General features: G+C 40.9%; 6 protein-coding genes across 7 annotated transcripts; 5 read left to right on the top strand and 1 right to left on the bottom strand.

The window, feature by feature from the left end:
- Nucleotides 1–878: 878 nt before the first annotated feature.
- On the top strand, nt 879–2719 carry urahb (urate (5-hydroxyiso-) hydrolase b). The gene is made up of 4 exons (XM_030794230.1): nt 879–952; nt 1461–1606; nt 1710–1845; nt 2251–2719. The coding sequence occupies exons 2-4, from the start codon at nt 1470–1472 to the stop codon at nt 2338–2340; spliced, it is 363 nt and encodes a 120-aa protein (XP_030650090.1). The 5' UTR covers nt 879–952; nt 1461–1469; the 3' UTR covers nt 2341–2719.
- An 852-nt stretch (nt 2720–3571) lies between these two features.
- afg3l1 (AFG3-like AAA ATPase 1) lies at nt 3572–17035 on the top strand. The gene is made up of 16 exons (XM_030794229.1): nt 3572–3810; nt 4145–4232; nt 4862–4956; nt 5303–5452; nt 5578–5652; nt 6051–6175; nt 7862–8132; nt 8794–8931; nt 9502–9655; nt 11635–11742; nt 12101–12226; nt 14539–14649; nt 14966–15081; nt 15168–15368; nt 15721–15915; nt 16318–17035. Exons 1-16 carry the CDS (start codon nt 3679–3681, stop codon nt 16540–16542), a joined length of 2310 nt encoding a protein of 769 aa, XP_030650089.1. The 5' UTR covers nt 3572–3678; the 3' UTR covers nt 16543–17035.
- Nucleotides 17036–19384: 2349 nt separating this feature from the next.
- dbndd1 (dysbindin domain containing 1) lies at nt 19385–22886 on the bottom strand. Its single transcript, XM_030766854.1, has 4 exons — nt 22856–22886; nt 20921–21067; nt 20310–20447; nt 19385–19554 (listed from the first exon to the last, which is right to left on the bottom strand). The coding sequence occupies exons 1-4, from the start codon at nt 22884–22886 to the stop codon at nt 19385–19387; spliced, it is 486 nt and encodes a 161-aa protein (XP_030622714.1).
- A 1675-nt stretch (nt 22887–24561) lies between these two features.
- On the top strand, nt 24562–36548 carry nfat5a (nuclear factor of activated T cells 5a). Of its 2 annotated transcripts, XM_030766177.1 has the most exons (13): nt 24562–24737; nt 27009–27137; nt 29219–29819; nt 30179–30362; nt 30619–30809; nt 30972–31144; nt 31479–31613; nt 31840–31892; nt 32053–32185; nt 32688–32762; nt 32984–33108; nt 33372–35751; nt 35873–36548. In XM_030766177.1, the coding sequence occupies exons 1-13, from the start codon at nt 24665–24667 to the stop codon at nt 36100–36102; spliced, it is 4482 nt and encodes a 1493-aa protein (XP_030622037.1). In that variant the 5' UTR covers nt 24562–24664; the 3' UTR covers nt 36103–36548. The 2 variants fall into 2 exon arrangements, with proteins under 2 accessions (XP_030622037.1, XP_030622038.1); XM_030766178.1 differs by lacking the exons at nt 24562–24737; nt 27009–27137 and adding an exon at nt 28626–28677.
- Nucleotides 36549–40980: 4432 nt separating this feature from the next.
- hprt1l (hypoxanthine phosphoribosyltransferase 1, like) lies at nt 40981–45289 on the top strand. The gene is made up of 9 exons (XM_030765906.1): nt 40981–40998; nt 41481–41587; nt 42063–42246; nt 42825–42890; nt 43011–43028; nt 43193–43275; nt 44414–44460; nt 45011–45087; nt 45242–45289. The coding sequence occupies exons 1-9, from the start codon at nt 40981–40983 to the stop codon at nt 45287–45289; spliced, it is 648 nt and encodes a 215-aa protein (XP_030621766.1).
- A 1503-nt stretch (nt 45290–46792) lies between these two features.
- nudt7 (nudix (nucleoside diphosphate linked moiety X)-type motif 7) lies at nt 46793–48098 on the top strand. Its single transcript, XM_030766757.1, has 3 exons — nt 46793–46948; nt 47234–47392; nt 47748–48098. Exons 1-3 carry the CDS (start codon nt 46793–46795, stop codon nt 48096–48098), a joined length of 666 nt encoding a protein of 221 aa, XP_030622617.1.
- The last annotated feature ends 12850 nt before the right edge of the window (nt 48099–60948 follow it).

Below are 60948 nucleotides of genomic sequence, written 5' to 3'. Positions count from 1 at the left end.
AATATGTCTAAAGTTTAAAAAATAGCCTACTGAGAGATTTTACTGGCAAGGATTTTTTTTCCTTCTCACACATGGCAAAATACAGAGCCCTTTGTGGGTCACCATCATTTGTTTCAAACTGTACTTTCGACTGTCATCTGTAACTGATGAAGCTTTGCCTTCAAACAAACAAAACACTGTATAAGCATCATAATAGTAGTGGCTGTCGAGGCGCCAGGAGAAAGGCTGATAATTCGAACACGTTATTATCGTCGTCATAGCCCTTGAAGCTGAAATCGTCCCTATGAAATTCGGTCTTTCGCGGGCTTCTAACATTCTTCTCGCTGCCCAGATTTTTGCTATTTTGCGCGTTTTATGTGAGACTGAGCTTCGGTTACCGAGTGTCAACTTTAATGAAGGCACTGGCGAATCGGTCTCATTCCTAGAATGTATTCATCCCGTCACGTTCAATGGTTGTTACAGGGTAACGTACTGTTGTTAACAAGTAGCTGGCGACAGTCCTTTCTCAGACGACAAATTAAACCTTTGTTTCACTCGGCAAAACTTGACAAACATATCATATGAGGTTAAAGTCCACAGAAGAGTAACCTTTAACCTACTGTCATACCTTGAAACAGAACCCAGTTTACGCTGGTAATGGTTCTTATTTGTATTATAAAAACTTTTTAAAATGGCGAAGCATTTTCATTTTGCGCATAATAATTGATGGGAAACATTTGAACACCGACAGAATCCCCCATAGTGAAACATTTCACCGTTTTGGGTGGTTTTTTTTTTTTCATCATTTGGGGTAAGTACTTGTTGTTTAACTCGTGACGTCATAGTTTACACATTAAACAGTTGAATCTGGAGTCATAGGCCATTCACTGCGATTGGTGTGGACATTCATCGCCCAGGTGAACTCGCGAGCACAACGTGGGATTACACTGAGGATCTGTAAACGACATATAAGGTATTTTTACGCCTCCGGTATCGGAGTTTGATACCTACCTTTCCAGGCAGGAGTGAAAAATGTCTGTGAAGTCAGAGTCGAGTTTGAACACATTGTCGTTTACCTCCAGTACTCAAACCGCATCGTGAAGGATCTAAGAGATACATATGGTTGTCTATGAATAAGTAGTTTACCACCTGACTCGAAGAGGCCTGCACTCTAAATATCTACAGTCGTGAATTTTTCAGGGAGTCCATATCATTTTTATAACAAGACTTGTTGTCAGTACCATGGACAGCAAACACGACATTCTATATGTCCGTGTGCGTGTGTGTTTCTGTTTCTGAATTCACCACTTGTTCATGCAGATCACTGATAGTGCAATCATTTCTTTACATCTAAAGAACGATTTTAATCTGAAGATCTTTGCAGCTGTCCATACAAAAACAACAGGGGGAAATACAGAAAGTCTGTTTATTGTGGGAGAACTCCCTAACCTGTCCATGCCTTCATGTTACTTACTACACAGAGACCAGGCATGACATCCTTAAAAGACAGCAGTCCTCTGACCACTCATGTGCTGAACACAGGAGATGGACTCCCTGCTGCCCGTATGGCCCTCAGTCTGCACAGGCTGGACCCCCAGCTTGTCCTCTGGAGCCTCATAACTGTGGGGTGGGAAAAGAATTACTGTCCAGCAGAAGAGATGCAGCCACTACTATTTTCAGTCTGTTACCAAAAAGTCTGTCTCTAATCAGTTTACCACAAACTGTTCCAGAACCACAGATTCGGACGGGCGGTGCCCAGGTCTTATCTCCAGAGAGGCTTTCACTCCAGGGCTGTATAAGATGCGCTTTGAGACTGGGCAGTACTGGGAGAGTTTGGGCCAGACTTGCTTCCACCCATATGTTGAGGTGAGTTAGATCAGGATTCATGCTTCTCCCAGTTCTCAGTTTACTCTGTGCCCATTCAGCAAAATTACTCACAACTTTGGAACATAATAATTGATTTACTGTATTATTATTACATAATTAGTTTATTATCACATGTAGTAATAAACTCTACACTACTTACAAAATTTTTGTTAGAGCTAGCAACAAACCTGATGAGATATTTCAACATGGTGTGTGCATGTCAAAATAAAGGTCCTGTGAATTATTTAAAAGAACAACATTCATTCTATTGGACATATGTAATACATTAAGGCTGCCCCAGGCTCCTCTCTCTGATTTTCTTCTGTCGTTTATATGTCACTTCATCCTCATAAACTAAAAGGATTTATACATTGTGTGTCCTGCTGCTTGTCTTGGTTCTTTCAGGTTGTTTTCTCCATCACGGAATCGGACCAAAGGTATCACCTTCCCCTCCTCTTCAGCCGCTATTCATACAGCACATACAAGGGGAGCTAGTGAGCATCTCTCTCTACGCTTGACCATCAGAGAGCTTTCTATTACTCTAAAACAAGCTATTTTGAAAAGCTTCAGAGGAGTTTTCTTTAACCAAATGAAAACTTTTCCTGATCGTGCTTGTTATACCAGCAATCAGCTAAGATTTATTACTCCTTCCATCAGAGACAGACAGTCTGTATAACACAGGCAAACTGTCATCTAATGTGATAATTGTCATACAGGATTTGATTGTTACACTCTTGTAAGTATAACAGAAAACTTTGTTTGACTTACTCTTTAATCCCCAAATTTTCTAAGTATAAAACTATCTTTGTGTCCTCTGTGGTACAGGTTTCAGAGAATATTCTGAAAAGGTCAGTGTGTTCAATAACTGTTACTCATGTGTACAGAATAATAAAATATATAAATACTATTATATAACAATTTACTGCCCGTTTTATGTATTACCAGTCTCTAGTGTTTATGTTTGTTTATATTAGTTCAAACCTGGAGACACTCTTTTAACATACACACTACTGGCAATTCACGACATTAACGTCCCTATACCAAGATTCTTTATTGAATGTACGCCATCTAGCGGTTAGTACAATTTAGTGCCATTATCATACAAAGAACGAATTCTTTGTGCGGACAAAATCCACGTTCCATCTGCTTAACTGAATAAAAGCTGAACTGGATTCGAATGAGCTGTGTGACTCGGGATTGTTGCTCGGGATCAAGTGACGCTGGTGGATTCTCGTGCTGACTGAGGGATCACTGATTTTCGGACACTTCACTGAATCCTTGTTATATCAAAATCGGAACTTTGTGACTAATCCTGCTCTAGCAATCTGATTTGTTCGCTGTGTCCATTTCCTCTCCAGATGTTATTCACGTTTTAACGATTCAGTGCGGACTCTTCAGAATGTTATAACTGTATTTTCATAAAAAGTTTCATAAGCTTCATGTGCGAAAAACAGAATCGTCAGTGGGTTCTGAGCCAATCAGCGAAGTCAAAGTTGGCAGTGAGAAAGGACCCAAAGTTGACCTTATCATCGTGGGGTATAAAGAAATACATTTCCTCAAATGTATATACAAAACTCTAACAGAGATAATAACGGAAATAATATTAATAACCACGAATGCATTTATATCATTATGAACGTACACGGTGTTATCTAAAAATGAAGTATTACAAAACATTGCGTCAGGCAACATTTAGGAACGCCTTCGCTGGTCCTTTTGGCATTGGGGTGACATTCTCGCTGGCCGTTATTCAACTAGGTACAGAATCAGTTAAAGCTGGTGAGGGAAAGCAATAATTTTAAGTTTTAAAAGAAGGCAGGCAGCGGCACGAGAATGGCTCTGATGATAGGGCTACTCTCGGTGGCTGCTTCGCCTCTGCGGTTAGCCGCGAGAGCTTTGGGAAGATCCAGTTTGGTCACCGCTCGGAAGCTGTCGTCGCCAGTGTACACTGGCTGTATTCCTAGGGTAAGGACAGATGTTTTGTTGTTGTTGTTTTTTTAACATTAGCCAAGCGCATACCGCGGTCTTTGGTCTCAGGTATATTTATCGTTTTTTCCGTTTGTTCAAACTGTCTTTTTCAATATTGACAGAATTGTCAGCCAGATGCATTTTTGTTTATCCATATTCAGTGAAGGTGATCTCGTAACGTTTTATCAGCCTCAGTTAAGTTTGGTATGTCATGATGACTCGGCTCTTTGGTCAAATTACATCCATTTTGTTCTAGCATTGTCTAATGGAATGTAACTCTCTTTTACATGTCGGTAAGCAAAATATCTTGTCTGTCCTCATTTATTGTCAGGTCTTAGCTGTAAATCGCCTTAGTCCGCTCTCATCTCTCGGGAGTGCTTATTCCTCCACGTTGTTTTATTCCACGGAGCCACCAAAAGGTGAGTGTCAATTCCAAACTCTCAAAACATTCAGGCGAAGTCACCATATGCATATGAACGTGCCAATACGGTGGCTTTTCAAGATAACTGACGTGTAAGCTACAGTCAATTATTACAAACATCAGTTATGCCTTTTCTATTAAAGCTGCGTCGTATATTCATTACAATGGATATTTCCTCTTTGCTTGTTTCAGAGAACAAACACATTTGTGAGTTCAAACAGAGACTTAGATACTTTCAGGCACCTCTGGAGCGATTAGGGGGTAGTTTGGGCTTTACTAAAGGTCATATTAGCATTAAAACTATAACTAATTACTCTCAAGCACTTTTTCAATTTGCTAATCATGCATGGGAACCAAAACCATAATCCACGTTAGGCTGCTTAACCAGCCTCTAAACCTTAACTGAACTGGTGCCAGCCAGACATCTTGGCAGAAGAGGACCAGTGTTAAACCAGTTTGATAATCAGTTTAATTATGTGCAGCCAGTAGTCGCCAAATGTTGACAATGATGCTCTTCCCATGGTCATGTATATTAATGTATTTTTCTTTCCTCCTGTGGATGAGATACTGTCTCATAAGGTACGGCACAGTGTTGTTGTCATGCTCTTACAATCTCTTGTTTTAAAGATGGGAAAGCCAGTGGGCCGGACCGGAGCAGAGGAGGAGGAGGAGGAGGAGGAAGAAAAGGAGGGAAGAAAGACTGGAAGAGTCGAATCCAGCAGGTTTGTCAAGGCTAAATCAGTCACAGTTTTACTTCATTTAGTTTAGAATGTGCTTTTGATTCTTTCACATTAATGTACACAATGTGGATTGCAAAACCAAAACTTTCCAAATCTGTCCATCAGTGGTAAACAGAGCTGTTAGACACACAGGGATCAACTGTGGATTTTAATTTCAGTCCTAGTCTGATGAACCTTTTTCAGCTGACCAGGCTTTCTTAGGAGCATCTGAAAACTAGATGTGCTATAGGTGTGTGAAAAGATGGTCATCAGACTAATCAAACTGGTCACTCTATATGTGTTCCTCTGTCAGTCAGTGGCTTTCTCTTGTTCTCTCCTTCTCTCTCAGGGGGATATCCCATGGGACGATAAGGATTTTCGCTACGTCGCAGTAGCAGCAGGCGGAGTGGCCTCTGTGCTGCTGTATCTCTACCTGAGGGACCCAGGCAAAGAGATCACCTGGAAGGACTTTGTACATCGCTACCTGGGCATGGGACTGGTGAGTGTGTAGAGTGGACTGGTGATGTACAGGAACATGTCTCCAGTCAGACAGTGGCATTTCTCTGACTGAAGCCCACAGCAGTATTCATAATTCATATGTCCCCTGTTGTCCTGTGTTTGCAGGTTGACCGTTTGGAGGTTGTGAACAAGCAGTTTGTAAGGGTTATTTTAGTGCCAGGAGCAGACAGATCAGAAACGGTGAGTCACTGTGTGTGACAGTTCAGGTCAATATTTCAGCTCCTTTGTCTGTTCTGTGTCTATTTTTTTTCCAGTCACCAGGAGTGGTTGACTATGTCAGTATTACTGCCTGAATGATTTTAGTTTGTTGTCTGATATCCCTTCTTATGTGGTGTTTGGTTACAGCCCTAAATATGAAGTTATCTTTCTACCTGTATATACTTTTTTTACTGCTGCTGGTACCAATCTCTTGACATTTACATTTATTATGTGGTTGTAATATAAGGAATAAGATTAGTCAGGCAACTTTGTGGCATATGTTTATTAGCACGTGAGTATTCATTAGGAAACTGATTTGCAGAATACAGCTGGGGGCGGAGCATCTTATCTTGAGTGACACGTGGATGTGTTTGTTTCAGAGCTATGTGTGGTTTAACATTGGCAGTGTTGATACCTTTGAGAGGAACCTGGAGGCAGCCCACTATGAACTGGGACTGGAGCCCTCTCACAGGGCAGCAGTGGTATACACCTCTGAGAGTGACGGGTGAGTGTCCTACCATACAGCTGTCAGGCCAATGGTGCAGGGAAATTCTGGTTAATGATATACTGTGAATATTAGACTTAATACTAATATCACTTAGCTGTAACCATAACCTTATTTCAGATCCTGAACCCAGCGAAATTACGGTTATTCTGAAAAACTCTATGTACAACTCAGCGCTCTGAACACTGAACCTCGAAATTATGCAAAATAACTGTTCATCAGCCTTAACATATATTAAATAATAGCATTAAAGTAGCTAGTATAATAATACTCCTTGAATTCAATACTTCTATAGCTAACTAAGTTCCTGGATCACCACATTCAGTAACTTGGAAACAATTTATCACATACTCAAAGAGTGGGAATACGAACGTACATGTTTATTACAATGATCAAGTTCAATGGTACAGAATGAATCTAATGTTGAATAAATTGTGATTCAGGTGGAATTATGGCAAATCCGCTATACACACACACATACAACAGCATCTAAACTACTCACAAGAGGACAAACAACTAATGGTAGACAATGACAATATCCTTGTTACCTAAAGTATGTATGAATGAACAACTACGCGAGAATGAGGCATTACTCACAAAGAGGCACGCTTAACCAAAAGAACTATCTGAGTGATGTTCTAGTGGAGTTACTTACACACAAAAGGGTAGTGAGGGAAGGAGAGAAAAAGGGGGAAGAAGACCAGGCCCAGCCACTTTCAGGTATGAGAGACCAGAGTACCTGAGGTTAGCAATAGGAGACCGTGAGTAAGACTTTGTGTCGGTGCAGGGAGAGTCTTTCAGCATTGTGGATCTTCCAAAGTGGTGAGGCTGGGCTGATTGTTCGCAGAGATGAGCAAGTCAGACTACATTATGGTCGGGACAACAGGAGCTCAACTGGAGCTGAAGCTGAACCGATAGCTGAACTGCAGCTTAGCTGAAAGCTGAACTGAAGAATAGCAGGAAGTCTGGCATTTTATCTGATTTGCAAACGGGGGGAGGGGGTTGCTGCTATCCTTTTGGGGGTATCTCTGCCTGAAGAGAGGAGACACTTTTTGGAATTTGCAAAGGGATAGAAAGGGTCAAGGAAGGGTAAAAAGAGATAGGAAGGGTGACAAGTGATAAAAAGGTCAGGGACGGGTGAATAGCGATAGAAAGGGTCAGACAGAGAGAGAGAGAGAGAGAGAACAGGGGGACATGGGAAGAATCTGTGCAATGTTTAAACTCAGAATCATTCTGTGCAATGTTTAACCTCAGAATCATTGAAACATTTATTAGCCCACACATTGCAAAGTAAAAAGTCTCTCCTCCAGTTGCTGCCCGACACAGCTCAGTCAGTGTCCTTCCGCACAACTCACACAGAGGGGCCAAATCCCCTCCTTTGGTGAATAATACTGTCCTTTAATATCCACACATACAGTTCACTACAAGCTGCGAGCAGTTGCCTATGGCAGTATACTGCCTTTTGTAGCTTACATACAGGCAAATACTAACTCATACAGCTTACACACGGTAGTCAGAAAGTAGCACTTTGCTGTTCTAGTGCAAATGCTATTTAGCACTACTTCTACTGGTGCTCATACATAGAAATGTGACTGTTATAAATGTGAGAATTGGAAGTTGCTTTTACAAGTAGCATATTTAAGTCTTAAAACTGCTTGTGCACAAATGCTCTCATTTTTTTTACAGGTCCTTCTTAATGAGCATCATTCCCACCCTGCTGCTGATTGGCTTTCTGCTCTTCACCCTCCGACGGGGGCCAATGGGTGGAGGTGTAGGAGGCGGGAGGGGAGGGCCATTTAGCATGAGCGAATCAACGGCGAAGATGATGAAGGACAACATCGACGTTAAGTTTAAGGACGTGGCAGGCTGTGAGGAGGCCAAACTGGAAATCATGGAGTTTGTCAACTTCCTAAAGAACCCACAGCAATATCAGGATCTGGGGGCGAAAATCCCGAAGGTTGGGACTTCATAGAATAACAATGACTGTTGAGTAGTCTATATGTCTCAGTAGACCAGTCATTCATGTCATGAGTCCCAGAGAGTTTTTTTAGTGTCACACAGGTTCAGGGGCCTGGATGTGTATTGCCAGTGTTACCCCCTGAAATAACTGACTGTTTTTTTTTGTTTGTTTTTGGGGGTTTTTTTCTTTTTGCAGAGAAAATTTCTTTGTTGATATTGGAATTTTAAACCGCGGTGGGATTGTTGTGGTTCTCACGTATTAAAGTTTCAGCTTAGATTTTATAGTCAATCCCTGAGCTGTTTTCAAATGTCACGGTGCTTACTATGAATGATGGGTAGCTTAATTGCATGGCGAAAGCTGCAGTGGTGGCTTTGATTTTTTTTTTTTTTTTAAAAATGCTTCCACAATAGGACCTGTATTATTTCCCTTGCACTTGGGAAAATCTTTTTTTTTTTTTTCTGAACAGATTGAGCCATGGAGGAGTGCGTGGGACACTCCGCTGTAATGAAATATTGTCTCACTGTGTGTGAAACAGTCTGAATATTATGATCATGTTGGTATTGATGTGCAATAGATGACCTGTGTTGACTGGGAGCGGTACTGTGCAGTGAATCAGGGCATGTTTAATGTGCTCTGGGTCTGTCCTCTTTACTCCCAGGGCGCTGTGTTGTCAGGACCTCCAGGCACAGGGAAGACTCTGCTGGCCAAAGCCACGGCCGGAGAGGCCAACGTCCCTTTCATCACCGTGAATGGCTCCGAATTCCTCGAGATGTTTGTGGGAGTTGGGCCTGCCAGGGTGAGTCACTGATACAGTATGTGTGTGCGTGCCTGCGTGTGTATGTGTGTGTGTGTATATGGCTGCGAGTGTGTGTATGCGTGCGTGTGTGTGAGTGGTGTGTGTTTTGTGTTGAGCAGCCTCAGAATGTGATGTTCCAGGCAATAACTGTTACATTTATATTTTTCATCAATATTGCCACAAATATTTTCTGCATTGTACCAAGAAGCTCTGAAACAGTTTTGGTTTATTGGGTTTTTAATAATAGGTGTGTAAGAAGAGGGTCGGGGGTGATTATCCAAGTAAATTACTTGAGATGCTTACTGAATTTAAAAAAATGCAGATGAAAAAAAGAAACCATAGTAAATGTTGATACCTAAATAAACATGTCAGAAAAAAATCACAACAGAAATTTAATTACGGGGTAGGCATGTGTTAGTGAGGATGACCCTTCTCTTAATGTTCACATAAAAGAATCGGTCCAGCAGACGGAAAGACTTAAAATTCCCCCAATGTATGGAAACATTACACTAATCCATTTGAATGGTGTCTGTTTTTTTTGCTTGTTTGTTTGCTTTTGTTTGTTTTTAGGTGAGGGACATGTTCGCTATGGCGCGAAAAAACGCCCCCTGCATTCTGTTCATCGATGAGATTGATGCAGTGGGCAGGAAGAGGGGGGGTGGAAACTTTGGGGGCCAGAGCGAGCAGGAGAACACACTCAACCAGCTATTGGTGGAGATGGACGGTGAGTGGGGGGTCAGAGGTCGCAGAGTCACATGGTTATGGGTAACAGAAATGGTAGGAAAAGACCAGATAGCCAGCTGCCCTGTTTGAAAATTAAAACATTTATCAAACAAAGTGTGGATCTGAGGCACCACTGCGACCAGACCTTTTCTGTTTTGTATTTGCATGCGGGTTCAGCTGGACATGCTGGTGTGAATATGCATGAACTGCTCCTCAAGAAATACCCACTGGGTGAAGTAGTTGTTATTAGGGATGTCCCGATCAAATTTTTTTTGCCCCTGATCCTGATCCGAGTCATTTAATCTTGAGTATCTGCCGATACCAAGTCCTGACCCGATGCTTGTATTTTCCAAGGTAATGCAGATGCACAGTGCACATTTCAAGTACATTAAAGTTATTAAAACTAATTCAGTGTATATGCCTGACAACGGAATAGCACATGCATTAAGAAGAAAATTGCCTGCGGCCAAGCTGTTCCTTAATTTGTTTTTTATTGCTTTTTTATTTTACAAAATAACAAAGTAAAGTTCCGGTAGAGCAGTGTCTGAAATGTAGTGTTGAGAGGGTAAGGCGCACTGTTGGAGTTACACAAGAAAATATACGTAAGTGCTAAATTTTATTTAATCTTACAATAATTCAAGTGGTTAAATTGTCTAACTGTCAGGTACGTTGATACTTTTTCTGAAAGTCTCCTTTTTTGTATGCCATCATTATCAATCCTTAGCGTTAGTGACTGTATTGCTCTCTGTGGTCGTTAGTTCAGGCTAACTCGCATACATCACATACAGCTAAAGCGTTAGGTGTTTCAATTTTGAAATGATACCTTGGTTGTTATTAGTAGCCTTGAGGATCAATGTTGTCGGAGTATGCTGACCTAAAAAACGTTCAAATTTAAAAGTTAAAAGAAACCTCAGAAAGCCTCAATTTGCCGTATTTGAACGCACCTCCGTATTCGCTACCACATGGGTTGGTCTTTTTGGCCTTGTCGCTGTCTCGAGGAAATTTCTCTCTCCTTCTAAAAGTATATCCTCCAATGTGTGTTGCCTCGGAGCAGCCTTTGCCTGAGTTACCTGTGAGAAATCACTGTATTCCGCTGAGTGTTTATTTTTTAGGTGCCGTATCAAAGTGGTAGTAGCCTATTAAACGCAGCTCTGTGTTACTACCCCTCGCGAAATGCTCGCATTGCAGACATTACAAGTGGCTGTTTCATTTCCCAATGTAAAACATATCCACACTGCAGACATTTTAGCCGCGTCCTGCCACAAATTATGCTCTCCGTTTAAGACACCTGTGTGACAACTGACGTAAAACAAAGGATCGGGCTTAGGGTCGTGCTCAGAAAAGCCGATACCGATCAGTTAAAAAATGCCTTGATCGGCCCCAATACCGATCTTTGAGATCGGATCGGGACATCCCTAGTTGTTATACATAAAAGACTTTTTTGAAACAACAGCTCTGTATTAAGTCTTGAGGTTAGCTGATTTTCGCACTCAACAAATCCAGGTTGATGGAGCTGTAGCTGGAATAAAATTATTGTTGTTGTTGTTGTTGTTGACCCATTGGTCTGTGATACAAAACAAAACAGCCTCCCCTTGCCTTCCTCGTCTTACATGGTCGTACTTATTGTTCTGAAAGGGAATGTGAATGAATTTGATTTTCTGCCTGCCTCTCACTTCCTGTTGTCTGTGTTGGGTAAAGGCGGTGTCAATTCAGAGAGTCAGAGGTGAGTTTAGGGATCAGAGGTCATGACAAGTAAACAGCTATGAGAGGTCTGGGTTTGTTTGACCCCAGCCAAGTTATTAGAATGTGTGAAAGAAAATTTCAGAATTGTTGGGATCACTGAGCAACAGTATCTAAGTGATAAAAGATTTACTAGACTTGACTCTTCTTACAAACAAACAAATAAAAAATTTCTCACCGAATCATATTCAGCTGACAACAAAACAAAACATTATTTTAACCTTGTTTTTGGTCTTCCAGGGTTCAACACCAGCACTAACGTGGTTGTCCTGGCTGGTACCAACAGGCCAGATATCCTGGATCCGGCCCTGATGAGACCTGGCCGATTCGACAGGCAGATTTACATAGGTATGAGAAACTGATACTGAGGAATTTGGACTCTGGCCTGCTGCGTATTACTTGGTTTTTGGCTTCTGTCAGATAGTTAAATATATCACAAGTCATCCTGTTGGTTATTCCCTCGACAGCCAAACATCCTCCTGCACTCTTTTCACAGCGCTCAGAGGTAGCTGTATCATAGCACAGATTTTAGTGAACATATACGCTTGTGAAAAGTGCACAAGATGGGTACCAGTGTTTCATAGACAGCAGAAAACACCCATGACATTTGTAAATGAAGTTGGACGTTTTGGTTTAATTTTTTTTTTTTTTTTGTGGATTGATCTACTTATGACCTGTGTTTTAATTCTGTGTTCCTTTACTCCAGGTCCTCCTGATATCAAAGGCCGAGCGTCCATCTTTAAAGTCCATCTGCGACCTCTAAAACTGGATCCCAGCATGGACCTTGACGCACTGGCCAGGAAAATGGCTGCGGCCACTCCAGGCTTTACTGGTGCGTGTGATGCTTGACCTGTGTTCAACTTGGCTGGTGTTCACAGCTGCGATAGTTTTTCTTTTTTTCTTCCTTCTTTAGAGTCACACTAGATCAAAGTCAAAAGAGACATTCCATTGCATTGGCTGTCGCTAAGAGACAGAGAGAGAGCGCGAGAGGGAGAGAGTGTGTGTGTGAGAGAGAGGGAGAGAGTGTGTGTGTGTGAGAGTGTGAGAGAGTGTGTGCTGTTGCTATGTAAGAGCTCTGAATCAGCAGCTGCTGTAAATCCCATATTGCCAGTGCTTGGTGTGACAGTGTGTAGTATGTTAAAATGCTCTGTAACATAAGCCATTTTTTTTCAGTCTGTTGCTCAAAAAAAACGCTGCAGTGAAATGTGCATCAACCTAGGCCTGAGGATCCAGTCAGGGACCCACAGTCATATTAAAAAACGCGCAGCCAAAGAACTAGCCTTCTGAATGGAGACATTAATCAATACAGTCTTTCCTCAGCTAATCAGTCACAGAGCTACATGGGCCTCCGCTGATTTTTATTTTTCCTCAGAATTATTGCACGAGTCGACCCACAGGACACAAAAAAGTGGACAGATGGTTTTGTTTTTAGGTGTCTAGACGGTGCCAGGAAGTCAAACATTGGGTCTTTGAATGGGTGCAGAACTTACAGCATGCCACTGTGAAAACTTCTGACCAGACCAGTGACGGAGAATGTGCCGTCGTCCTAGCTGCATCGCCGTAGCTCGTAGTTTCGCCTAGTAGCTGCCTCGCCTAGTTTCGCTCTGGATCCATTTCCCAAATCGATTCACGTGTTTTTTGAAACTCTTTACTGCTCTGGCACCTTTGTCCATCTCAGAGTGCCAGAGTGCTTATGTTCCAAACAGAGCTGTAAAAACTCTCCTGCACTGGCCTGTTTAATGAAGCAGAGACAGAAAAAAAAGACAAGCAGTCTTGGAATCTTAAACATGTTTACTGAGGCCTGATGTCTGAAACATTTTATCTGAGTCACGTGACCATGGCTTAATGCCAGAAGAGATACCCTGTGAGAACAGTTTAAAAAAAAAAAAAAAAAAAAAACAACATCTCAGAACAAAACTTTACTCCTTTAGTTTTTCTCCATATCTTCTTATCTGTTCTCCCTTTTATTTTATCAATGTTTCTCTTTTTAATGTACATGTGCAGCACTTGTCTGATCTCTGTCTTTTCAGGTTTTACCTCTTTACGTGTTAACATTTGCACATTTGATCTCTCTCTTTGTATTTTGGTATTGGCTGCTCTGTGTGGTTTCATATTTGTCTTGTCTGTCTCCTCTCTATTGCTTCATTTTTAAAACTCAATACAGGGAACTTATCAGAACTATCCAATTCACTGAGCATTATTCGCTGTTCTCTTTGTCCGATGTGACTCAGTCTCCCCTTCTACAAACATGCTTGATGAGAAACAGATGTTTGTATGCAGAGAAAAGTGATTGCCGTTCACTCTTAAACTCTTTATTTTTTAATAGTAGTGCCTGAATTAGTGCAGGACCTTTATTCCTTAATTTAATGATCTCACACCTGTTTGAATTTTCACATTAAAGTGAATCATCATCAGATTTGCATTACAGGTTTGATCATGCCAGTGTTTCTATGTAAATATGCAGTGTATCCTGTTGTAACGTGAGGATTATGTAAATATGCAGTGTATCCTGTTGTAACGTGAGGATTATGTAAATATGCAGTGTATCCTGTTGTAACGTGAGGATTATGTAAATATGCAGTATATCCTGTTGTAACGTGAGGATTATGTAAATATGCAGTGTATCCTGTTGTAACGTGAGGATTATGTAAATATGCAGTATATCCTGTTGTAACGTGAGGATTATGTAAATATGCAGTATATCCTGTTGTAACGTGAGGATTATGTAAATATGCAGTATATCCTGTTGTAACGTGAGGATTATGTAAATATGCAGTGTATCCTGTTGTAACGTGAGGATTATGTAAATATGCAGTATATCCTGTTGTAACGTGAGGATTATGTAAATATGCAGTGTATCCTGTTGTAACGTGAGGATTATGTAAATATGCAGTGTACCCTGTTGTAACGTGAGGGTTGCGTGTGTCTTTGTGGCCTTTACATTCAGCCTAATGGCAGTAGATATATGACTGGGCTGATTTCTCCACCTGTTATAAACCCTCAGCTTGACTCTCTGTATCTCTCTCTCTCTCTCTGTCTCTCTCTGTAAGTGTGTGTGTAGATATATCTATATCTATATCTATATATATCTATATATATATATATTTATATTTCTCTGTTCCTCTTTCTCTGTCTCTCATGTAGGAGCTGACATTGCAAACGTGTGTAATGAAGCTGCCCTCATTGCTGCCAGGCATCTAAACGAAGCCGTTAACGCTAAGCACTTTGAGCAGGCCATTGACAGAGTGATAGGAGGTGAGCACAGTAACCAAAGTACTGAACAGAGAGTGGAGTGTTGGATCAGTCAGCACTGTATGGGTTACTGCAGTCTGTTCACCTCCTGATGCTGATGTTACCTGAAACAGTGGTACCGTTTCACAAACGCTCTGGAAATACATGTTAGCTTTATTAATATTTAATATGAGTTCAAAGAAGTGAGTATCTCTCTCTCTGTGTCTGCCTCTCTCTCTGTCTGTCTGTCTGTTTGCCTGTCTCTGTCTCTCTGTCTCTGTCTCTCTGCCTGCCTCTCTCTCTCCCTCTTCTCTCTCTCTCTTTGCTTCTGCTGTTCCAGGTCTGGAGAAGAAGACCCAGGTTTTGCAGCCCACTGAGAAGAAGACAGTAGCGTACCATGAGGCGGGTCATGCTGTAGTGGGTTGGTTCCTGGAACATGCTGACCCTCTGCTCAAGGTGAATCACCTGATCCCTTCATATTATTGGCTGATTTGGTTTTTGGTTTGGTAGATCTAAATGAATGTTTGGGATGGTTTTCGCAGGTGTCAATCATCCCGAGGGGAAAAGGTTTGGGTTATGCCCAGTACCTGCCCAAAGAGCAGTACCTGTACACGCGGGAGCAGCTGTTTGACAGGATGTGCATGATGCTGGGAGGACGTGTGGCAGAACAGGTTTTTTTCGGCAGGATCACCACTGGAGCGCAGGACGACCTGAAAAAGGTCACGCAGTCTGCCTACGCACAGGTATGACTGTTCGACACAGAGGTTATGTATAGTTTATAACCATCAGAGTTAAAAGCTCATTATTAAGTAGTAGAGTTTATAGCTTTCAGATTTAGGAGAGTTGCTTGAGTGGAAGTCATCTGTAATTGGATGTTGTCGGTGGTTTTTTTGTTTGTTTGTTTTTGTTTTGAAAGCAGTGTCTGACTGTGGTGGTTTTGTCTTTCCTCTCAGTTGTCATGTGAATGCCATGCGATGTGGTAGAACTGACAAAAAAGAGAACTGAAAGTCTCTGAACTTCACAATCTCCTCCTCTCTTTCTGTTCCTTCTCTCTCTCTCTGTCTCTCTCTCTCCCTTTCTGTCTCTGTGGTGCAGATTGTACAGTTTGGGATGAGTGATAAAGTAGGACAGGTTTCCTTTGACCTGCCGCGGCAGGGGGAGATGGTTCTGGAAAAGCCCTACAGTGAGGCCACAGCGGAGCTGATTGATGATGAGGTCAGAGAGCTGGTTAACCAGGCCTTCCAGAGAACATTGGACCTCATCACCGAGAAACGGGAACAGGTTGACATGGTGAGAGTCCTTATCCTGTACCTAATCATTATCAGCCTTAAACCTATGTTTTTAACCTGTTTTTACCACAGAATGTGGTCTGCTCTGTATTCCCTCATCGCTGCTGCAAACATCCCCGTTCTCATATCTGTCTGATTTTCCATCCAGACTTCTTTTGGGGAAAGTACCTGATTTTTTTTTTTTTGCACTGTTATGTATATTTGTCTCTAATATGTTCAAACAGTCTGTTTTTGTTCCTTTGTTTCTTTTCAGAGGCAGTTATTATGATAATTAGACAGAGATAACTGTGTGCCTTTGCACTAATGTGTATATTTGATAACTGGACCCGAGGTAACTGTGTTGTGTTGTGTGTGTTGAATTTATTTGATATTTTGACGCTGTTAACTGTGTGATGTCGTGCAGGTGGGGAAACGTCTGTTGGAGAAGGAGGTGCTAGACAAAGCCGACATGCTGGAGCTCCTCGGGCCCCGGCCATTTGAGGAGAAGTCCACTTACGAGGAGTTTGTGGAGGGGACTGGGAGTTTTGAGGAGGACACCAGCCTCCCTCAGGGCCTGAAGGACTGGAATCAGGAAAGAAGAGAAGCCCAGGAAGAGGAACACTCCTCACAGGAGAAACAGGCAGCCTAGACTGTCCTTGGACCTATTCTGCTCCTCTCTCTTCCTCCCTAACCCAGGTGCCCAATAAGCCAGTGAGACAGCATCTGGGGTACTCCTGACCATGGAAGGAAAATGTTTGAATTTGGCTTTTATTGAGTTTGTTTTCTCTGATAGTGCTACAATGGGTCTCAAACTTCAAATGCCTTAAGATCATTAATACTGATGTAAAACCTGGTAAACCTCAAACCCTCTGTTACCGATTTACAGAATAACCACAGACCTCTGCTGCTGTGTTATTAATGGTCTTTACAATTTTAAACAATGTCCTGGACTGATGTAGGTACTTTCACTGGTTTCACTTTTTCACCATCAAAAAACCTGACTTTCCTTCTTTCCTCAAGAAAGGAGATGTTGTATTTTTCTTTTTTGTACAGTGTGCTTCCTTTCTCTTTGCAGACCTTTTAGAGGAAGCCTGTGTGTCACAATGCGAATTCTTATTTAATTCAATTAAAGCGGTTTGTTCTGCTCCAAATCCAGCGTTTGAGTTTGTGTCATTCTCTCTTTAAAGAACATGATAAAAATTTTGTGTTTCAAAAGTGCCCTAAACAATGAACTCACGTGCTGGAAATGTTTTATATGTAAAGCAAACTGACCAGAACAGTCAGTCGACTGTTTTTGGCTGACAGTCTTGTCTGTATCACGTAAAGTAGTTAAATAAATCATTCCTTTGGCATGTTTTTCATATCTCAGGTTAAATCCACCAAAGTTGTAGGGTAGTGACATACAACAATCAGAACGTATGTTAACTGAGTTTTATTTTGCTAAAAGAAAGATAGGGTATTTGAATGGATTAAAAGAAGTCCAAGATCATTTGAAAACAGCAAAAACAAAATCTTTTTTTTTTTTTAATGTGATTGTGTTGTTTTTAAATCCGCTTTTAAGTTATTGAATGTTGCAGTGTTCCTCCCTGCGCCACCATCTGTGGTTCTGGAGCGGTTTTCAGTGTTCTGCAGGTATCTGCTCCCCTTACCTCTGTGCTCTCCTCGCTCCTTAATGTGGGGTAGGGATCAGTCTTTTATTCGTCCATGCCCTCAGTCCTCTCTTCTTACCAGGCCTCTCTGCGATTCTGCCTTTCTCTTTTTCTCTCTTTCTCTCTCTCTCTCTCTGTTCCTCTCTTAAGCACTGTGTAGCCACACATCTGTCATGTCCACTCCTCAAAGTCAAATCAGTCACATGAATTGAAAGTGTAAGTGGTCTCTGACCGGATGTATCTGAACGCTTCTATGAGCTGAGAGAAGTAGTTAATAGAGTAGGAGGAGTATTATCAGTCAGCCTTACAGAAGTCAAACTGAACCCATGCAACATTCTCTCTCTCCGTCTCTCTCTCTCTCTGTTTCTCTCTCTCTCTCTCTACATAAGTAGGGCAGAGGCAGAGTGATTTATCACTTTTTATCCCAAAGCCTGTCTCTCTCTAACCGAAACTCTAACCGCTAACCTCATCAGGGATGAGCCCGTTTTAGAACATCATTTAGAATGTTCCGGAATCTGCAGTGTTTTGGAAATTCTACAGTAAAAATGAACGTAAAAATGGAAGAAACATGGCACAGTAAAAAATAAAACAAACGATTTTTTAAAGTTAATAGCCTGTCATTGTTCTCTGTCAGGGTGCATCTGGTGTTTGGTAACTGAATTTGATTGTAAATTTGATATACTCATTGATACTCTTTCGTTCAAAATGTGTGAAGGTTTACCCAAACTTTATCTTTGTTTAAGAAAAGAGATAAATGTAATAATTGTAGCCAAAAACCAACAATATCTACCAGCAGGTGTAGATTTATAAAATGAAAAAAAAAAAAAAACAGTTTCACATCTTTCACAAATCCTTTTCCTTTTCTTTATATTTTATTTTTATTTGTTTGATTCTTTGATTCAATCATTTTTGTTCTAGTATTTCTTTTATTTTCACTAATTTCATAATTTATCACTCCACAGAATGACCCTGTGTTGAAACATGCATGACCCTGTAGAGGTGTTATAATCTTGGTGAAGTGAAGCTGCATTTGTACATTACCACTCCAAGCTGACAGCCGCCAAAAATTAAAATATTGCTATGTAATATAACATTGCTTAGCGCTACTTAGCACCATTGATTAATTTAGGAACTTTCTTAAGATTTCTAAGAAAAAAACTCTTTGTGAATCTTATGGTTGTTTTGCTCTGTGGTCAAGTTTTTTCTTTTGTCTTTTTTTTTCTTTCTTTTTTTTTTTTTTTTTTTTGGTGCAGGGAAAATGGAGCCCTGCATCTCTGGCATCAGTGTAGACTCCATGTGTACCAGACTGCGGTGTTGTGTCATAACGCTACCAAAGACTTCTCAAGATCATGGCAATCAGCAAGTCATTCCAAAGATTGATACCAGCTAGATGCTTCCCATTTACAGTACAGGAACATGAGAACTGAAGAAGAGGACATTGTAAGGCTTGTAAGGAAGTAACCTCACCATTGTGAGCTGGGGCACCCATTTATCTCACTGAAACAGGACATTCTGTGAGCTTCTACCGAAAGTTCCATCGCTTCCTCTATGATGTCACTGTCCTCTCCTTCATCTGAAATGTCCTTGCTCGCAGTGGCAGGCTGGAGGAAGACCTTTGTTTCTGAAGGAAGAATACAATGCCCTACCAGTCTCTGGAGACTTCTCTTCTCTGGTTAAGGGACTGGACAAGAAGAAGAAACCGTTGTAATTTTCAAACCGGGGCCTGTACGCTCTGTGAGTCCTGTAGGTTCCCTCTCGTCTCCTTCCGCCATGTGAGATGGGACCCCCGCTCTCTTGGCAGGACCAGGGTGTCCCGCCTGAAGTCCCCAAGTTGCACTCTCCTCAGGGCTGCTGAGACAGGGAGCGCTCTATCTTCAGTAAGGGCTCTGTGTTCTCCGAGTCACTGTGATGTTTTCGATCTCTGGGCTGTTCTCCTTTGGCACCCCTGGTCCAGGAGGGTGAACGAACGTAACCACTGTGAGGAAACCGTGGCAATGGGTGCTTCTGCTGATCTGATGAGGAAAAAAAAAGTGAAAATGAACAGGACAGTCAGGGTAATAAAATTCAGGAAGAACATAAGGGCCGCAAAGAAAGAATGTTCAGTTGTTTGTTTGTTCTGTCCCACAAGGAGTCTTAACTCTGATAGTGAACAGAACTTCACATTCACACTCACACTCAATTAAGGTTGAGTTTATTTTTCTTTTTTTCCCTTCTCTGCTCGGGGAGAAGGTTATGGGTTCTCAGACTGTCCAAGTGTTGTCATAACAACCTTTAGCTGAGGCGTTGTACTACTTGCCCTGTGGAAAAGCATTATTTATGACAGGGAAAGTAAGAGGAGCGTGGATTCTTAAGCTGAGAGGGTCAGCTCTTTGGCTAAGTTTAAACTCCACAGCTTTGAGAAGACTGCAGAGCAGAGACAAGGCCTTTGCCTTTAACTGCGTTTTCAGATGAAATATTTAGGCAGTACACATTTGTGCACTCTGGCTCTGTGCTCCATCAAATAGTGATGGACTCGCAGCCAGACTCAGCTGCAGGGGAAAACAAAAGGCTATGGAGAGGAAACTCTAGACTGGAGAAAAATACAAGAGATTCCACCTCAAGCTCCTTTAGCCTGGACTCTTCTAAACTATTAAGCTTCATATAAAACAACACCATAATCGCTCATATAATGTTTTCCTAGGACGTTTGAGAGGGAATTGCTTGAGTGCCCACTTCATTTTGTTGGTTTCTTTTCTTTTTACTTTTTCTTTCGGAGGGATGGACTCACTTGCTGGTGAGCCATTATGGTTCTCCTCATCAGAGTCGGCAAACACCTCCCCAAGCTCCTGGTCGGACATATCAGTGAGTTCCGTCAGGTCTAAGAGGTCAAAGTGCACCTCCAGAGAGGACACACTGCTCAAGGGCTCTGAGGTCAGACAGGACACATAGTTGTAATCGAGAATGCAAGTTTAAAGAGAGAGAGAGAGAGAGAGAGAGCTTTAATGAGCTAATAAAGTCTGTGTTTAAACAGATAAGAAGATTAATCATTTCCAGAAATGCGACAAAGAACAAAAAATGTATCTCACTTTTAAAACACTGTAATTGTATAAATACTTGAAAATGTGATCTTTTTCCAACAAAGAATTTGGTAGGACCTTAAAATCTGTTCACAAACTGATGCTTCTGTAAATTTATTTTGATGATTTTGTCAAAGACAATGAATCTGTCTCGTTATATCATACAGTTATAGTCTTGATCTGCATTGGTGTGGATCATAGTAAAAAGTTGTCAGACATAGTGACAGTTTTGTGTGACTGAAACGTAGCCATCCTTAGGCACAATGACTCATCACAGTGCCTCCTATTGGTCAAACAGAGCTCCGCCCCAAACCCCACTCACGTCGTCTTTCACTGGTCAGCACCTGCCCACAGTGAGGGCCTGGAGTACCAGCCAGCTCGCTTGAAGCATTGTGGGATGCCTCATTGGTGAGACTGGCTGAACTGGAGGACTTCAGAAGCTTTTGGAAATCTCTTTCTTTGTTTCGCTCTGCACAATAAAAGAAGAACAAATGTATTCAATACTCACGTCATTTCTTTTGCCTTGTTACCACAGATGCTACAGTGAAGTGTTATTGCTTAGTGTATTGGTTCTTGTTACATATTAAGAATTCATCTTGTTTTTCTGTTTAAATTGATCCATAACCACCCTCTCCATTGGTACTCAGTACTATAATCTGTAAAAGACACCTTTAGTTGTATAAAGTACATCTGAACTGTTTCTGCCAGTCTGTGGCCCTTTGAAGATGTGGATCACATGGAGTGAAGTCATTTTTTTGAGGCCTTACTCATGAGCTCTCTATGGAAATGGAAAGTATTTTCATGTCTGACAAGCACTGTAGTGTGTCAATATTTCCATTAGCTTTGTTTGACTCAGCTGTCTGAAGTCCTTAGTCATTGCAAGCATTGTTCAGGGCATTAAACAGTTCATTTATTTAAATTAAACTACCATTTACACGCTGTTGTTACAATTAAATAACAGGCATGTTTGCATTGTAGAAAACAAATGTGGTGTTCAGACCCTCTCCCTTTTACACAAGGTTATGTATGCAAACGGTAAACAAATGTATTGTTTTTTGTTTTGTTTGTTTGTTTATGATCATTTACTAAATGGGTGCTACTGACAATAGCTATGGTGGCTGATTGTTCTTTTAATCGGGGTCTTTTGTTTATGATGCCTTCAGGTTGCTCGTGTTTAATAAACACAAATGTAACATATGGAACTGTTGATGGTCGTCGGTGAAAGGATTGGTAACATGACAGACTCTTGTTTCACACATAATAGATGAGGCTCACCACCTTCCATCGATCTCCGTTAGGCAGCAAACCAAAACATGCAAGTGTTTCATTTCATCGCGTTCTTTCGACTGTTCATGGAGAAGATCAGACGCTTTTGGTATGAGAACTTGAAAGAGAACATGTTCACTCATGGAAATGTGAATGTCTGTGAAAACAGGAGCCAGTGTTTGACTCAGGGTATCTCCTCACTATAGCTGTTGGCTTTTTTCTGCAGTGTGCATGTCACCCCCTCCCTGCCTCCCTGTTCTACACTACTCACCCCTCACTCATTCAGTAATTATATATATTAGTCATACCCAGTAACAATGGAATACTAACATAGCAATAAAAACATACTGTAATAATAAATGAGAGTAAGCGGGCTGTTAACATGTATGTGCCTCAGAGAGCAAATGTCCTGAATCAGCTTTGAAACTTGCACAGTACTATTTTAAGCCATTAAGGTCAATGTTTAAACCTATATCACTGATTGTGTAATGTATTAGTGACAATGTCACAGGGCAGCATGACAAATATGCTCCTCAATGTCAAATCCTAAAAGAACAAGGGTGCCATAAAAAGCCTTACACTTGTAATGACTGTTCATGGTCATACAGAACCTGTTTTACATAGCAAGGCACCATGATGCCTGCCATTGTTTTTTTTCTATGCTCAGTTTTGCCTGCATTTAGAAACAAACAAACAAACAAAAAACACCGAATGTGTTCGGATTGGCTGCTCTCAAAACACAAGAACATACACACATGATTACCAGATGCCCATACTATTACACAGAGGCAGTCTTTCTGCATGCTTGCTCTAAGCAACAAACCTGTCTACCCACACAGAAAAAAATGAAAAGACAAATATTCATGCAGCAGCACACTGCATGAGCATTTGTGTATACAAGCATTATAGATGCATCTGCTTCAGTTTTGCCTGCATGCACTGCTGTCTATTCTGCTGTTTTAGTGAGAAAGATGCTCAGCTCAGCTCTTACCTGCAGTGTTTGAGTCTGCCTGAGCCTCCATTCAGTCCTCCACAGCTGCCCATGCAGTGCCGTTTACAGCAGCTGCCAGGACCAGGGAGAGAGAGAGAGAGAGAAGGAGGGAGAGAGAGAGCGAGGGAGAGAGAGAGAGAGAGAGAGAGAGACAGGCGTAGCCTCATTTTTCACTTGCTCTCTTTCTATCTCCCTCAGTCTCTCACACACGCACTGTCACAGTCACATCCACACCTTCTACGTCACTGCAGCACGTAAAGCTCACTGACATAAATGCAAACAATGAAAGGCAAAGCTGCAGTCGCTCTCCAGCAGCAGCAGCACTGCCCTTAAAACACAGAGAGGGAGAATTTTATTATGGGAGTGCAATGTTTAATGTTTTAACAACAAAAGGGGGTTTAGAAGATTGAGGAATGTCTATATACAAATGTGTGTGTGTGTGTGTGTGTGTGTGTGTGTGTGTGTGTGTGTGTATGCATGTATGCTGAAACTTGCATTTATGTGTGTTGTAATGGCAATAGTGTCACACTGACACTCACCGTCAATCTGTGTAAAGACTGGGTTGTAAAAAGACTACTGACTTCATGTAGTGGATGTTCATGTAGTGGATCAAAATACAATTCTCTTTATTGCCACAGACCTTGTTTGAGGTGATATAATCCGGCCTCACTCATCTCTAAGATCTCAGAGAAGTATTTCTGAAGGTTAACTGCCCAAGACCTTCAGGAATGAGGCCAGACAATGCTGTGTATGAATTCCAGACAAGGCAGAGGAGCTCTGGACCATTACTGTGGCATTTTCAGAATATGCTGTGGTGAAGACATTGTTAGTGTTGGTGAATCCATTTACTTAATCTTCCATTAATTGACTGATTAAATGTATTATCATACTGCTTTTATTGGCATTTTTTACTGTCATCACATTAATGCTCTGTCGTTATTGGGCAGGAAATCTTCTAAGACAGAAGACTCTAGTTAAACATACAATGGTTTTAAAATTTTGTGCAGACTTTCTCTTTTATTTGTCCTATTTGCCTCTTTGATCTTCATGAAAAACAGATTTGCATTTTTTTAATATTTAAATCTGATCTGTCCATAAATCAAGCATATTCTTAATGTTAATGTTCATTCAGTCTGTGGTGAAAGTGAGTGTATTTATGCACATCTTGGGCTGGGCACAACCTGTACACATTTTGACACTATAATATCCTCACATCCAAATGCTTAAAAATACTTTTTTTCCCCCAGACTTTCATGTTCATACACATTTTCATGATTAAATCATAACCAAATGTTTAGTTGGAAGGGCATGTGACTTTCATAAATCAGGCCCTGGTTATGATTCCTACATCATGCGGGCATGCTATAAATATGGAAGCGCACAGACACACAGACGGTCTGTGTGTGTTTGTACGGGCTATATGACAGGGGCATACTAAGTCGAGCTGGCATTGATAACCTCTATTTTTCCCCATATGTTATTTACAATCACCCTCTCAAGCGTCTTATTAGTGCTCACCAGGGCGCATGCGTGGTAGGGGGGAGGAGTCGTTCGGGAAAACGGTGTGTGGCTGCTAGAGCTAGTTAATCAGGTGTTGAAGAGGGCTGCTAAAAAGGTTACAAACAGATATAAAGCATAGCTAGCTAGTAAACAAAACATTTGTATCTGGCCATAGAGCGGACCATTTTGATCCATTCACTGGAGGTCATTTTCTGTCTACGCAGTTGCGGTTATTGCCCTGGTAAGCTAGCCATATTTTTGGAGGAGAGGGAATCCGTTTCCCCTTCTCTCATGAGGCTTTAGCTAGCTATGCCCTCTGATTTTATATCTCTTCTAAGTGCGGATATCGACCTCAATTCCCCCAAATCACTGTATTCTAAAGGTAAGGCTCTGATATGGGTTTCCTTCGTCCTTTCAGACAGCCAGTCTGAAATGTCTTTGTATAATCAGTAAAATTGAATAAACTAGAAAACTAGTATTGTCCTTAAATAAAGTATGGCTAGCCATTAGAGGTAGCTGGCTAGCTTGAGTAATACGTGCACGGCGCTCGAAAGCTGCGCGTGCTGTGTTATTGTTTTCTTGTCGTGCACATTGGTTTTTAGTTACTGATTGAATGCCACCGTATCATAGGGTTTTCCCCTTAGTTTCCCGTGGTCCTTCTCAGACTTAATTAGAGCTCTGATATAAGTTATGTTAAAGCTCCACCGTTGGCTACACAAAGGCATGCCACATTAACTTAGAGTTTCAATATTTGTATGTCGTCTGTTGTTAATTATGTGACTAGCGCCATGTTCAAGAGAGCGAGGAGTGACGTGTTTAAGCTTTTAAAATAGCATTAAAACGCACTCTGTTTTATGTCCTAATTGAGTTTGGCATGCATTGTTGGTTTAAGGTTAATTATAGCACACAAACACTGTTGATACAATGGTCAACGTGCATGGCAGTCTAGTAATTAGCTAGCAAGATTTAGCTAGCTAATTAGCCAAGCTAGTGCACCGTTTGAGTTATTGATAGCCTTAGCGTCCAACCTTGACTCTTCACGACTGCTAGGTGGCTAGGTGTTAGCTTATCTACCACGCAGACACATTGATGTCAACACAAATGATACAAATGAACTGACTCTTGGTTCAGTTTCTGAGGTGGTGATAAGCCGTCTAAACATTTGACTGCCTAAGATGTGCAGGGGTGTAATGGACACAAAAGTGTTTTCATTGTATAGTAAGACTTTGGACGCATTCATATAGTTTTAAGATTTTTAGTTCTGAAGTGGAATATACTCATACTGTGTATTCTTACAGCTTCGTGCCACACGAACTGCAATCAGATGATGTTTTGATAAACTACATGCTAATCGGAAATCAGCGGTTTTAGCTGCCCCAAAGATATGTTCGCATGGCATGGTATTCAAGGCCTAATGAAACAGTTGTCTTATTTCCCTTGACTTTGGTGGTGTTAACCACCAAGACTTTACTCTGTGTTTACGCAGTTGTCTGTCACTCTATGAGAACCTCGTGGGAACTTGATAGAATGTTTACGGGCAGTTATCACAAGGCCTCTGTATAGTAATTTTTACACAGGCTCATCTTATGAGAAGACAAAGAATGATCTGCTCACGTTCGAACTTCTTGTAAAAATTGTGTTTTTTAATGATATCAGGGACAGAGTTCTTTTATCCTGGCTGCACGTTTTTGTCAGACATAATCCATGTATTATGATAGCAGTCTGAAGAGAATTGGATGATTCTTTAATCTCTTGTTGTCTTAAGGACACAGAGACTGTAGATAGAGAAAAGCAGGAATGTTCACAGTGTGACCTGTACAGTGCCTGACACACTTTTGGCACACTGGCTGTGATCCTGACATTCAACACCTGGTTTTTTTTTTGTCATCCATGCTCTTAAAATAACATATCAGTTTTCCCTGACAACAGATTATTCCAGTTGGTTCATTTAGAGAGTCATTATATCATCTAGAGAAATGGTTCCACCTGTAATTTTTTTAAATCAAGTGTGTTTGTAGTGTGTGATTTTTTTTTTTGATTTTTTTTTTCATTTCATGATTTGTAATGCGGTGGCAAGACTACATGCACAGACTGTTTTGTACTTGTGAGTGTGTGGTGGCCAACGTTGGTAGTTGAACACAAGGCCTTGTTGAGAAGTGTATGTGACGTTGTGTTTGGCACTGTCACCTGGCAAGACTTTATAGGTCAAGGGTTGTCGTGTTGTCAACCGAAAAGACTGATGACAATGCTGTACTTATCAGTGGTGTAAGACAGCAGAGCACCATGGGCCATAGGCTCTTGATGATGCATGGTGTCATTTGAATTTCAATGTGTTTAGACTGTGTGTGTAGGCTGTAGGCTGAGTGTAGTGATGTGCAGTCTAGTTGCTCCTATAGAATTGTAATGCATTGTTTGTGACAGGTGTCAGTCTCCGAGTGTAAGGGTCCTGAGTTTTGAATGTGTCTGTTCTGAGTTAGTTAAGTGTAAATGTCAAGCTTAATATATGCAGATGAAATGTGACCCCCTTGGTTTTCACTGAACCTTTTTTTTGTTCAATGTGTTTTTTTTTTTTTTTCCTTTTATTCTGTTTATAAGCAGTCTGCTCTGACTTGCACGCACAAATGTACTCTCACTTATCTTTCTCCTCGTGTAGAGTCAGTGTATGACCTGCTCCCTAAGGAGCTGCAGCTCCCCCCCTCCACACAGCAGGATAAGCAGTCCACTATGAGCCAGAAGAGCGGTGGAGAGGCTGGCCCGCCCCCCTCTGCAGCCCTGGCCTCAGGTAGGGCCCTTACAACCTTGCTACAGAATGCCCCCTTTTTTTTTAATGTACACCATAGTCATCTCCCTGGTTGCATAATGAACATTCTTTGTAAAGCAGGAGTCACTTTGTGCCTTGCATCTATTTCCCCTTGCTCTTTTCATCATCCTCGTGATTGCTGTGTGCTGCTTCCTTCATGTCTGAGTAATGTCCTGTTAGAAGATGCTGCTTCCTTCCATGCAATAGTGTGTGTTACTTATTTATGTTTTTTTCTACCTCATTTATCGTTCCATCTCTTTTTTTCCCCCATCCCTTTCAGTCTGATTTGACAATACACCTCTCTCTTTTTTTCCCCCCAAAAGCGTCACTGTCTGTATTTGTAGAATTTCTTCTTTTGCAGTCGTTTAAATTTCTGGAATGCTCTGTACTAGCCTCTCTTCAGCATTAATCCCTTTGCAACTTCTGTTCAGCCTTTAGACCGCTACCTTGTCCACTCTGTCTTTGTGTGTGAGTGCGTGGGTTTATGTATGCATAGTTCCACCCTTAACCATTTAGTCATTTACTGCTCAACTGCCCAGACCCTCTTAGATATGCTTCACTGACTCTCTGTCCGCACCAAATATCACTGCAATGTTTGAACTATTTCCTGTTACTGTTGCCTCTGTGCTCGACTCGCTTCCTGGTTACTATCCCTGTTATGTTTTATAGACGGCTGTCTCACTACTGCTGACTCAGTAAAGTTTCTGACTTGTGGCAAAATGTGTTTGAAGTGGTCAGGTAAAATACAAGTAATCTTGTGGTGTCATTTCTGTTAAAAAAAAAAAAAGTCTGTCACCGTTGATTTTGCAAGTGGCACTTTGCCCTTCCTGGTAGATTATGAGATTGTTTTCATAATAGTTTGGCTGAATCAAGGTTATTTTTTTAGCTCTCTTTAGCCATTCATGTGAGGGCTTCTGCTCTTTGTTTCCCCGTTTTTTTTGCCCAAGTATTTTTTCCCCCATCCACTTATGATTACTTATTATTCGTTTAGAGTCATGGAAGAGAGAGAGGGGGGGGGGTGATAATGTTTTTATTTCAGTAGTTCAGTTAATGGCTGTGTTAGGCTACTTCCTACTTCAGGAAGCTGTAGGATCTATTAATGGGGCTATCTAGACTACTGTCTGTTGTGGTAGCACTTTGTGATAGCAAAGACAGTCAACCAATACCAACCAGACCAAGCCAACATCACATCTTATCTCGAACACAAAAGAAATTACCGTTGAAAACTTGGGAACTTGGCCCTATACATTTTGAAATTTTACTCTATCTTTTGTATTTTTTTTTTCTCATTCTCAGAACGTACAACATTAAAAAAGGATAACTCAATACTGCAAAATGAATTTGATATTTTCTTCGGAAATAACTCACAAATGCCAAATTTGATGATTTCTTCTCAGGATGACTCTTGAATGACCACCTCATATTGTTCATTCGATGTCATTTGTCGTTTTTATTCCAGGGAGTTCCCTCTGAATCAGGGAGAGTCTGCATATAAAATGATCTGCAGTTCTCTGCTTCGTAGGTCAGAAGCTTGTTTATTCTGTCTCCATGGCTACGCTCAGTCCCAACCAAAAATCCTCCAATTGGCATGCATTTGGTGACACCTGAGAGTTATAATTGGCCTGTATTTGTTTATGAGAGGCTGCGTAAATTTGATCAGCCTTCACTTTGAGGCAGTGATTGCACCTGCTCTGTCTGCCCTACGCATGTTTATCTTCAGTCTCACATAGCATAGGAATAAAAACTGTTCAACATTTGGAACGTATGCTGTAATTTTAATTATAATTAATATCATGCCAAAAAAATGTATATATTTATACATGCAACAAAATAAATAAATGAATAAAAACAAACAAGAGGAGCAAATGCATCACAACTAGATTTGTTTAACAGTTTTACTTTGGGATTCAAAAAAAAGGAATAGAAAAAGATAAAGACAATCAAAAGGGAAAGAGGGAATCAACCAACCTACTGTCATGCACAAATTTCACTGCTTGTCCGGGACTGCTAGCCAGATTTAGGATGACTGCCTTTATTCACTTTCTGTATTGTGCACACCACAGATGCCGCCTCCTCCTGTGTCGCCTCCGCCTCCCATGGAGGCCACAGCAGTGCACTTCCTGCCTCTTCCTGTCCCAGCATGCTCTCTGCTACCTCAGCCCCAGAGCAGGCCTCCAGGCTACACAGCTGTCCCCCAGTGGAGGGTGTGTCCGACAGGCTCAGCGTAGAGTCCGGGCCGAGTGTAGCCATCGGGGTGGCCGCAGGGATTGGCGACGGTATCGGAGGAGTAGGGGCATCCCAACAGGTGACGCCCTCCAAGCGCCGAACTGTTTTGAACATCTCTCCCCCACCTGAGGACCTGCTGGATGACAGTCACATGTCCTGTCAGGATGACTTCCAGCCGAACCTGGATTCGGAGCAGAGTGGCAGTATGTGGATGGATGATTCCGTCTCGAACTTCAGCATGGCAAGCAACAGCTCCTACAACGACAACACTGAAGTGCCCCGAAAGTCCCGCAAGCGCACACCCCGCCAGCGACCGGGCCCAAAGCCGGTGACGAGGGAAGAGGCCAGCATGGATGTGTTTGATGCTGATAGCGCTAAAGCTCCACATTTTGTCCTTTCACAACTGGGCTCTGATTCTAAGACGAATCCTAAAGGGAGGTTAGTATCTCGTCAGGATGTTTCCTCTTCTGCTTTTAGGATTATGAGTAATGTGCTCGTCATGGCATCAGACCAAACGTTTCTATTGGCTCATCACAGCATGAAGTGGTCAACAATAGCAGTCCTCTTAAATGTTTTGTAGCATTGTCATGTTTCTTAGACTGGTCCACTGAAAATCCTTTCAGACAATATGCTTATTCCACACACAGCACACTGCTTTGGGCCTGCTGGTCAAGATATAGAACAAATAAGTTTAATGACTGAAGACCCCTGGGGTAGAAAACACTGCCCTAATGAATTGTCATTTCTGAGATGGTTATATGTAGCACTCACTATCTCTTGGTTCATTATCTTTTCAGTTCTCTGGAGGTGTCTAGCAATCAGAGAGGAGGCATTCTGTCTGCACAGTACCCACAGAAAAGCGATGGCAAGGAACTGAAAATACTGGTTCAGCCAGAGACTCAGCACAGAGCACGATACCTCACAGAGGGAAGCAGAGGATCTGTCAAAGATCGCACGCAGCAAGGCTTCCCCACTGTGAAGGTGAGAACAGTGTCCTGTTAAGAGACTGAAAGGGACATAATTGGCCCAGATGAGTTAAACTTTTTGCCAAAAATAATTCCTGTTGGTGAATGAATGTCTCCTGGAGTCTTTGTCCCCTTGGGAGATGGTAGGCATATTGCAGAAAAGTAGTGGAGGACTCTAAGTGATAAAATGGCTTGTCTGTGTCACAGGGGTGTAAGTAACTACAAAAGTAGATTTAAGAGGAACCATTTTGGATGCTGCTCCTTTGTTTCAGTTGGAGGGTGTGAATGAACCAGTGGTGCTGCAGGTGTTTGTTGCAAATGATGCTGGGCGTGTGAAGCCTCATGGATTTTACCAAGCCTGCAGGGTGACGGGACGTAACACAACTGCCTGTAAGGAGGTGGACATAGAAGGCACCACAGTCATTGAAGTGAATCTCGAACCAAGCAATGGGATGACCCTGGCGTAAGCAACACCATTGTTCTGTCACTTTTGTTCTCCCGTTTATGTTAGCGGCAGTTCACGAATCTTGAAAACATTGCTCATATTCATCATTGCACATTTGTACCACTAGATTTGGCTCAAACATGACAGCTTTTGCGTCTGACCTGGGCTGTTTATCCACAGGGTGGATTGCGTGGGGATTCTGAAGCTGAGGAATGCGGACGTGGAGGCTCGTATAGGAGTCGCTGGTTCTAAAAAGAAGAGCACTCGTGCCCGTCTGGCATTCAGGGTGAACATTCCTCGGCCAGACGGTTCCGTCCTCACCCTACAGACCACCTCCTCACCCATCCTCTGTAGTGAGTGACTTACAGTGAATTACAGTGTTTGAAATGGACAGTTCATTCAGTTGAATGGGATGATCAGTTCTGTTCATCTGAACAGCTGTTTTAGGTTTCACATTTATTTTTGGCTGATGACTGTCTTGAACCTTAACTGAGAATACTCTGAGTAAAGTCCCACTTTAATTACTGCTGGTGTTGTTAAGGCCATGTTTTAATTTCATTCATTTATATCCGGAGTTTAATGTTAGCTCTGGGCTAGCAGAGGCCAATATCAAATGGCTGGTTCTGAGTTAGCATGGTTTGCACCACCGTGATGTGGTTTTGAAAGTATATTTTTCACTTTCTTCAGCCCAGCCTGCAGGATTACCTGAGATTCTAAAGAAGAGTCTGCATAGTTGTCCAGTGACTGGAGGGGAAGAGGTCTTCATCATTGGGAAGAACTTTCTGAAGGGAACCAAAGTCATCTTTCAGGAGAATGTCTCAGGTGTTGTGAAAACTGTAGTTCCTTTCAGATTCCTTTAGCTGTTATTAATTTCCTGTAAGTTGATTGCATGCAGCTTGTAATGTCATGTAGGATGTAAATTGCGCAAGAGAAGAAATGTCAAAACATCTCACCAGTGTCCTGTGGATTAAATTGCTTAATAGACCAGTTGTTTTGCTGCTCCCTCCTGTTTTACTTTCCCTGCTGATTTTTTTTTTCCATTTTCCAGATGAGAGCTCCTGGCAGGCTGAGGCAGAGATTGATATGGAGCTGTTTCATCAGGTAGGAGTGTGTTTTACTTGAGTGATCATTAAGTGTGTGTGTGTGTGTGTGTGTATATGTGTATGTATATATGTGTGTGTGTGTGTGTATATATATATATACACACACACTTCTGACTGGAGATGTACGGACATGTAATATTTTTGTTCTTTTTACCCAGAACCATTTAGTGGTGAAGGTCCCTCCATACCATGACCTGACGGTAACCTCCCCTGTATCCGTTGGCATTTCTGTGGTTACAAATGCCGGAAAAACACATGACCTGCAACCTTTTACATACACTCCTCAACCAGGTTTGTAGACAGAGAGATGAGTTTTGTCTAGGAAATTGTGGAGTAGGATGCATATAGGTCCATATGCATGAACAAGGTACCTTTTGATCCGTCCTTCCGACTGGTTTAATGGTCATATGAAACAGTTAAACCTTCCTGCCTTTTCTCTCACAACCTGTCTCTGCTAGCCTACGTGTGCAGGAGAGTACAGTTTGAGTTTTCTAAAGCTGGAAACCACTGCCCTTAGCTCATGCTCATGCTCATGATGAAGAACTGGTGTAGACCAAAACTAGGTGGTGGTACAATTTTTTCAATTTATTTCTATTTGGCCGTGCCTGGTAGGTATAGTGCTTAACTGAAAATGGTGTAGTACATTCCAGATAATTGGTTCCTTTGAGGATGCATAGGCAGGAGTTTGATGATTAGAAGTTAAGTCTATTCAGTTTTATTTCAAAGTTTAGGTTTAATATTGATGACTGATTAGTGATGAGTAATTTTCTATCTCACCCACCACCCCATGCAGAGAAAGTTGATGTGCCTGTGAAGTCAGAGGTGCCAGCCACAACTAAGCCTTGTACATATGAAGAACAGATGAAAGGTATGGTGAACAAAGGCCTCTTTGACATTAACAGAGTTTGTACTTATGATTGTTATTTCTGAATCGGACCAGACCAAGTAGCTATTATCTTTCTTGGGGAAGAAAAACTAAAAACTTTCTTGAGGAAGAGAAGCTAAGCAGACACATAGACTATAAGGCACAATATCTTTTGTAGTGGAATTAAGACATTCCTAAATAAGTGACTGATGATACCTCTGCAGCAATGCAGACTGGGACAACTTGTCTGAACAGTACCTTGATGGCCCCATTGATGTCCATGGTCAAACGCGAAGAGGTCACTCCTATGGAAGTTTCTAGTAATCCTACAGCACAAACAGTTTTTAAGGTATGGTCAATTAAAGGGAACCTCTCCTTTCATTGTGCATTTTTTTCTGATTTAGTTTTATATATCTAAATTTATGTAAAACATCTAGCATACACAAACTGGAGATTTTATCCTGATCATGGGGCTGGTTTTAATAATGGAAGATTGGACTGGTTTCAATTATGTATATATGACTAATCCTTAGTAAAATTTCATATTGATGGGATGGATTTTATTATAGACGTTAACAGTGGCTATGTGTTTTCTCTGCCTTTGTGACCTAGTCCACAGAGGTTCTAGGTTCAGCTCCGCAGATCTTGGAGATTAGTACCGTCCTACCCAACACAAGCAACAAATCTTATCCTAGCCCTGTGCCTCTGCAAACAGGGGACACACAACAGCCCCAGGCACAAATTTTTAGCACCCCAGAGCCACTGACCACCATTCAGAAGCAGGACATTACCCCCACAACATCCTTCCAAGTGTCCTTGTCAGAAGACACCACTGTTCTTCAGCCTGTGCCTCCACAGGTCCCTCAGCAGTTCCTGCGGGAGACCCCTGAGACTCTTTCCCCTGAAGAGAACAGTGCTGATGGCAGTGGGATGTTAGTTGTAGGGATTCCCCAAATGGTTGATTCAAGGCCTCCTCCATCCCAACAACCCCAAGTCCAGTCTCTCATACCCCAAGACGGGGTGGCTCAACTGGAAAGGGCTGTGCGTGAGCTCCAGGCTCAGCAGCAACTGAATTCTGTACTATATAGTCCTACACCCTCTGCAGAGAGTCTGCAGCAACACGTCCAGGAAAACATGAACAGCCTTTGTTTGGGTGGCAATGAAAACACCCTGACCAACCAACAGCAACAGCAGCAACAACAGAGTATTTTAGAGAATCTGCAGCAGCAACATCAGAAAGCACTTGAAGATCTTAAGCATCAACAAACGGTCCTGGAGAATCTACAGCAACATCAAAAGGTTTTGGAGAATTTGCAACAGCAACAACAGCAACAAGTTCTTGAGAACTTGCAACAGCCGCCACATCAGAAGGTTTTGGAGAATCTACAACAACAACAGCAACAGCATCAGCAAGTTCTTGAGAACCTTCAGCAACAAAACACTCTGGTAAACCTACAGCATCAGAAAGTTTTAGATAATCTTCAACAGCAGCAGCAGCACCAGAATAACTTGGAGAACCTCCAGCAACAACAAGAACATCAGAAAGTCCTAGAGAACCTGCAGCAACAGTTACAATCAGAGCTGCTTCCACCGCAAGTCCCTATGCAGTGTGCTCCAAGCTTTCCAAGAGGACCTCAGACAGAGATGACAGAGCAGCAGGGAACGGCACAAGTGGTAATGCAGGGCCAGGGCAGTCTGTCGCAGTCGTCTGAAGGCTTTCTCCAGAGTACATCCCAGCAGCAGCAACAGCAACAAGCAACACTTTTCCAACAAGCGGGAGGACTCTTGACCATCCAGACCCCCAGTTTCCTTCAGCAACCACCATCTCACCCCTCTCCTCCACAGCAGCTGTTCCAAAACCGTAACCCTTTGACAGAAACACAAGACCCTCAGAGTGGTCTCTTTGGTGCCTCAAAGACTACCCAGGTCCAAGCGGCCCTGTTCCCAAACACTATGACAATGTTGACAAGCTCTAGTCTCCCTTCTGAGCAGCAGGCTACATCCGCCACTCTGTTTATCTCCCAAAGCGTGCTGCCTAGCCAGTTATCAGCGGACAACAATCCAAATCAACAACAGCAGCAACCGATAACTTTCCTTACCCCCATGCCAACGTCAGCGTCCGATTCTCCAACAGTGTCACTTTTTCAGGGACAGGTGCAGTTGGCCACACCTATGGAACAGCAGCAGAGTACCCCCATGGAGCAACAGCAGTCTCCACAGCAACAGCAACAACCAACAGCCCAGCAAGCCTCCCTGTTCCAGACTATGACATCACTCCCCCAGAGTCAGTCCCAGCCACAGCCCCAGACTGGCATACTGTTCTGTGCAAGTCCCATTAACCCTCAAGATTTGCCGCAGTCTCTGATCTTTAGTGGTCAGAGCCAGGGTCCTATTGGCAGTGAAAACCTACCGCAGAACATCTTTCAGGACCAGCAGCCCATGCAGGTAGTTCCAAGCTCAGGCAGTGTTCCTCCTAACAGTTCCCCAAACCAACAGTCAGGCTCGCCTGCCCAGGCATCACAGAGCCCCCAGATTCTTTTTTCCCAAACCGCTGTTGTGACCGTGACCCAGCAGGATCCCACAGAGCCCATGTCCTTCCAGGACCAGAGCTCTGTCGTTGGCGATTCTGCAACCAACATGCCCTCCTCTCAACCGGGACTCTTCCAAGACCAGCAACCTATGCAGGTCGTCCCGAGCCCCAGCAACGTTGCCTCCGTCTCCTCGGACCAACCCTCTGTAAACATCTTCTTGCCCCAGTCAGCCATGTCGGCCCTCCAGGGAGGTGTTGGTGCTCAGGAGTTACCTCAGGCTGCTACGGCAGCAGCTATCTTTACTGGGCAGAGCGGGGTGGCTGTCAGAGGGCCTCAGAACAACACAACCTCTTCCAATCAGCAACCTCCGGACCAGATATTTCAGGCAGCTATGGGTGGGACCCTTAGCCAGCCTGGACAGCCAGGGCAAACAAGCCTGTTCTTGTTTGAAATACCCAATGGTGAGTCGTCGTCATCATTATTCTCAAGCCTTATTCAGACCTGATTTTAGAAATGCTAGTGCCCAAAGGAGTTATAAATTAGCTTGATTTTCACTGATGCTTTTGCGTTTGTTCTGTTTAGCAGAATGTGGGCAGCTGATAAATACTTCTGGTCCTACATTGTCCGATCAGCTCGTCACCATTGGACACGCTGGCCCCAGTCAAACCCAGAATCAGCTTCAGAGCAGCGCACAGATCCAGACCCTACTGGACCAGTCCAACAATATGAACAACACCCAGAACATGGTAAAGATTGACGAGCTCTTGGAGAGCCTTCAGGAACAGGGGAAAAACCTTTCGGGAGATTTTTAGGACCAGCAGTAGAGATTGGTAATTTTCATCCAGGCTGGCCTCTTGCAGGTTATAAAACTCAAATATGAGCCTCTAAATGTTTAATTTTAAATTTGATGCGAAGATTTTCTTGTTGACAAAACATGTGGCCAATAGAGCAGACAAATGGAGGAAAAAGTAAAGTTAGATCTGATTGTTTGTAGGCCTTTTAAAAAAAGATGAGTTGTTCAGTGAATTTATTTCTTGGTCTGAGTCTGGTGACTGTTGCGGCATCATCCAGACTAGTTTTCATTATGGATGATGAGGGGAATAGGAAGTGAAGCAGTGGTTAGTGAACATATCATGTAACAGAATGTTTTTTAGACCTTATAGGCCTTTGAGGTCATTTCATACGTCAGCACTTTTTTTTTTGTTTTTGTTCTTTTTGTTTGTTTGTTTTGTTTTTTTTCTTCTTCTTTAAACCAGTACTTTTTAGTTGCGTTCATGATGTATCATTCACTGAAATAATGGAAACTGTCCAAGAAACCTCGCCACTGAGTGAGTATACAGTGTGTCTATGAATTTTCCATGGTATCTCTAGCACTTTATGGAATTGGAATTTAGATCTGGATGCTCCCCTGTTTGTAGCATTCAAGCCATTTCTGCCCTCCTGTATGGCAGCAGTTACTGTTTATTTTTGATAGTCATTTCTAAGGCTTTCCAAAAGATGTTATGTTTTTATATCAGCCCCTGTCTTCTTCATACATACTCTGCATGTTTAACATTTTTAATAGTATATTTTAATCCACAGTATACTTTTTTAAATGATTGTTTGAATACAGTGTCCCTCTGTGTGTATTCATACTTTGATATCATGAAAAGTGGCTAGATTTTTTTTTTTAGTTGGCCCAAGTGATAGATGTTTTTGAGGAAGAATGCAAATGTCCTTTTGAAGAAGAGGTCCAGATTTAGTCATTCATTCCTATCAGGGATGTGCAACATCGTTTTTGGTATACAGCGAATACATCAGATACTCGTATGCCCTTGCACACACATGCATGCCTATGGCAGAATGTGTACAATGTATACATTGTGTATGTGTGTGTATGTATGTATGTATGTGTGTGTGTGTGTGTGTGTGTGTGTGTGTGTGTGTTCTGTGGAAGGAAAATCAGCATTTTGCTATTTGTATTATATTTAAAGTCGTTCTATTGATTTTATTATTATTTTTTTTTTCAAATATAAAATGTGATAGATGTACTCTTTCAAACTGGCTTTGGTTGGAAAGCGGAATTTTCATTGTTAGTGTGAAGTGGACGTTTGGATCTAGTCCTTCGCAATATCAGTCAGGACTAGGAGAGTGAAAATGTACAGTTGTCTTTTTTTTGTGCACAGTGGCAGCCATGTTTTTTTTTTTTTTTTCATTTGTAGTAATGGTGCTACAGTTAGTTACCATGATGGATAGACTCTTCAGAGATGTTTACTTCAGCATTCATATCTGTATCAACTTCAAGTTTTTTTTCCTTTCGAAAGCCCAGTGAGTAGGTTTGCTTGAAGATTGGTGTCATTTTGTCTCTGATGTCTTTGAAGAGGCAGCGTTTTTGTAATTCCATCAGGACATTTTGTGACAGCACTATGGGCTCCCATGTACATCTTTTTTTTTTTTTTTTTTTTTTTTCTTTCACCTGAAATTTCATTAGGTACCCATGCATTTTTTTCACCAGTCATGGTTCTTAATGTCATCCACACATTCACAGGTTTACAGCTCACTTTTCTATTTAAAGATTGTTTTTTTTTTTCTTTCAATAACCGAGACCATTAAACAAAAATATAACATGTGCTACATTCAGTGTGTTTAAACTCATTTCAAAGAGCAGCTTGTGCACATGTTCAGGTAATGTGAGTAGTGTTATTTAAAAAAAAAAGAAAAGAAAAAGAATAAAAAAAGCTAGTTTCCATAATGACGTTTGCTTTCTATACTAAAATGAGTTATTTATGTTTTACACATATCCCATTTTCTCCCTTCGGTTTGGCTTTGACAAGTTACATTTAAATATGCTTCTGTATTGCTTTTTATGTTCTGTATTTGCGTCAGAAACTCTGTAGGAAAAAAAGAAGCAGAAATAGTATTTACTTGTGGTATTTGTTCCTCTGTGTAGGCTATTGTCAGTTTGCTGAGCATTTGCTCTCTTTGTAGTTAAAAAAAGAAACAAAAACGAAACAATAACTAATTTTTCACCGGTTAGTGAGGTATACATACAGTATTTTTGTAAGATCTGAAATGACTAAATGTACCGTGTACATTGCCACACAGAGTGTGTGCGTTTAGTGTCCGCTCCTGCAGTACTGTACTACATGCTTCATTTGTTTGGCAGAACTTAGTCTAGTGATTCTTTCTCGTCCCCATCACTGTGGAACAACAAAAAACATCAACAAAAAAAAACAACAAATGAGATTGTGTTTTGTGTGTTCTGTGGAACTCTTTGGCCCTTTAGTTTAGATTGTTCTAAACAGGTGAGGATTCCACAGAGTACTTCGGCTGATGCTCTGGGACTTGTGTTCCGAACAAAGCCATACAAAAACAAACAAAACTCTGATTTCAGAGTTCGAGAATGTGTACAATTACCTCGTGGTGTAGGAAATACAGATCAACACTACATCTGACAAAGGACCAATTAAGAGGACACATTTTCTCTTTTTTCAAAAAAAAAAAAAAAAGTATATATATGTGTGTATGTGTGTGTGTGTATGTATATATATATATATATATATATATATATATATACACACACACACACACACACACACACACACACACACACACACATATATATATATATATATATATATATATATATATATATATATATATATATACACACACACACACACACACACACACACACACACACACACACATACATATGGCAGCAAGCTACATGTATCTCTTTGTGATACGAATTCATACAAGTTCTCATTTGTAGGTTCCCATTTTACTGAATTTGAATGTTTCGAAAAAAAAAGAAAAATCCAGATATCACATGTACAACCCCCCCCCCCCCCCCCCCCCCCACTCCTTACCGGAATAACATCATTATAGGAACTACGATAACCTGCCTTGGTCTGGTTCTCATGTATGTATATCATTTTTACAACTTTCCACCATTGTATTGTGCTTTTTTATTGAAAGTACTTTGTGCCTTTGCAAGCCTTTCCCCTTACTTGTAATGGACCTTTGTAAATAAGTAGAGTCAAACATTAGGATTTGTAGTTAAACTTTTAAGTAATCCAAAAGTTAAAGACTGCAAGATTTACATTTTTTTGTCTTGATATTGTTTTCCAATTCAATAAATGCATTTTGGCAAAAGACTAAATGCAACTAAACATGTTATCATGAAACTGCTATGCAGCTATACCCATGTAAATTGTTTGTTTTTCTCTTTTTTTTCTGTTGGTATTTGCCTCTTGAGATTCATCATTTTGAGGCATAGGACTAAGACCGAAAGAAATGAAAACTAAAATGCTCTTATTGTGAGTGCAGCTTTACTTTCTGTAAAGGTTTAAAAGACATGTCTATGAAGAGGTTAATGAGAACAAGACGTGAAGCTTTTCCCAGTCACCAGCAGATGAGTACGTCTATGTGTTTCTGTGCGCGCTTGCGTGCGTGCGTGCGTGTGTGTGTGTGTGTGTGCGCGCGAGAGAGAGAGTGAGTGAGAAGTTGTACGAGTCGTTTGCGTTTTTTCTTTTCAATCATTGTCATCTTGTTTCGATACTTTAAAAGAAAAACAAGACGTCTGGCTTTTGTTTTACGTGAATGATGTTCACTTTGGAAGTTGTCATAGCGATAACTGTTTACTCGTGAGGGAGAGTGTTTTAAGCATCATGTGAAGAAACTGTGTGAACTAACCACAACATTTGACATATAAATATACATGTATTTTGCTTTAATCAGTACATTTGTATACTCCTGCAGTTATATTTCTGTACTACGTGCTGCTATCGATATGAATAAAAAATAGATATGAAGTTCTCCGTCTCCCTTATTGTTTGCGTGTGTATGTGCGGTTGGTCGACTAACACCTTTCAAACTGAAGCAAATGTCATTCGCGTAGTTCCCATATATATCACTGAATGATATAGGAATGCAGTATTAACATTAAAATTCAAGATAATCTTCTCAGTAATGTATGTTCTTATTACTTATGACCACAGGCCCTGACTTGCTGTCACATATAATTGAAGCAATTGCATTCTGGTTAGCACAACTTCCGATAAGATATTGTCTTTTATTAGTGATTAGTACATGTTCTTATGGAAAAACATCAACGCTATAACCATTCCAGAATTTCGGCATTTGCTTCATTTCATTTGGCAGAATGTGGGTGGAACAGCACGTGGTGCAATGTATGTGTGTGTGTGATGTTCTCAAAAAAAGACAAACACCGGATCCAATCAGTCTAGGCTTTCAACTCATGCAGAGAACGCCAAATCTCATGATAAGGCAAAAGGAAACGAGAGAACAGGGTAGCTAGCAGTGCTTGACATCCAAACTAAAGCAAATCTATTTGTCAGAAGAAATGTATATACGCATACATTGTTAGACAAGAAACTAAAAATGAACAAAGAAAGCGAATCTAAGCACTTTCATTCGTGATATTCTAGGGTCTAGTTGTGAGTACTGGAGAGACCGCACAGACAGTGGGTAAAACCACAGGTTACAGAGGGTAAATCAGATTAGAAGGTAAAATGGATTGTGACGTAAGGGTTTAAAACTGCAGGGAGCATCGTATCCACTTGGCTATGTTAAGAAGACAGGCGGTACTCAAAATCGAAGTACCGCGCCACCTCTCTTTTGCCGAAACAGGCATGACTCCACGAACATCATCATCCTAGCGTGCTCCAAGGGCAATATTGACAAGAATGGCTTCATACCTGGAGGTAAGGTTATGATATCCAACGAACTGGGGACGATATAGATCAGTCGGTGTTCACCTACTGCATTCTAGAGTTGTAATAAATCGAAGGCAGTCTCGTCTGTTCAGTTTATTGAGTAGGTTATGATGGAGTAGAAGCACGCCTCGGGGATTTAAATTTTACTTTGAGGCGTTTCACGCATTAACGATGTCACAACAGGAGACAAATGTTTGTTATAGGTGCTTCGTGGTGCCTCGTCTTGGGATATGATTTCACTAGCACCTGCATTTATGCCTGTTCTAAACATGCTAGCTGTTACTCACTCGTGAAAACACACAGAGCACACCTTTTTAAATCGTTTGTTGGCAAGCTTAAGTGTTGCCAGGGCGACACCATTGGTTTAATGAGCCAGGCTAGTGTCAGATCAACCCGACTGCTCACTTGATGGTTATATCCTCATAAAGTGATACGGGAATCACGGAAACACTGCCTCTGATTTCTCTTAGATTACAGATGATGAGAAAGGCCATGAACTCAGCCTTTTCTGTGTTCCCAAACATTACGAGGAGGATTTAGACAGAGTCATAATTCCTCATGGACTCATCATGGATAGGTGAGTTGAACGGGAAAACCGCTCAATTAAAAGGATCGCACCTGAAATACCCCGCTGTGCTGGTGCTGCTTTCTGAGAATTCTTACAGTATATTTCAGTAATTTGCCTCTTGACCCTAAAGAACTGCCTTGCGACTGCAGTGATACGCCCTCACACTGACCGGTGCTCTCAAAAGAGCTTGTGTTCTGGATCTAGATTTAGTTAGTGTTGTTACTCATCTCACTCTCTTGTTTCTATGACAGCACTTGTTTGTAAGGCCACAGGATATCCATGTGATTTGAATTTTGAATACGTATTTATTTGTTAAACAAATTTCCTCCGACATCCTTTCATTAAACATTGTTGGCATTGGTCCAATGGGGTGTCAGTGCAGTGCACTCACAATCTTCCCGTCACTCCATAGGCTGATGTGATCTTATTTATTTAAACAAAGTCTGCCAATGACTTATGTTTTTGTTTTTCTTTTTCTCTCCAGGACTGAGCGGTTGGCCAGGGATATAATGCGAGATATGGGCGGACATCATATCGTTGCTCTCTGCGTCCTTAAAGGCGGTTATAAATTCTTTGCAGACCTCCTTGATTACATAAAGTTGCTGAATCAGAACAGCGATAAGTCTGTACCGTTAACGGTGGATTTCATTAGGCTAAAGAGCTATTCGGTAAGCGTGCCAGCTCAACACCTCCCCCTCACTCAGTGTATAGACCCAAACACATACAACCTATGACAGTGTTTTCCGCTGCGCCAGTTTCATGGAGCATTTGATCATTCTAGATAAAAATCTGATAAATAGTTATATGTCGTAGCCAGATCAAATGTTATAGCACCATTCATTTCTCGGCAACAGAAAAATGGTGTGTATATTTTAGTGTTCTAGGAACATTTTCAGTCAAGCAAATTTGGCGTCAGTGTGTGTTTTTATTATATTTAATTTTTAAGTTTTTCCTCTCAAACCCTAATGTTGGCCCTGCTGTTTGGCCGTACAGTTAGGATTTTCTTTCACTTCTGTTACATTTGTGGTTGTACGTTGCAACTTTATTTGGACTTTTTGATTTTCACTTTGAATGAATGAATGAATGAATGAATATTTTTTACTGCTTTGGAATTCAGCATGCAGACAGAAGCTACCCTCCTGCAGAACAGATTTGAAATGCCTGTGAAACTGAGATATTGTTTCCAGCACCACTTGCTCTTAAGATATTTAAACTTTTAACGCATTTTAAATCTGTGTTTCTCTAGAATGACCAGTCAACAAACAAGGTAAAGGTAATTGGCGGTGATGAACTGTCTGCACTTACTGGAAAAGTGAGTCCTGATTTTTGATGATTGTACACTGTAGCCTAAAACAGTTTTTTTTTTTGTTTTTTTTTTTAAATTGCATTTTTAACTAAGTTTGTAACAGTGCTGTGTCCTTCCTCCCTACAGAACGTACTCATAGTTGAGGTGAGTTTTTAATACTTATTCATAGCATATTATATTTATTATATATATTATATATTATAATATAGATATTATTATATTTGAATGATACCATGCCAGACAGCTATTACTGGGTGCTTGCGAAGAATATGTGAGTGACAGACAGTGAGTGTTGTTGTGTGTCTCAGGACATAGTGGAGACAGGGAGGACGATGCAAACACTACTGTCTCTGCTCACTGAATGTAACCCCAAAATGGTCAAAGTGGCCAGGTAAGCATCACACGGCTCTCTCAAAATAACAGACCTCAACATTTCTATTATTAATACCACAGACCTGACACAGACGGTACACCTATTCAAACTGTCAGACTAGTTCACCTTCAAGTTTAGATAAACTGATATTTATTGATTTTTTTTGGCCCATCTATAGTACTGTCTGCTTCAGTGGCTAAGTGCACATTTGGATGTACCCTCTGCTGTTAGTGTGTGGGTATAAATGTGATCTAAGCACAAATCCTCTTGAATAGCGTTTAGTTCTGTATGAAATGTAAATGTCGTATGGATAAACACAAACACACACACACACACAACAGTACAGCTGTTATGGGTGTACTAAATGTGTGAGTTTAAACACAGCCATACTATATGTGTTAGTTTAAACAACTTGTGTGTTTGTTTGTGTTGTATGTATTGGTTCACAGGCATAAATGAAGCCTAATCGTAGATTAATTTCTCAATCTCAATAGAGATTCTCAGCGTTAAGTGCAATTTAGCCCAGAGCTAATCTTAATCCTGCCTCTGGAGTACAGTTGTCTGTTTTACAAGTGTCTCGCACTGCTGGGCAGGCCAGTCCTGTAGTAAGCTGTGTTCCAGAACACTGTCAGCGCATGAAAACATTATGTCACATGAGCACATAACCGGTTGGAATGGGGAAGGTTAGAGTTCTTTATTGTTTCCATTAATGTTTCAAAGGGTGCCCCCCCCCCCCCCCCCCCCCCCCCCCCCCGGCAGAGCACTATTATAGATGTAATGTTGTTTGTCTGTGTGCAAGGCATTAGCGTCTATCCCCTTTACCATAAACTTGTGATATGGAAACATGCCAGCCCCTCAGTGTTTTACAGACAGGCAGAAAACACCACCTAATCAACTTTTATCTTTACTATAGAGTATGACCTTCTTGTTATTCTTTGAACGTGTTTGGTGACGTATTATTATACAATAATAATAATAACATATATGATGTGTTTTTATATTTACACTTAAATTGTTGGGGAATTACATTGTCATAATAGAACTAACTATTGATTGCAGATGACTGAGGAATAAACATTTTCATTAAGTTCACAAAAACGTGTGGTTTGTCATCAGTGGGAGTTCTTCTTAACAGTATGACTCTCATTCTTTTCAGCTTGCTGGTGAAAAGAACACCACGAAGCTCTGGATACAAGCCTGACTGTGAGTGACTGACTGATTCTCATATTATGACTGCAGGACTTTAGTTTACCAATAATAGGGGTTTTTTTGGTGTTAAAAATACGATGAGGTAGGGGGAGGGGGGCAAGCTCAAATGTAACAGAATATGACATTTGAACATGAGTCAACTGCTCTGGTTGTGGAGTGGTTATGCAATTCTTTTAATGTTGGAGGCTGATAAGCTTCTTAGATCTAGCTCAGGAACACAGATGTTGTTTGCTCTTGGCTTTCTCTGAACATCCGAGTGTTGCAATGACAAGAACATTCAAACATTCAGTTAGCATTCCAACTACAAAGGCAAAAAGGAAAAAAAACGCCACAAATCAGATCAATCGCTGCAGGAAAGCAGTAGAGTCTGTTTGCTGATAAGGATTACTTTTTTGTCACTTGAAAGCATTCAAGTGCTTGATCTTTCATGAAAGTTTCGGTGTATCATTGTGAATCACAACTTTAGATTAATGTATTCCACACGGAGATGAAACTGATGATACCTTCATTATTTTATGTATTTTTCATGATAATTTTCTTTCAGATATTGGATTTGAGGTCCCAGATAAATTCCTGGTGGGTTATGCATTAGACTACAATGAATATTTCAGAGACCTCAGCGTAAGTGCTTCATTTTGTTTCATAAGGATTAGTTGTTTTTTTTTTGTTACCATTCAAGGGATGATTTCTAAATGTTTTGCACTAACACACATCTCTCTCTCTCTCTCTCTCCCTCACATGCTCTTGTGGTTTTGCTCTTCCCATGCAAATGCAGCATATCTGTGTACTGAGTGAACAAGCAAAGGAGAAATATAAAGTATGAGTGAAAACAGAGTTGCTGGATGTGTGCAGAGAGACTAAAACCACTGTGATATTTATTTTCTTGCTTTACTCTGCTGTAAATCTGATTTCCTCCTTTTATTTTCGTTTACTATCCAGAAAGAAAATGTAATTCCTATATCTTATATGAACATTATCTTATGAAAATAAAGTCCTAAGTCTAAAGATGGGTACAAAGGACGGACTTGAAAGCAAGCACTTAGCTGTGTGAAATATTTTAATTATAACAGATTATTAGCGTTTCAGGGGTGATGGACACACACACACACACACACTCACACACATATATTAATTAATCTTTGTTTTATTTCATTATGAACTGAGGCCTTAGATGTACTTGAAGGCTATTTTATGTTGAGCATAATGTTCCTCATTTGTCAAATAGGAAACAAGTTCTGAGAAGAAAGATGAGCAGGAAATCATCTCTCGCTGTCTGCATCTCTGCAAAACCCTATTAAAATAAGACTTCGATAACTCTCTGTTCAACTTGTATGTCGAGATGTGGAATGTATAACAACATTGTTTGTACTGTAAGCTTATATATTCAGGTCATTCATTTATTGTGGTACTTTCATAAAGATGTCATGATTTACTGCAATAAAGCACTTATAGTACGGCTAACCTAATAACCCCTGAATTCTATACTGCTTTGACTTTTGAAGCAAACAATTAAACAAACCGTCCTTTTTATGTTACCACAAAGTGTACACACAGAAGGTGACTAAGAATTAGTCATTCAAGAGTTCCCCGTCTATACCGCCAGGGGGAGCCTAACTGTTTTTTTGGCTGGAGCCTGTGAACGCTTCCGCATGGCGACGGCTTTTCAGGAAGCCAGCAATTAAATGTAACCATAAGCCACAGGAAGCGTTGCTTCGCTGTTTCTGTGTTAATTCAAAAGAAAAGTCGGCTAAGTGCTAAGCGCGGACGATATTCCATGGACAACAGCTCAGTGCGGACCAGATTTCAACGTATTGTGCTACGATTTCTTGAAATACATGTCAACAAAGAATATCATGATTACACACAAAGATCAACAGGACCCGAAATATGTTGTGTTGATCGAAAAGTTGATTTAAAGGAAGTTAATACAATGAAATGACAACAAAAACAAAATATAGTAATACCCAAATTTAACCGATTTTTACACACGAGCATTTTTTAAAAAAAATAATTAAATTGTTGGTATCGGGACTATTACTTTGGAAAGCACAACAAACACTAAGGTTTACTGACGGTAACTTCATATACAAGCTGATAACCTCAGCTCACTGAAAGACATGGAGCAAAGCAGTGTAAGCAGGAGACCACGTACATATTAAAATAAGTTCCTTCCTAAATCCATATCCACAGGATTAATAACATTTGACAAACCTGTCACCAAACGACATAGGGTTGTCGTACACTGCCAGTGTGGCTAAGAGCATTTCTCTCACATAAATGTTTCTAAAAGAACACTGCGTGAATTTTGCAGTCAAACCTTGCGAGAATGGACGTAAAGGAAAAGGCAATAGCTGCCCTGAAGCATTACGAAATTGGGGACAAATTCTCCTATCTACCGACCCTACCAAAAGCCTCAGTTCTTATACCGCTCTTTGTCAAAGATGGAGAGCTGCGAGTGCTTATGACCGTGCGCTCCATGCAGGTATGTTTATCCGCTTCGACGCGATCACTAGACACCTGTTGCTTATCACTTATACATACATATACACAGACACACACCCATATGATACAAGGCTTCATCATAGCTATTTTTATTCGTCGTTTCCGCATGACGGTGTTTTGTACAGGTAGCTTTCAGACGCAATAACGCCAGATCCTAAGCAACATTTTGGATTTCACACCCAGTTAGATCAAAATCCAGCAGACTTTGGAGATTGTTATTACAACGGCCTGCTTCTTTAACAGCCCTTTCACTTTTATGTATCAGTTAAGAAGCAATGCAGGAGAAGTGTGTTTCCCAGGGGGAAAGTTTGACCCGCAGGATCGGGATGAGGTTGACACGGCTCTGAGGGAGGCACAGGAGGAGGTCGGTCTACCACCTGACAGAGTGGAGGTGGTTTGCAGACTGTTCCCCATAATGAATAAGGTACACTAGCCAACATCCTGAGAACTTGTGTGCAGAACTTTGTCCTGAGGTAAATTAGACCCCGAAATTCCCAGTTCAGCTGTAAACTGCATTGTCAGGACACTTTAACCCAGGACAGCGATACAATCTTGATAGGTCACTCCTTTAGGCCTAAATCTGATACCCCAAACGTCGGTTTGTGAACTTAAGTACTAGCCTACTTACAGTCAAAACTTCATGTTTTGTTAACGCCTGAAAATGGATCCATCGATGCGTAAAAGCGCAATTTTACTTCGCTGCTTCACTGTTTACTTCGCTGTTTGTCTTTTATCAAATTTCCTGTATATCTAATACCTAATACAAACCCTGTCTGTAGAGAGGCATCGTGGTTACTCCGGTAGTGGGTTTCATCGAGGACACGTTCTGCCCTTGTCCGAATCCTGACGAAGTGAGTGACGTGTTCTCTGTTCCTCTGGAGTTCTTCACACAAAAGACGCATCATTCCTGCTATGATCTGTCCGCAGGAGTGGGACTGATACATAGCTTTTTATACACTGATCCCGTCTCGGGCAAAGTGCAACAGATCTGGGGTTTGACTGCGATTCTGGCTATTCTTGTCGCTGCCCTCGCCCTCGAAAAGCCGCCAGAATTTGACACCGGTTTTAATATCACAGATCCAATGCCTCATTTTAGACATAATCTTGATTTACGGATAAGCAAGCTGTGAGATTTTTTAGTAGCTATGAGAGAACTGAAGGCGGGCTCTGATTCTTTGTGTGTGTGTGTTATGTTTTTTTTTCTTCTTTTTCTTTTTTTTTTTTAAATGTTCATGTATATTCCGCTCCATGAATGTAATCATTACAAATGTAAATATAACTATGCACTTTAAGCAAAATTAAGCTCAACCATTCTTTTTAAATGCATTTCTTAATATTTTTATCTTTCCACTTGAGATGGTTCTTTCTGTCCGTCTCTTCCTGTTAGTGAGTCCCAAAATAATCTGTTTGATTTACTGAAAGAACAGAGTAACCTCAGGGCATAAATGTTTGTATGAACTTTATTGAGAAGAAACTTTTCCTATGTATCAGAGAGTAGTTGTGTTGTTGTTGCTGCACTACTGTATGGTATGGTTCCTGATACTGCCCTCACTGTAACTTACCCTGTACCTCTGATTCGGAACGCTTCCCGCAGGGGAATTGGATCACAAAACTGATATTAAAGACTGTATACTTTGGTATTTATTTATTTATTCTAATTGTTATAAAGGCATTGTGACCTCATAGAGCTCCAAAACTGTGATTCATGCCGCTCATGATTTTGCCTCGTTTTCAATCACAAAAGTAAATTTAAACCGTCTCAACCCAGGCTAGTAACGACATAGGCAATGCTTTAAAAGAGTCAACTGCGGTGGTTTGTTGGGAAATGATAGCTGGTACCATTTGTTACGTCTTAGCAACATTCAAAATATTTACTAATCACTGCAGGAGTTTTATGATCATTTGATTGAATTAGGCTGCAGGAACAAAAGCATGTATGGGATATTATCCTGTACCAAAATGAATCAGTCACCCAGTATGAAACAAGGTGAGAGAGGGAAAAATAAAACATATCTGTGTCTGAATGTGAGCTGTTTTAAAAAAAAATGTTAACAATTTTTGGGGATTTAACATTTTTTGTTTTAAATCATATTTTACAAAACAAATTCCTGTCTCAGCAGGAGTCAAGTGTTTCACTGTTCACCAGAGCTTCAAGACCTGTGTTCCCAGAAAGAGAGAAGCTTAGTGTGTATATGTACGTAAGACAGAGAAGGAGTGAGAGTGAGTGAGTGTTTGTATGAGAGAGATCAACAGAGAGTGACAGTGTGAGAGAGCAGGTGGTGTGAACCTAGACAATCTCTCTCCTTCATTAAATAGAACAGGATTGATTCAGCGCACAGGCTTCCCATTTCCAACCATGACCTCATAACAGACAAGGATTTCCCAGATTACACAGTGGTCTATCTACTTTTACACCTGGGTTTCCTTTTAAATTTGTCAATATCGCTAGGCAGTGAAGAGATTTGACTCTGATTTGTACCGTTGATAAATATTCATACTTCAAAGGGCAACATGAAGCAGACACACCTTGATTTAGTTTAAGAAATAACGGTGTAACTGTCAGCCACTAGCAATGATTTAGTAGCTGTGTCAAGTTGATCATGATAAAGTTTAAATTACATTAAGTCAAGCGTTCATTAAATCAAGTTTATGGAGAAATCAGTGCGATCCTGGGAAAGGCACATGACTTGGCCACCAGGTGGCAGTCTCGTCTATAGACTGAGTGCTTTCTATGCCACAAGGTCACTGTGCTAGAGAGGATGTGCCTCCGTAAGGGGTGGGGTGGGGGGCGATTCCAAGGGCCCAGCACTGACAGGGGGCCCTCATGGAACACTATTGTTATTTTCATACGTAAGTAAGAATTCTTTTGTAGGGCTCAAAATTACTAGCAGCGCCCCTGATATGTGTACATTTATACATACATACATACATACAGGGGTTGGACAAAATAATGGAAACAGATGATATTTCAAGACCTATAAAGTTGTTGACATTTAGACGTTAATACGATTCCCAGTAATATGTAAATCTTATGTATATGCACTGCAGACATCCTGTGCTTTATGTATTACCCAAGATTTTTCTTTCTGCAGAGGTCTGCGTATTAGTATAAGTCAAAATGTGTGACCTTTCGGACTTCCATAGAGGGCAAATTGTTGGAGTGCAAATGGATGGCGCTTCAGTAACAAAAACTGCTGAGTTGTTTAACATATCAAAAGGAACTGTTTCTGAAGTCATGATGGTATACAAAAAAACTAGGGAAATCTAGGAAGCGTAACTCTGGACGGAAGCCAAAACTCTGTGAACGTGACTGCAGAGCACTAAAATGCATTGTGTCAAAAAATCACAGAACCACAGCTACTAAAGTGACTGCAGAGCTAAACCAACATCTTGCTAACCCAGTATCAACCAAAACAGTTCGTTGACAGCTCAATGTTCAAAAATGCCTAAAATGGTGCAAAGACCATCAGAAGTGGTCAATGGGCCAGTGGATGAATGTAATTTTCTCTGATGAATCATCCCTCACGCTTTTCCTTGTTCAGGATGAATTTATGTATGGAGGAAGCCAAAAGAAGCCCTTGGTTTCGATTGCCTGACCCCAGCCATTAAGCATGGAGGTGGTTCTGTGATGGTTTGGGCCGCAATATTGTGGAATTCTCTTGGTGTTAGCACTGCATGGTAGGGTTACCCCTAAAGAGTATTTGTCAATTTGGGGTGACCAAATTCACCCAATGGTCCAAACATTCTTTCCAAACAGTGGTGCCATCTTTCAAGACGATAATGTGCCAATTCACACAGCCAAAATCATTAAAGACTGGCATGAAGAGCACAACAGTGAAGTTCACCACTTGGGTTGGCTCCCACAATCACCAGAACTTAACATAATTGAAAGTCTCTGGTATATTTTGGAGCTGCAAATATGGAGCCACTTCCCTCCACCATCATCTCTGAAAGAGCTGGAACAGGTTTTGCTTCAAGAATGGATTAAAATTCCCTTAGCCACTGTCAAAAAGTTGTATGAATGTTTTCCTTGACGTATTGAAGCAGTAATTGCTGCCAAAGGAGGACCAACTCGATATTAAATAATAATACTGTTATTTAACAAGGTGTTTCCATTATTTTGTCCAACCCCTGTACATACAAACACACACACACACACACACACACACACACACACACACACACACATATATATATATATATATATATATATATATATATATATATATATATAAAATTATATCTATATCTGTATCTATATCTATCTGTCTATCTATCTATCTATCTATCTATCTATCTATCTATCTATCTATCTATCTATGTAAGTGTTTATTGATCCTCTTTGCCATTGTTCAAATGACAAAATCATGCAGAATTTAAATAAACTTGAGATAATAACTGGGGGACCAATCAGAATGACAAGGCAAATTGAAGCCTAAGTGAAATTTGATTGACATTCATGGTGTGATCTACTGTCTGGTCCCACAGAGCAAAAAATCCATTCCCCTCCCTCAGATCTCTCTCTTCCCCAGAGGGAAAAATGTATCGACCTCTTTTGAAAAGGAGCAGAATTCTAAAATCATTGAAAAGGTTGTCTTGTCTTCTGTAAATGTTTCTGTGAAAGAGTTTTCCATTTCAGTTTGAGAGGAAAGTTCTTCTCCTGGAGGGATGATACTGCTGTAATGGGCTGATGCTGTGCAGCTCTTCAATCCAGCACAAAATGTTTACCATAGGAGTGTAAGGTCAAAGCATTGCTGTTTCTTTAATAAAAGACCTCTGACCAAGACTGCCTTCTTAAAATACAGTGTATATCTTCAATTGGCTCTGAGAGATGGATGTTTAGGTTTGTTGGGGGCTGAGGACTGTTTTAGGAAGTATGTTCAGCCGTTAAACCCAGTGTTTTTGGGACTTGAGTGACAATTATGTCAATCCTGTAGAGGATCACTGGCCCGTCAGGAGACAATCAAATCTCTGGTAGCCAAGGTTAAATGCACACTTGTCTTAGCTTTAACAGGCAGTCCTCTTTTGGGAGGAAAGCCCTCTTCAAAGAGTTTGTTTCAGCGGAAAAACAAAACAAAACAAGGCAGTACAAAACAAACAAACAAACAAAAACAACAACAACAGCCTGAATTTAGGATTCAGGACACAAGGTCCTGTCAAAGTGGTGGTGCGACTGGTTACATCCAGATGCTTAGTTTATATAAACAGTTCAACCCAGGGGAATACAGAGATCAGGAACAGGTACATGATACATGGCAGGCTTAACAAAATGTCTCAGAACATCACTACAGACATCAGGTAAAGACAATTCTACACAACAAAAAGGAAAAACCCGAGGGCATTTATACAAAGGCAGAATAGACACCTTGCAGAAACTGGCAAGTCAGGAGGAGCTTTGGGAGACCAGGAGGACCAGGAGACTTGGAGGCAGGGAGTCACAGTCCCTAAAGCAACTGGATCTGGAGCCAGAACCCTCAACTGGAGCCTCAGAAACACTTACCAGGATCCAGAGCTGGGACTGGATCTGGGGCTTCCCAGGTGTTGGGAACATGGACCTGGACCTCTGAGGTGACAGGGGGGAGCAGTGAGTTGGTAGTAAGGGAGCAGAGGGTGGAGTCATGGCAGGAACCAAACCCAGGTTTCCCAGGTCCTAGGCAAAGACTCTTCTCCCAGGCCCATCAGATGACTAATTTGACAACCCTGGAGTTCCCTCTGGCAGGAGCTTAGAGGTGGAACAAAACTGGGAGAGATCAGGTCATAGGTTAAAGATCCAGGGAAGACAAAGTTCTAGAATCTGATAGAACCAACCTTTCCAACACGACTAGATTACTAGAGACTATAAAACTAGATTAACAAAACCAGGGACACAGACTAATTGTATGATTAACTGAATGGGTCAAGGAAAACAAGACAGAAACTACAATGAAAACAGAACATTAAATGGCTAACAGGGGTGGCAGTGAGAACCAAGGGTGTTGCAGCTCTTTAGGACTTTGATTATTTGAACTGGGCACAATTGTAACAGCAAAAGCCTGTATATTGTGCTCCAGGAGAGGGATTCCTTTACATCCAGCTTTCACTGTAAGTTGTTGAACTATTAACTTCAGTCTCTGCTAACTATGCTAACTTCAGTCTCAATTTATGGTAAAGGCTACTCAGTAATAAAATAAATCATTTTGTTATTGGTGGCTTGAAACACAGATGTAGGATAATTGCCTATGTCAGTTACACTGGAGCACCAGTGACTGTTGTGTTTATCCATAAACCCATGGAGAGGTTTTGTGAATGTCAAGAAAATGCTCCAAACACACTTGAGTCTATTTCTATAACATGGAGGAGAAGCCTAATGGACAGCAGAAAAGAAAGAGATATTCTTATCCCGGGAAACTTGTTTATAGACTACTCTAAGCACAGGGGAGCCAGGGCACTCAGGTATAAACCATATAAAATGGACAGTGGAGAAGAGAGACAAGACTGTCTGTGTTGCCTCCACCAGAGTCCTAGCACTGCCCCAACTCTCCTCTTCTCAGGCTGGTCTCTGGGCAAGTTCTTAGGGCCATTTCACAAATGTCCCTTTTGTTTTAATTTGTGTTTTTAATTTATTCTTCGTGTTGCTTCTCTAACTGTCCCTAGTGTTTGATGGTCCTCTGTGATCCATCTCTGGCCTGTCATCTCAGGGAATTACACTGAGAATTAGTAACATTCGGTTTATGCTGTACTAAAAATAGTCCCTGGCGGTAAGCAGTCTATAAATGAACTCTGACAGTGTGGTTTTACTGTGGTATCTGCAGTTTGTGAATGTCTATTTTTAACTTCTCTTTCATGACCGAGAGGCCTCAGTTTTATAACTTGTTATTTTATTTAAAACATTTTTTACTTACCCCTCTTCACCGAGTTTGTTCTTTCTCTTCTTCTCTTCTTTTAGTGAGACCTAAAATAATCTTTTTTATTTATAAAAAAAATAAACTGAACTCAGACAAATAGTTTTTAAGAGGTCTTCTGTACTTCAGTCCTGCACTGAGAACAAAACTTAAATAAATGCACCTCTGTGCCTAACCTGACTTTTTATTTCACTATTAATGTGAAACCTTGATATTAAACATTTCTGTTGAATTCACACGGTTCCAGTTCATGCTACTTTCCATGATTTTGACTGTTTTGAGACATATGAAGCAATATTCCTGTTCTACATCATGGTTAGAGACTTGTCATTAGCCATCTGCATGAAACTATTTCTACATTGAACTGTCATCTCTGGCAGTTACATTGACAATTAGACACTTTTGGTTTATGTTGTATTAAAAATGGTCCTTGGTGGTTACTGCTCTCAAAATGAACCCTGACAACACTGACTTACTTTGGTGTCTGCAGTATGGGGATGTTGAGTGTGTCCCTATTTTTAGCTTTATCTTCATGTCTGTGTAGCCTCAGTTTTATGAGCCCTCAGAACTAGTCTCCTTCTCCTCGTGAAAACCTTGGTGAGCTTTAAATGTGCATGGATATTTGGCTAAACATTAAAATGTCAAATGCATGCTACATTTAGACACTCTTTTTAAACACTCTGACATGTTATGAAAGCTTGTTTGTAATGGTTTTCTTTTCTCTCTGTAAGGCAATGGTTGACAAATGTTAAGTCTTCAACTTTGAAAACAAGCTTGAAACCAAACTGTCATTATTAGAGCTAAGGCTTTTTTACATGGCATGCCTGCAGTCAAAATTTGCACGATGTGACTGTATTTCAAAAATCCTCTGACAAGTCTTTCGTCTGCGTGGCATTCCACTCAGTAACATCTCACAACAGACAATGATGCTGTCAAGTCTCTTTAATTAATGTCACCTAGCAACCATGACTTGCCACCTCAACTTGCCTGAGAGTCGTTTTTCATCCTGCTGTGATGTCGTATGACAGATATGATTTCACAATAATAATAATACTAATACTAACAGTAACAACAACAACAACAGCAACAACAATAATAATAATAATAATACAAAAATATTGTTTTTATTTCACTTTTCTGTTCAGAGAATTACTAGGTTGAGTGTAGCTTTCTTTCTTTCTTTTTTTTCTATTTTGCAAACACAGAACTTTGCCACACGGTCTTGTTCTGTGGGAATACAGCCTTTTTTTCCCACACAGTGTGTGTGTATATGAGAGAAGTTTGTGTGGCCCTAGCTGACCAAACTCAGCATGCTCTTGCCCAGCAGTTACATCATCTTTCATTTGTTCCTTTTCACAGTGTTTCTTGTCGTCTTCATCCACCGTCCCTCAAATGAGACGCACATTTCACACATGAGGTCTCCTGGCATCCCAAGAGAGAAATATTTGTGATCCATTTTTAGTCCAACAAAACCACCCTTTGTTCACTTTATCATTCTGCTTTGGACTTGTTTTGTGTTCTCTATCTGTGAAGGCCACTGCCATTTGAGAGACAGAGAGAGAGCAAGAGAAAGAGAGGAATTCAGCATTAGTGTGCTGAGTGAAACTGCAAGCTTGTTGACTTTATTGGAAAATAAACAGATGAGGAGGAGTTTGGCAGATCGGACACTCACGTCTCAGCCACATTTCTCATCAGCAGTGCTGTACTGTACGTCCACATTTAAAAATAGGCCTGTGAGAAAATCAAACCAGCCACACTGACAGGCAGAGGGCTTTGGATGGAGAAAGAGATGAAATTACACGAGTGAGATGCCTTTGACTTCAGCAAAAAGGGAACAACACGTCAACAAGACAACTAATGTTAACTTCAAAGAGTGAGTAATATTATTGCAGCTGAGAAAGCTCCATGTATTTGACATGTCAAACAGGCAGTGAATAAATGCCTCATTCCAAGCAATGCTCGACGTTTTCTCATAAGAAGTGGCAAGGGATAAGTCACGTAGCATGTTTTCACATTTTCCACTGACTCAATGCTGATTCCTGTTCATGATCCTGAGGGGTGTGGAATAGGTGAACAGTAGAATGAAAGAGAGAGAGAGAGAGAGAGAGAGAATACAAAAGAGAGAGGGACATACAGTATTTAGTCATCTGACATAAGAAACAAAAACAAGAATAAAAAAAAGATTTTCTTTTAATGCTACTGGATCTTTCTCCTGTTTTCTTGACTCTCATATCTACTTACAGTGTTCTTGATCTGCTTCATCAGATTCACTGAGCCGCCTCATGGTGAACATGCCCCATGGACATTGCAGAGAAGAGGCAACCACACCTTGTCTCCAGTAACGCATCCGGGACTCTGCCCCAAAAAGCTTTGTGATCAAGGAGATCATGAGGAGATCAGATGAGGAGATCAGATGAGGAGATCCCTTTCATCAGCCACAGAGGGCATGGCCGCCTGATGTCAAGGCTGTTTGTTATTCTTCTCTTTTCCAGCATCATTAAAAAGATAATAGACAATATTAAAAGAAAAAATCAATAGCCGCATGCTGCCCTAACACCCTTGACAAAGGGCATTCTCCCCGCACTGCCAATCTGAATTGGCCAGTTGGGCTTTGTGAAAGACCACGCTGTGTCCATGGACTGTTCTGTGTTTTTTTTTTTTCCTATGCTAAGGACATGAAGGAGAGGACATGGCTGAAATAATACATCCAAGCTGATTTTTATTCGAAATAAAGGTCCAACAACTGGAGCTGCTAGTTTTTTTTTTTTTTGCTGCTGTAGTTAGTTACGGCATAGTTTACTGCACTACGCTTTTGGAAGGTAAATCCAGTTTTCCATATAACAGACTCAATGTTTCTTTATTCCATTTTTTGATGAAGTATTTTGTTTGTGTAATGGTAAACCCATGCATTATCGCTCTGCACCTGGAGAACTTTCCATAAACACCACGTACATTTTAATGTGTGATTCTGAATGTTGGGACTGAGTTTTCAAAAAGAGGACCCTCCACATACAGCTCTCCAGCCTAAATGTGTCACCTCTGTGGCAGAGTAAGTGGCCAATAAAACACAGTTCTCATACAGAGTAACTGGCCAATAAAACACATACTGTCATACATATAAACTGTCTCATTCACAGGTTTTGAGTTAACTTGGAAAGCAGTGGCACACGTAAAAGCAAAACACTTTTGTGTCATACACTGTGCTTCTTTGAGGAGAAAATAAAAAGAAAATGGAATCTTATGAAAATGCCTCTTTGCTGCACGGACAATAAGTGAGTGAGACTGAGTTTAAATACGTTTTGTGCCATGGGTGTGACATGCTGGGCTTAGTAAAGTAATACACAAACTTCCTGTTGCAGTGCTTTAATGAATACTGTGTTTTTGAAGAGGAAGATGATGAAAAAGAAGAAGAAAAGGAAGAGGAAGAAGAGGAAAAACACACCTTCATTAGCTACCATTTCATTTGGAGCCACATAACAGTGACACAGCCTCTGAAAGTTATTGCTGCTTTTTGAGAGGCTTTGGGTTCTTGGGGTGTAATTTAAACAACCCATTAGGGCAATGCTAATGCGGTTAAAGAACTTACTTGAGATGGTCACTGATCACATAAATGACTATTAATCAGAAAGGGTAACACGTAAAAACAAAAAACTTCATGCCCTTTTACTGGATAGTGTTATGTGATTGAAGATAGTGAAATATTCATCCCCTTCATATATAATTTCAACATGCTCAGTATGCTTGTGACACTGTAGCAGTCCAATGTCTGTTTGACTGACATAAGACCTTGCCTATGAATCCATCTTTGTTCTGAAAACAGCCTTATTGTCACCTTAATTTCAAGCGTAAGCCCAAATCCATGCAAAGTAATTAGGAACTGCTGAGAGACAGAGAGAACCAGGCCAGTCTGTCCTTGTGTTCTTTGCTGTTTGAAGGTAACTGCTTGAGTGTGAGATCTGGAGTCTGTGCTCACGTCTCATTGTCATTCTCTAGTGATTATGAGCGATGCAGTGGAATGCTGGGAGTGTATCTAACCTTGGAACTGTTGTTCTGTTTAATGTTTGAAAAACCTTCACATATTTCTAGGGTACATTTACAGTTCTTCTCCAGAATGTAGACAGACTGAAATTAACTTTCACTCTGAGAGCCCCGGAGCATAAAATTGATTTAATGTAGCTGTGACTGAAACATGTTATATCATAATTTCCTCCATTTCTGAATATTCACTCTCCTCATTTGAATGGTTTTGTCTGAGTTTCTGTATCTATATCTGTCTCTTTTAAAAAAAAAGTTACTGTTTGAGAAGTACATTTGAATTTAACATACAGACTACATCATCAGTTGTTTTATTTGGCTGATGATACGCAGTGCATTATATCCATCCTTAAATTCAGCGATCTACTGTCTGCATTCCATGTCATAACAATTCTCCGTAAGCACCCAGCAGCCATAATATAAACCCACAATAAGTCAAACCTGCTGGGCTCCATTGCCACCCAGTCTGAGGCATGTGTATAGTCAGTGGATTGACTGTCTAAAGTCAATTACTTCAGGAGGGAGAGAGAGAGAGAGAGAGCGGGAGAGAAAGAGAGAGAGAGAGAGAGAGAGAGAGAGAGAGAGAGAGAGCAAGAAAGCAAGCAACACTTCATGCAACACTTCATACTTCTTATGTAACAAAATGATCACTCATTTCATTATTAAACTGGATTCCTCCACATTTCTCATAAAAAAGATGAGATTGCTTTTCCAGTTAGCTCAAACCTCCAGCAAACTAAATCTAAACTAATATTCCTACGCTTAATTTAATTAAAAGAAAAAAGGAGGAAAAAACCCTCCACAAATGTCTGACAATCACTCTCAGCCTTGATGAAATCTCAGCGTGTGCCATGTGACTGGGTGAGAGACAACCCTCTCCCTCGGTAGTCATTTGGGCCCCCATAACTGTCTCTTTCTGCTTGGGTGCCTGTAATTAACACCTGATTTCTCCTTTGACGAGGCAGTCAGAATTCTCTGGTTGCCAGGCACCAGAGCAGAGCTGAGAACCAATTACTGAGGGGGGTGAGGGGGTGCTTGCCATTCAACTTTTTCCTCTATGGATCATTAGTATTTTACCTCTACGACACCACTACACAGTGAGCCTTTGTGTGTGTGCAGGAGCGCGTATAGGCAAAGGTACAATTTACAGAGGAAATCCATAGGCAACTACACACTAATTGCTGTGATTTTCTATTGTGTTTGCGTGTGTGGTTTTTTTTTTTTTGTGTAGAGTTGTTGAAGCTGAGATGGTAATTTTTATATTTCCCTTCAGAGTAAATGTACCTTATAAAGCAAAGTCGAGCTCAGTGCTGCCAAATGCATCCTCCTGATTAATGCTGACTGCCCTTACATGAATGTGTCAATAGGAAAACAGATCAAAGTTTCAGTGCTGAACAGTATAGATCAAGAGCAGTGTATTCATTGCATACATGGGGAACAAACAATATTTCAGTTAGTTTGATTTCCATTTGAATGCTGTTTCTTATTTCTCTTTGATCAGGTTAGCAGGAAGGTTCTGTCTCTCTCCAGGTAGCTGGTAAGTCTAATGGAACCACAGAACAGAGAGAAAGAGAGAAAGGGGGGAGAGAGAGAGTGAGAGAGAAGGGAAGGAGGGAGGAGGGGGAGGGTGAATGTTCAGTGCTCTCTACACTGTTGTCGTTAATGCTTTAAATCAAAGCTTCTATTCACATGACCTTTTAAACCCTTTCCTCTCCTGCCCCCCTCTCTACACCCTACACATTTGTGCATGTATGTACAGAGAGAGAGAGAGTGAGAGAGAGAGAGAGATGGTTTTGTACCTCTCATAAATATGTCTATATACATGTGTGCACAGATGCAGGCTTTTATGTATCTTTTTGAATGTTTATTCATTTATACACATCCATGTGTGTGTGCGTATGTGCATGCGTGCGTGCCTGTGCGTGTGTGTGTGTGTGTGAGAGAGAGAGAGAGAGAGAGCGCTTTATATAGGCTCTTGGCACCCACTGTGTGTTTCTACACCCTTACACACCATTACCTCCCTGTACTGCTTCCTTCTGGCGTCTGTGTTCACATATACAGAACTAATGTCCTTGAAGGCAAAATTGAATCACGTATTTCAAGTTATTGTATTACCTATTAGCCTGCATGCACGTGAAAACAAAGAAAACACAGATGCATAAAGAATCTGAAGAGAAGGAACGTCTGTCATCCAACAGCATCTTTCATGTCTCATTTAATAACCCACGAACAATTAAAGACTATCTATCTTCAACATTCACTCACACTACATTACTGCTGTGCACATGATTCCAAATGTTTTGAGATTAAGGTCTACCTGTATGCATGTGTAGCACGTGTTATCCAACATTTTCAGGGACTATTTTTCTGCTGCTTGCAGTAATTCTGTTACAGTGCTGCTGCAAGGCCTTGACATGAATCTTCATCTCCATGGTGAAGGTAATCTTCTTTCAGTCATGCAAGCACTGAATATTTACCATGAAATTATGATGTTTACATTATAAAACTTTTTTTTAAAATTTTAATCTGATTGTATGTGCATTATTCTGTGTGCAGTACACATATGAGCAGCACACATATAAGTTTGTGTGTGTGTGTGTGTGTATCTGTATATTTGAGTAACTATAACAGTGTGGGCCTTTTTGAGGATATATATATACACATTATTAACCACCTTTGGTCCAGTTCCTCACTGCCATACATTTGAAATAAACTGCTGAGAGGAATAGTCCATGTTCTCATTGTCACACTATCACACTTATCTCTCTCTCTCTGTCCACCAGAAAAAGATTAGGATAAAATGTATTACAAAACTTAATATCAATAGAAAACCTCTCAAAGAGGGGGGAGCCTTGCCTATACTGGTTTTGAGTCTTAAAAGTGTACTTAAATCTGCAAATCCTTTGGCATTAAACGTATCAAACTGATAGACTACGTGAGACGTTTTGACATAAAATTTAGACATATTAAAAAAACCCCATTAAAATAAAAGTAGAAGAACAAAGGTGCAAAATGACATCGGACGTATGATCTATAAGAATTGGGGAACGATCTCTTCTTTTTA

The sequence above is a fragment of the Chanos chanos genome, chromosome 2 (assembly GCF_902362185.1).
Source record: "Chanos chanos chromosome 2, fChaCha1.1, whole genome shotgun sequence".
NCBI classification, from domain to species: domain Eukaryota; kingdom Metazoa; phylum Chordata; class Actinopteri; order Gonorynchiformes; family Chanidae; genus Chanos; species Chanos chanos.
The sequence above is the reverse complement of the archived record's forward strand: the minus strand, read 5'-3'. Positions and strand labels throughout refer to the sequence as shown.

Coding starts and splice junctions, on each gene's coding strand:
- afg3l1 (XM_030794229.1), top strand. CDS start 3,679: ATGGCTCTGATGATAGGGCTACTCTCGGTGGCTGCTTCGCCTCTGCGG. Junction 6,176..7,861: donor TACACCTCTGAGAGTGACGG/GTGAGTGTCCTA, acceptor TTTTTTTTACAG/GTCCTTCTTAATGAGCATCA. Junction 15,082..15,167: donor ATGCTGACCCTCTGCTCAAG/GTGAATCACCTG, acceptor TGGTTTTCGCAG/GTGTCAATCATCCCGAGGGG.
- urahb (XM_030794230.1), top strand. CDS start 1,470: ATGACATCCTTAAAAGACAGCAGTCCTCTGACCACTCATGTGCTGAAC. Junction 1,607..1,709: donor TGGAGCCTCATAACTGTGGG/GTGGGAAAAGAA, acceptor AAACTGTTCCAG/AACCACAGATTCGGACGGGC. Junction 1,846..2,250: donor GCTTCCACCCATATGTTGAG/GTGAGTTAGATC, acceptor TGGTTCTTTCAG/GTTGTTTTCTCCATCACGGA.
- dbndd1 (XM_030766854.1), bottom strand. CDS start 22,886: ATGGAGGCTCAGGCAGACTCAAACACTGCAG. Junction 20,448..20,920: donor GCTGACCAGTGAAAGACGAC/GTGAGTGGGGTT, acceptor GTCTGACCTCAG/AGCCCTTGAGCAGTGTGTCC. Junction 19,555..20,309: donor CCATAATGGCTCACCAGCAA/GTGAGTCCATCC, acceptor TTTCCTCATCAG/ATCAGCAGAAGCACCCATTG.
- nudt7 (XM_030766757.1), top strand. CDS start 46,793: ATGGACGTAAAGGAAAAGGCAATAGCTGCCCTGAAGCATTACGAAATT. Junction 46,949..47,233: donor TGACCGTGCGCTCCATGCAG/GTATGTTTATCC, acceptor TTTATGTATCAG/TTAAGAAGCAATGCAGGAGA. Junction 47,393..47,747: donor TGTTCCCCATAATGAATAAG/GTACACTAGCCA, acceptor CCCTGTCTGTAG/AGAGGCATCGTGGTTACTCC.
- hprt1l (XM_030765906.1), top strand. Junction 44,461..45,010: donor CTCTGGATACAAGCCTGACT/GTGAGTGACTGA, acceptor ATTTTCTTTCAG/ATATTGGATTTGAGGTCCCA. Junction 45,088..45,241: donor AATATTTCAGAGACCTCAGC/GTAAGTGCTTCA, acceptor ATGCAAATGCAG/CATATCTGTGTACTGAGTGA.
- nfat5a (XM_030766177.1), top strand. CDS start 24,665: ATGCCCTCTGATTTTATATCTCTTCTAAGTGCGGATATCGACCTCAAT. Junction 32,186..32,687: donor TACATACACTCCTCAACCAG/GTTTGTAGACAG, acceptor CACCCCATGCAG/AGAAAGTTGATGTGCCTGTG. Junction 33,109..33,371: donor CAGCACAAACAGTTTTTAAG/GTATGGTCAATT, acceptor TTTGTGACCTAG/TCCACAGAGGTTCTAGGTTC.